The sequence below is a fragment of the Marmota flaviventris genome, chromosome 2 (genome assembly GCF_047511675.1).
Source record: "Marmota flaviventris isolate mMarFla1 chromosome 2, mMarFla1.hap1, whole genome shotgun sequence".
Lineage (NCBI taxonomy): Eukaryota > Metazoa > Chordata > Mammalia > Rodentia > Sciuridae > Marmota > Marmota flaviventris.
In genome coordinates, this window is record NC_092499.1 from 202858912 (window position 1) to 202927961 (window position 69050).

Genomic DNA, 69050 nt, shown 5'->3' on the forward strand with positions numbered 1-69050 from the left:
CCAGACGGCCCCTCTGCCCCCCAGGACTTGGAGGCCAAGCCAGGGCCTGCCCAGGAGGGCCACCCAGGCAGAGGGGAAGGAAGGCAGACCCCACCCACCTCATAAGGCCAGTAGGGTGAGTGCTGGCTGGCAGACACACCCCTCTGTCCTGCTTCTCGCCTTGGGAAAGTACCAGCAGGGGGTTCAGAGGGCAGCCCAGGCCAATCCCTGGCAGCCCTCTGAGCAGAGACCCCATCTATGGGCCCCACCTCTGGAGTACCTGGCTCACTGGAGAGGGGGGAGACCTGTGCTGCAGGGCCTTCATGTGAAGGGCCAGAGGGTGCATTGGTGTGGAGGGCGTGGCCTGTGCTATGGAGGGGCGTGGCCTGTGCTGCAGAGGGTGCATTGGTGTGGAGGGTGTGGCCTGTGCTATGGAGGGCGTGGCCTGTGCTGCAGAGGGTGCATGTGTGGAGGGCGTGGCCTGTGCTATGGAGGGCGTGGCCTGTGCTGCAGAGGGTGCCTTAATGTGGAGGGAGCAGCCCTGCTGTGGAGGGTGGGGCCTTGCACAGAGGTTGGGGGCCTTGCTGTGGGACAGAGCCTTACAGAGAGCAGGCCTCTGCATTGCATTGCAGAGGAGGAGTGTGGCATCTGCCCCACACGGCCCCCTGGACTATTTCTGGGGGGTCTAGCACAGGGACACTGAAACCTAAACCACACTGAGTTCCTCATCTCAACCTGCATCCCTGTGGGTTGCCTAGCTGACCCAAGGCCACACCTGCAGGCATGGGTGGCCAGAAGTTTCCCTGCCCCCAGCCACCCTGACCTATGGACCCCAGGACCCTGCCAGTCTGCTCCTCCACGAAGAGCACCCGACCTTCAAGGTGCCGTCTGACACTCATGGTAAGCAAGTAGACAGGCTGCAGCTGGCCTGCTTCCTTGGCACGGTGGGGGTTTCTTTACCTCGCGGCTGCAGGTCCTCTCCTGGGACAAGGAAAGAACCAGTTTTCTCAGGGTAACATGAAGGGCAGCCTGATGTGGGGGAGGAGCCAGGGGAGGGCAGGCCTCGGGGGATGGGAGCTGCACCAGCACTGCTGGGCCTCGGGCGTGGCAGTGTCTGCAGACAGACAGCCCTTCTGTCCCCCTGAAGAAGCAAGCAGCCGTTCTGCACTCACTGCCTCATGCAGGGACCAGGGCACACTTCGCCTGGCCCTGGGGCCTGACAGGCAGAGTGGCTGTGCCTGGGTCACATGGTGGCTCACGATGCTCCAGGGGCTGGGCCATGAGGGCTGGTGGGTGCCAACCTGTACTGGTGCTGGTGCCCAGGAGGGATCCAGGCAGCCCTGCCCTCAGGGAGCCCACACAGGTTACTTCTGTGAGACAGCCAGGAGCAGAGCCTGGCTGGAGTTCATCAGGAGAGGGGGCCCAGTGACAAGGGTTAGCCAGGGACACTTCAAGGGGGAAGTGCCACCCAAGCAAGGTTTTGAGCAGGAGAGGGAGCTGAGCCCTTCTGGGCACAGCAGCCCTAAGTCAGGGTGAGGGCAGAGGTTGGGGTGGGGTGAGGGCTCTGCACCCTACCTGAGCCCCCAGCCTCCTTCAGCAGGCGGGCAGTGACATGGGCCATCCTGCACTCGCTACCTGAGCAGTGAGGACCTGGGTTCCCTGCCAGCAATAGGGAGGAAGTGGCACAAATCCATCCCAAAGCAAATGCCAGGCTAGCGAGTGTGCACAAGAAGCCTCCGCAGCTCTGAATGTCAAGGGGAGCTGCCGCCGTCTAGCTCCACGGTGGAGCGGGGGCCGAGCTGTGTTCTCCAGCTCCTGGGCTGGACCACAGCCACTGCATGGGGTACGCTGGGGCCGCTCAGGGGTGTGGGGAGGGCCCTCAGCAGGGCCTTCTGCAGGGCTTTGGGATGTGCAGAAGGTGGGCTGAGCCCTCCTCCCAGGGCTGAAGGTGGCCAAGGAAGGGATCCAGCAGCCACACAACACAATGCCTGCCAGGCGGAGCCTTGCCTCCTCCCTTCCTCACCCCCTCCCCATGCCAGGAAAAGCATGCAGCAGGTGCTCCTGTGTGTGCTCAGCCATGATGGAGGCCTGGGTGCTCTTCTCCATGCTGACTGCAGGCCTGGCAGGTCCCCACCCAGGGTGGCTCCAGCCAGTTTCCCTTTTACAGCTGAGGACTGAACCCAAGGTTTCATTTCATTTTCAAATATTTTCACATTTTATTAAAACAGATATGGCTGCCACTGAGTGGAAATTCTCAAGGACCCAATGCCTGGATTCTAGAATTTCCCTGGTCTTCCCCAATCAGCGAGTTCCTGAACCTGGGAGCCCAGGACCTGACCCCAGCTGGAAGGATGGGGTCACACGCAAAAAAACCCTCAGGGAGGAGGGAGGGGTCAAGGAGAGCTGCAGAGGGGACACAGGGTTTGAGGTGAACCTTGAAGGAGCAGGAAGATTCTAGAAGAAGGTAGGGAGGAGGGGAGGCGTGGCAAGGGATGGCACATCTGGATATGGGTCGAAGATTGGTACTTTTCCCTGTGGGCAAGAAAGAGCCACCGAAGGCTTCAGAGAGGGAGAATGCCAGAGTCCCAGGAGTCACTGAAGGGGACCACTGGGGATGTGACCAGGTGGAGGAGGACCCAGAAGAGACTGGACGCAGACAGCACGAGATGTGGTGCAGAAGGTCAGCTCCTGCATCACAGAAGAAACTCAGCTGCATCCAAGCCAGCGAGGAGGGGTCAGCCTGCAGGTCACAGCCTGGGGCCTTCTGCTCATCCCTGGGTTGACTCTGGCAAGGCTCCCCCGGAGGCCTCTTCTCCTCAAAGTCCCGTGTCTCATGGAGGGCACACACCTGCTGCATGGTGCCTGACCCCACAGGGTTCCAAGGACCTGGTGGTACTCTGTGTCTGCCCAGGAACAGAGAGCCAAGACGCCACCCTGGCTCTTGGCTTCTGCCCGCACACGGCCTGGGCCCAGTCATCAAGCTTCTCAGACCTCAGTTTCCAGTTCCTTAACTGAGCAGATGGGTGCTGTGGCCTTTTCTATGACTCAGTGGTACTGCATCATGGCAGCTGCAGGAGGCCCGGTGGGCACAGAAGTCGACTGCAGGGCTGAGTGCGCAGGCGTGAGCCCAGGAAGCACAGGAGATGATCCCAAGACTGCTCAGCTGTGAGGGTGAGGGAGGCCTGGACCCTAGGCCTTCCTCCGTGCCCAGCCCGGATGGCCTGCGCGAATCCACATGTCCAGAGGTCTACAGCCCGGAGCTGGGCACGTGGTGGAGCAGGGCAGAGGGTCCACAAAGAGGACAGGGTCAAGGTGGATAGAGTATCCCAGGGCATGCAGTGGGAAGGAGTGGCCCATGGGAGAGAATAAGGTGCTGACCCCATATAGAATCTCTCAGCACCTCTGCCCACCTCCACTCCCATCCAACTGCACCCCAAACTGGTCCTACAAAAGAGGACTCCAGGAGTAGGAGCTGGGTCACCCCCGGGCTCCTCCAGAGCAGGAATGAGGCCTTCAGTGCTGAAAGGACGGCAGACCAGGTCAGCTCAGCTGCCCGCTGGCCTTCTCCAGGGATCTGAGCTGGGCCAGGAGGAAGTGAGGGACACAGGCTCCTGAGCTTCTGGAAGAAACCATCACCATTCCCCTGGGCAGCAGGGCCTCCGAGGTCACAGGACACCTCGATCCCTCCCCCAAGTTGGTCCCCATCCTTCTCCAGGCTGAAATCAAGGTACGGCTGAGGACAGGGCTGCCCCAGAGATGCTGCTGCTACCGTCTGGAATCAGGCTGGCCTCACGCGGTGCCCTCCGGGACCTGGCTCTTGATGAGGCAGGCTCTCTGCATTGCACATTTATTGGCCTAGGTCCATTTGAGATTCTGAGGGTCCAGGTTCAAGACTGTCCTAAAGCCAGACAGGCTGACCCTGGCAGGTTTGGGCCACAGGAACCCCACATTGGGGGTCTGTGAGCCCGCGAGGCCCTGGGCTCCTCCTCTGGCCCCTGGCCCTGCTCCAGGTTCATCAGTGGTCAGGAGACGGGGCCCTGAGACTGATCTGTGTGGATGCCCACACCATGCCCACCTTGCTGAGCCAGGTTGAATACCAAGAAGCAGAAGGTCGTGGGAAGGCCAAAACACGGCCTCTTTGCAGGGCAGGTCCTGAGGTCTGCTCTTGGGGGAGCCCCTCTGTAGGCAAGCACTGCCCCCTGGTGGGAATCCTGGGCATGGACTGAGCTCCAGAGGCCCTTCATCCCTGAAGAAGTTCAATGGGCAGGTGACTCCTCTGTCCCTCCTGCCCACTCCTGCCCTCCCAGATGCTCACAGGTGCCCGTAGACCCCATGTCCTCTTCAGCCTCAAGCACTTTGGAGGCATCTGCAAATGTTCCCTGTCATAAAGGGGCCCTGGGGACAAGTGCCAGAAGTCTAGGTGAAATACGGGGTCACAGCAAGAAAGGGCAGCATGTTTGTGCAGACAGATACCCTCGGGCACCCAGGAGCATCCATGTTACCACGGAGCTCACATCTTAGGTCCACCAAAACCCAGAGGGCTTGACAGGGGCCACATAGGAGGGAGGGGCATGGCAGACAAGAGCACAGGAAGACTGGCCAACAGGCAGGAGGTGCCCGTGTGGACACAGGGTGGGCAGACAGGCCGAGGGGTGGGAGGTGCCTGAGCAGAGCATGGTTGCCTCACCCAGTGGTCCAGGCTCATTGCTGCCCTGAGAAGAGGGTCTCTGGGCCTTGATCCCCCAACATCACCCCTGCCCTGTTTGTTCCCAGTTGTCCAGCTCTGACACAACAAGCTGTGGCCTTTGTTCCCTATGGCTGCCTAAAAGAGACAGGGGACAGCAAAGTGTGACTGCCTGGTGGGGACCAGGGTCAGGAGGATCCAGGGACAGACCTAGAAACCCACAGGGGGCCAAAGCATGGTCAGCCCCAGGGGGCTTGCAGGATGCAGCTCCCGCCCTTCCCTACTGACCAGCTATGCCCTCTGTGTTCTGCTCAGTGGCAGGGGTGGCCGCTATGGTCCTACCTGACAGTGGTGGCATGGAGCAGGGAACTCTGTGCAGGCACCCTACAGCCTGACACATGGCTTTGCGGCCAAGTGCAGACCTGGGGCAGCAGGAGGCCTGGGCACCTCAGGAGACCAAGGTCAGCACAGGTCCTACCTCAAGCAGGGGGAAGAGATGGCCCCAACCGGAGGAAGAAATCCTTCAATTCTGCTCTGCTGAGAGCTGCCAGCTGGCTGGCTAGCGTCCACCTCCAGGCCACGTGAGCCTGCTGTGTGCAGAACCCTGGCTGGGGGACCACTGAGTCTCAGGCTGCTGGAAGCCCCACCACGCTCCTTAGCCTCTTAGTAACAGACTACAGCTTTGCAGGCACACGGTGCCTGTTGTAAAGAATGTTTTCTGGTCTTACAATATGTGACAAGTTCCAGCCGGTGGGATGTAAGTAAAAGTGGGAGGTCTCACTGCAGAATCACGTCCTACAGAATCTTCTGGACACAGACAAGTGGGGCAAACAGCTCAAGAACTCAGAGGGGAGTGGACAAGACTGTCCTCCCACTGCATGTGGGACTGGATGGAGACAGGCAGTACAACTGGGATCCAGGTTATTCACCTGTGCTCCTCCAGGGCCCTGTGGGGTCTAGGTCACACAGGAAGGTTTTTAAAAGCAGCCCAGGAACAGGGAATGTCATGGTGACTCAGACCTCTGGCCTCCAGAATGCCAGGGAATAATAGCTTCTGGGTTTCACGCAACCTGGTGTGTGGCATTGGAAGGCAGCCCCAGGGCTCAGGGCCGAGGGCTGGGGAGAGGGCCTTCCTCCCAGCCACGTCCCAGCTCTCCAACCAGCAGCACAGGCAGGAGAACAAAGAGGCCACTCACAATCCAGGTTGAATCACTGCATTTATTAAGTGCACAGGCCCACTGGGCATCTGGACTTGGCCCCATGGCAGCAGAACTTTCCAGAACTGTCTATGTGCATCCCTGGCGTGGGATTCTGCACCCAGAGTCCCCTGGGCAAGCCTGAGCTGGCCCATTCATGTAACACAAGCATCAACCTGTCCGTGCTGAGTTGGCGTCTCGGCTAATCCGTTAGAAGACCAGTGCTTGTCCCCTGGTGTCTGTCCCTAGGAGATGGGGCACAAGCTCTAGTTTCGAGTGTGCAGCGGCAGCACATTCACAAAGGAGCAGGGTGGAGGCCGCGGTCCATAGGTGCACGCAGTGGGCAGAGGTGCGCGTCAGCACAAAGGCATCATGAAGAATTCTTTGGAGCATGAACAAAAGTGCAAAGGCGGCCGATGGCGGGAGGGTGCGTGGGGAGCTGCAGCCACCCTGGCCAGACAGACTGCAGCGCATGGGTGCGGGCATGGGGTGCACCAGGCTGGCCTGGGCGGATGGCAGCAGCAAAAGGGACAGCCAACGCGAGCGCCTCTGCATGAGGCAACCGAGAGACCGCTGCTGCTCGTGACTGCCCCATGCTGTCTGACCCAGAGGCGGGTCCCAGGTGTCCAAGCCTGACAGAGGCCAGGGGTCTGGGCTGACCTCAGTGAGTTTCTGTCAACAATGCTTTTAAGGCAACGACTTTGTGTAACCCAGTCCAAGTTAGATGTGCGGCGCTCAGCAATGGGCCCTCCTGCCCAGGAGACCCAGGAACCATCCCCTCCTCTCGGCACCAGACAGAGGGTCAGACACCGCAGAACTCTGGGGCAGGGCCACTGAGACTCAGCACCCTGGGTCTGCCAGGGTATAAGGCGAGCATCAAGTGCTCACTCGACCCTGCTGTGGGCACCAAGGTTGCAGAACTGCAAGGGCTTCACCTCCCACGGAGCACCTTCCCTCCGCTGCCCTCTCCCTCACCCTCCTCTTCCTGAGCTGGTTCTTAGCCCCACCTCACCAGACAGCAAACCACGTCCCCCTTCATTCTGGCTCTGGGCACACAGAATGAACCACCCGTGTGCAGCTGGAGGAGCTCAAGTCTCAGAGAGGGGAGAGAAAGTGGGGTCTTGCCCTTGAGTAGGGAAGCCCCCCCGACCACCTCCCCTCCTTGGTGGTTCTAGGCCTCAGCTGGGGCCCAGGCAGAACCAGAGCAGCTGGCCTGGGACAGCCGCCCAGGGTCCCTGGGCAGCAGTTCTGGCCTGTGGACCCTGAGGCCATGCCCAGCCCTCTGTACCTCACAGCTCACCTCCCATACACAAGCAGGTAGCCCAGGAGGTTGGCACAGGACGGGCAGTCTGCAGCATGGCTGAGGGTGCTGAGGGCCGTGCCAGGTCTGCCCCAGCCATGTGGGCCATGGGCAGAGCCTCTCACTAGAAGCCAACCCGCCCTGCTGGGACACAAGAGGACCCAGACCCTCTAAGTCTACTCTGAATGGGCTGTGCTGTCCACCCCCACCATGTGTGTTTTACAGGGTTGTGACCATGGAGGGCAGCTGAAGTGTTACCTGCTGGCTGTGCAGGCCCAGATCCGTCACAAATCCACAGCCTCCCCTCTGCACACCACTTACAGCCGGGGTGGCCCAGACGCACCCCAGCGTTTCCAAAAGGCTTCCCAGCCCTCGGCCCATTTTGCCTTCAGGAAGCCTCGGGGACGATCCCCACCTCCCCACCTCAATAGGTTTCCTTAGAACCTGGCGTGGCCCTGCCACCTTCCCTGCCTAGAGCCGGAGGTGGGGAGAAGGTGGCCTACCCTCCAGGTGTCCCAGCCACTGCAGATGGGGTGGACTTCGAAGTCTGTGACCAGGGGGACAGAAATGTCACGGTGGACATGCAATACCTGTTTGAGACAGGACCTGGGGTGACGAGGCCAAGCCATGTCTAAGAATGGCACAGGTGGCCAGCACAGCTAAGCTGGAACAGGTCTGGACACCAGAGAGTGCTGGAACCCCGGGTCCCCACCTGGCTTCCCTAGGCCTTCAGCAGGCCACAAGTGCTGGACAGCTGCCCAGCCAGCCAGGGAGAAGGCAGCATGGGGCCCTTAATGGGCTCAAGGTGGCCCCTCTGGCACTGGTCCAGGAGTCTTGGACAGTGGGAACCCCCACCTAGTGTTCAGCATTCTAGAACCTTCTGTGTAAAGTCATTAATTCCTGTGGCTCCCTCCCTGGGCAGCCTAAATCAGGAAAAGTCAAAGAGAAAAAGGCCAGAGACAAAGGGCAGCCCAAGTCAGAGTCGTGGTGGGTGTGTGCATGTGTCTGCACACGCGGACTGTGCGCTTAACATGTGCATGTGTGTGAGCATGTGTGGGCATGATTGTGTACTGGCCACATGTGGTTGTATATGTACATGTGCTGCCTGTGAATGTGCTTTATATGTATGTGTGACAGTGCACCTGCTGTGAGCTTGCACTTGTGTGCACATGTGAGTTTTGTGTGTCCATGTGAGTGCACATCTGCTGTGTGTGTGAAAGTGTGCATCTGGCGTGCGTGGTCTGTGAGCATGCAGGAGAGTCTTATGCAGACCTGTATGTGTCAGTGGGCACGTGGGCACATGGGTATGCATGCTCTAACAATGTCTTGTCTCAGGAAACGTGTGCCACAGGGTGGCCACTGGCCCCAAGAAAGTGACACATTTCTCACACAAACCTCCAGCTTCCTTCTCTAAGGGTAGGACAGCTGCCCAGGGGCAGTGGACAGCTGTGCTGCTCAGGCCTGGGTCTGCAGGCCCAAGAAGGAGCTTCTACCTTTCATTGTCTAGAATGGGCCCCCAGACCATCCCACAGAGTCCAACACCTTCCCTTCCCCAGGGGCCAGACTGCATGGCCAGGACACCAACCCTCCTTCCTGATGCACAGTGGCCAACAGTGTAGCCTTTACTCCTCCTCTTGCAACCTAAGGAATGCCATCCTGCTGTCCTGCAGAGTGGCTGGGGCTTCTAGAGAGGCCACTGTCCGCCATACTCACCCTGCAGAGCCCCAGCCCTGGTACCTCAGGTGCCCACTGTGTCTGAGGCACACAGCATGCTGCCACAGGTAAGGCAGGAACAAACCTCCCTCAGGGAAAGAGTCCCCTCCTCCAGGTCCTGGGGCCTGCACAGGCTGAGAGCAGCCTGGGACCTTGGGCCCCAACAGGGAGTGGGCTAGGGTAGCGGTGTGGGACCTTGGGCCCCAGCAGGGAGTGGGCTAGGGCTGGCGGTGTGTTGGAGCTGGCTGACCTTGTCCTCCTGCCAGTGGACCCAGCTGGAACCTCCCTGTGCCACACCAAGGAGGACTCAGATCCTAGGCCTGACGTAGCCAGAGGGATTGGTGTTGGGTGGCCACCCACACTGGAAGGGACATTTCTCCCCACTGGAGGGCTCTCTGCCACATGATACCGTCCTTGAAAACCACAGTGCCATGTGGATCTGTCAGGAGAATGTGTCTGTGGCTCCTGACAGGCAGCCCATCCGTGTGCCCCAGGTAGCTCCTGGGTGCCCTGGCAGGGGCACTGAGGCTGCAACAGCCACTAACCCACTGCTGATGACAGTTTCCCAAGGTCCCCGAGTGCCCAGGACCTCCAATGGCCAGGGGCATGTTACCCCCTAACCCTGCTTCAAAGTTCTTCCAGCTGGCAAGAGGGCTCCTTCCAGACAAGAGCTGGGGGTGCTGCTGCTTCAGAGCACCCAGGCCCCATGATGCCATCGCCAGAATGCCAGAGGCTGCTAGGCCCAAGGCCACAGGACCAGAACATCCCCCTCTGCCTCCTGGTGGCTGGACATAGGCCCCTAAAGCTGAATACCCAGTGGGCCAAGGCACCCAGACAGGAGGGAGCAAGGTCCCTGCTCACTAGGGCCCAGGGAAGGGATGTCTCAACTCCCCAAACACTGGGAGGCCATAGCCAGGGACCCACCAGTGGAGAGTATGACTGGGGTGGCCAGCTGTAGTGGGAAGAACACACAGCAGCCACCTGCAGTGGGTGAGCCAGCTAACCAAAGGGCTTTCCTGCCCAGCGATGGCCCCAGCCAGCCCTGCCTTGGTCTGCTGGAGCACAGGTGCGGGACCAGCAGGGTGAATCCTGGCTAAGGACAGTGTGGGTTGCTCAAAGGGCTAGCCACAGCCTGGTGACCAGCACCCAGCCAGGGCAGTGAGGAGAAAGGACACATCGTGGGGACTCACCCAGAACTCCTGTGGCTGGGAAGCTGTGGCTCCTGTGGGCTTGGGAGACCCCGGGTCAGGGCAGATCGAACTTTGAAATTCCCTATCCGAGGAGGCTGCAGGGTGGGCCTCTCAGGAGAGTCCAGAGTGACTGTGGGCTTGGTTTTTGTCCCCAAGGCCTCACTCCTTTCTCAGCTCCAGGCAAGGGGTCCTGAACTCCGACCAGCTCCCTTGGCAAGACCCACAGAGCTGGCAGGGGTCGGGGGATGCTGGCCGGCAGCTCTCCAGCCAGGCACCCAGGGGTGGGGGTCTTGCTCAGCTGTTCACACACAGGGGAACCCGGGGACAAGTGGTCAGGTGCCGGGACAGGCCATGCCCAGTGGCCTATCACACCCTCCTGAATCTGAAGCCCTCGCTAGGCACCCACCAGAACTCAAGGCCACCACCGTCAGGGGCAAGTCTGCCCCAGCCACACCCTCCCTGGGCCCTGCTCCCAGCCCACACCCCCATGGCCATGCCCCCTTGGTCACTTGGCCCCCACTCACTAGCCAGGCCAGGTCTGTCCCTGCTGAGCAGCTTGTTGCTGCAGGGTGCTCCTTCAGCCCCTGGTTGGAAAAGAACTTTTGCAAAATGTCACTGCACCAGCCAAGGAGCCCTGCTGCCTGCACGGGTAAGTGGGCCTGATAGCCCCACAGGTGCCCCACAGCACACGTCACTCCAGAAGAGACCCCGCAGAGCTCACGCCCCCAAAAGGGACAGGCAGAGTGGCGTGGGTGGGTCCTGCGGCCTCACTTCCTGGGCCCGGCCCAGCCCACCTCGCCAAAGGGGCCCTCCCCCGTGGCAGAGCGCGGCGGGGGTCCGCAGGGCGTGCAGAGGTCCGAGTCTGTGTCGGACTCGCCCTCTGCAATGTAGGGCCTGACCTTGGCGCAGGGCGCCGCAGCCGCGTAACCGCCACTGAGGGCATCCAGGTTCTCCCTGGACTGGGAGATGCTGAAGCCACTGAAAGAACGTTCCAGCTCCTCGTGGTCCACGGACGGGATGGAGATGGACGTGTCGCTGTCCCGCAGGGCGGCCTCGTGGGGCCTGCAGACCGCAGCGTCCTCCAGCCTCAGGAACTCGGTGCTGGCCCGGTTGCCCCCGCTGTAGGCGGACAGCGACCGCTCGTGGGCAGGCGGCGGCGGGATGCGCACCAGCGAGCTGTGGTCCCCCACGGGGGAGGTGCCATGGCGCTGGTGGCTCTGCTGCTGCCACGAGGTGGACGGCGGGCATGGGGCGGGGGGCGCGCAGAAGTTCCTCTGGCCAGTGGAGCTGCTGGAGCGGACGACTTTGACGATGCAGCCCTGCTTCTCGACGTGCTCCCGGCTGTCCTCGGGGCTGTGGTATGGCGGCGCTGGCTCCGGCTCTTTCGCCCCGAAATAGGCCTCGGTCTCTGTGGGCGGGATGCCCATGCGCTGCGTGTAGATGCTCACCAGGAAGTCCAGCTTCTTCTCCATGGACAAGACCTGAAAGAGGGTGCTGCCGCTGGACCAGGCTTCCGGGGCCCAGGGCGGCTCCGGGACGCGGAGGGAGAGCCGGGAGGGGCGAGAGGGGGCGGCAGCTGCCCCTCCTTCAACCCGGACTCAGCAGCCGGGCCTCGGACCCCACCAGTCAGTTTGAGCCGGTGCTGAGGCCTACCTCCCAACAGACAGGGCCGTGGGGGCAGGGTCGCAAGGCCAGAGGGAGGAAAGCCAGAGAGGTGTGACTTCGGACAGGTCCTACAGCAGAGTGGCCCCTTCCCCCAGGGGATCCTCAAATGCAAATCCTGTCTCCCAGCTACCCCACCCAGGACATGGAGGAAAGAACATAGACTCTGGGCACTTCTGGCTTAAGTGCGGGCTCCAGAGATATTGGATTTGAGGAGCCGAGCCCCGCCCCGGACAGCAGAGGCCACACCCCCTCCTCCCCTCTCCGCCCCAGCCAACAAGGGTCCCGTACAGCAGAGGCCTCCTCCAGCCCCTCCCACCTGCTTCTCCACCTTGCCCAGGCGTCCCATCATGCTGGGGTCCTCTGGCAGCTCCGCCTCGGAAGGGCCCTTGGTGCGGTCCTTGTCCGTTATCGCCGGGCCACGCCCCACGATCTGGTCCACTCTACCGGGAACAGAGACCCGGCCCCCAAGCATGAGTTCAGGAGGATGTGGCTTGGCCCCTGCCCCTTCCACCCAGGTCAGCCCACAGCCCCCAGATCTGGGCTCCAGGCCCAACCCAGAGCTGACCAGGGGGCAGTAGGTGCCAGGACAGACGGACACTGGTGCCTCACGTTCTTGCCTGCCTTCTGACACCGTCAGGGTCCTGTTCCTATCCATTCCATTCCAGTGGGGTCTGGCACATTAAGAGGAGTAAAGTAAAGGAGCTTCCCCTGGGGCCAGTCCACCCCCAGCTCCTCTGCAGCAGAGTCCCCGTCCTCCCTCGGGCCCCCATCCCACCTGCCCACCCAGCTCCTCTCCTCCCTGGCCTGTGGCTTTTTGGCCTCCCAGCACACTGAGGCCCAGAAGTCAGGGAAGCTGGTGGGCATCCAGCCAGAGGTTGGGAGCATGGCATGATGTGCCCTTGCTCCAGAAGCCACAGCCATCCCACCCCTGAGCTTTACTCCTACATAATGTGCCACTGAGGCCCTTGACCCCAACAGGGTCTGACAGGGACAGTTAGATGTCTGCAGCAGGGACAACAAAAGCAGGAGGCGGTGAGGGCTGCAGCTCCATGCACCAGGACAAGGATAAAGGGAAGAGAGCCACACAACCAGAGGAGGGCTGGGACAAGCCGCCACCAACCAGTGTGTGTGTGTGTGAGAATGGGTGTGCCCATGCATGTGAGTGCATTGTACATGTGTGCACATTCATGGGTGTGCATGGGTATGAGTGCACTGTACATGTGCTCATACATCTATGTGCTCATGACTATGTGCCTGGGCATGTGTTCACAAGCATGTGTGTAGAGGCTATGCATGTGGGCATGTATGCATGTGAATGTATCTTACATGTGTCCACATGTGTGTGAGTGGGTGTGCACATGGACATGTATGCAAGTGAGAGTGTGTTGCATGTGTGTTCATATGCAGGATATGGAATTCAGCTGAGCTGGTTTTGAATGAGGCCCTAGGTCACTGATGCCATAAGAAGGGAAGGAGGCTCCTTTACCCTTGGAGACCAGCTCCTGTTGAACAGATCCACAGTGAGTCCTGCAGGGCTGGCAGGGGCTGGGGAGTAGGTGTGGGCCGAGAACTGCAGCTGTGGGACACCCACTCAGAAACCAAGATGCTATGCTGGCTGAGCCTACACTGGGCTAACGGCAGCTCAGGACAGGGTGACTGAGCAGGACCAACCCAGGCCAAGGCCACCAGCCCACCTAGCTCTGGACAGCAGCCTGTGCCCAGCTGCTTTCTGCAGGCAGGAATGCCCTGCTTGCCTCTCTGGAGCCGGGCATATTCCTTCTGTCACATGAAACAGAACAGGGCCAGACTTGCGGCAGCCAGATGCAGCCTCCTCATGCTCCACGGGCTTCATGCTAGACTCATGCACGAGGGGAGGGGGCCTCTGGCTCCAAGCAGACGCCATGGCAATGGAGGGGGCGGGCCCTGGTGTTCCAGTGTCACATAGTCCAGGCACAGATGCACAGCACTTTCACCCCGGCCACATGACGGGCTGCCTGCTTGGTGGGTCCCAGCGGGAGCCTCAGCCCAGGGCTCAGCCTAGAACTGCTGCAGCGGCATCTGGGAGAGGGTCTTCCAAAGACCCTGAACCACCTTGCCACCTCCTCCTCTTGGGCTCAGCTGGGGAGTTGGACTCTGCCCCACATGCTCAACGCCCCTGGGGTGAACCTGGAGGTCCCTGGCTGCAAAGGTCTGAGAGGTCTGAGGGCCAGAGGGCCTTCCTGGCTCACTGGTTGGACTCCCAGTCACCATCTCCTGCAGCAATGCCCAAGGGACAAGGCTTAAGTCTTAGAGAGCAGCCAAGCAGTGGACTCGGCAGGTACTGTCAGGGGCCACCCTGAGTCAGGATGCAGCAGACACAACCTTGCCTGCTCCCTGGGACTCACCCTCTCATGACCAGAGCTGCTGGGCTGAGAAGAAGCCCAGCACAATGAACCTCAACCTCCTGGGCAGCAACCCTGGCCAAGGGGGTAGACAGACGCTGTGCCTGTCAGTTCCGTCCAGATGCCCTGTTTGTCCTCTTGGCCTGCCCCAGGGGCTTCTCTCTCGCTGGCCTGTCTGACTTGCTGGAGTCAGAGGAAGCCAGAGGCCCTGAAGGTCTCACTGGACCCCTGAAGAGCCTGAGTGTGCCATCTGGCTGTTCCCTGACCTCCATTCTGCCTGTCAGATGGGGGGGCAGTCCTGCCATTTTCCTTATCACTATTAACGACCATGACCACAACTTGAAGTAACTCCAGAGCTCACTTGGAGCACCTGCCGTGGTGCCTGGCAGAGGCTTCCTCATTTTCTCCTCCTAACTGTGAGAGGCAGGCAGCAGAGTCTGCTGCTGTGCCTGAGAAGCAGCCCCAGCTGCTCAGAGCATACAGCCCAAGGGTGAGCCAGGTGTGTCCGGGGGCCGGCCCAGTCACAGGCAGGTATGGGGGCTGGACTCAGTCAGTGCCCAGGGAGACCAGGGAGGGCCTCAGCCTGGAGGGCATGTCTGCAGCCAGGCAAGGAAACACCTGTGTGGCCACTGATGTCCTCTGCTTCTGCCCAGGAGTCCCCCAGCCCCAGGTGGACCTCACAAGGACATCCACAGAGAGGAGCCCTGGTTGCCCCAAGTGGACTGCAGGGCACTGGGTAGTCCTGACTCCCTTCACTGCCCCTTGGGGCCCTTGTGAGAGACAGCCTTCCCCTGTGCAGGGCACTTGCAGGAACAGAAAGCCTGGATGTGCCCTCTGTCCTGAGGAAAGGACAGTATGCGGTGCCGCCGTCATGTGGCCTGGAGCGAAGGCACTGGCCGTTCACAAGACAGGTTGGGAAGAGATGAGGCGTCCTAACCTAGGTGAGTACTGGGGTGACTCTCTCGGAGGGGCCGTGGGTCCTTTGGTGGGGTACTTCTTGTGCCGGGGAGTTGAAGGGGGTGGGGGGCCCACAATCATATCTATCCTGGCAGCGTAAACAAGAAAAGAGACACCAGCAAAACGCATCGTCACGCAGCTCAAGAGGGGTCACTGGAAGCTCAGCAATGGGACAGCCCCACTCAGACCGTAGCGGTTTTCCTAGGAACCTGTGTGCCCAGCAGAAAGGGGCTGGCCGCACGCATGGCCCTTGGGCATGCTGAACAGGGCTCGCTCCAGGAGCTGGTCTGTGGGCAGCCCAGCCTCAGCAGGGAGCTCAGGTAGGTATGGAAATGGGTGCATGTGCTGGGAGCCAAATCCCAGAGAAGGTGCGGGGCTGCACAGCATGAATGGGGCATCACGGACGAGGGCCGTCCGGCTTCCCCAGGCCGACTGGTCTGTTTTTCAGACAGACAGGGAAGGAGAGGGGGAAAGGTGGATGGAAGGACCTGCTGAGCAGGCAGCTGACCAGGCAGTTGACCAGCATGGGCAGGAGAGGCACAGAGTCCCATCTGGCAGTTAGTCTGCTCTGGGAAGGCCAGGAGAGGCCCAGCCTAAGCCCGGCAGAGGAGGAGATGCCTCCCTGAACCCCATCTGGGGAGTAGCTTAAGGCCTGAGAGGCCCCACTGTCACCTGAAGCAGGAGAGGCCAAACCTCCCCATCAGAGCTTGCCATGGCCTCCGGGCTGCCCTTCACTGTCCAGACCCTCTCCATGTGAGCTGGACCCAACTGCACCTCCAGGCTGGAAGCAGCTACAGCCTCTGTTGGAAGCCGTGGATGGGGAGGACCCCACCAGTAGAGTCTGGGACCTCCTTCAGGAGAAACTCCTGCAGCATGTGGCTCCCTACAGGTGCCACCACATGTGTGGCCACACACGTGTGCATGTACTGGCTGTGAGCACCCTGGGGGGTGTAGGCTAGAGCACAGGCCACAATGTGGACCTGTGTGCACATGTGCAGAGACCTGTGCATGTGTGTGCTCAGGCCCCCATTCATGCTGTGATGCATGGACATGGAATTCCAGGAATTAGCTAGCCTCTTCCCCACACGGACACCAGTGGGTGCCCAGCTACCACCAAGCCTAGATGCACTCAGGAAGTGGGGCAACTCCTTTACAATGGGTGGACAATCACGTTCTGAAGAAGAGGGATGGCAGTGTGTGCTGCCTGGCAGAGTCATCTCTCCTAGGGAAACTCCATTCCCAACGCGTGCACATGTGTACACACGTGTATGCACCAATTCATCCGTGTGCATACACGGCACAGCACACAGGCACACGTGCACACACCCGCACATCACACACACATGCATGGGCACACACATGCACACACACATGCACCTACACATACACGTGTGCACCCTCATCCAGAGACCCTCACATGTGCACATTCACACACACATGCATGTGCACAGATATGCATGTGAGTGTGCATGTGCACGTGCGCACACACACACACACACACACACACACACAAAACTTGCCCACCACAGTGCAGGGAAGTCGGGGGAGAGAGGGGAGACAGAAAAATATTAGAGACAGACTGTGAAGACAGGGCAGAAAGCTGGCAGACGCCGGCGGTGGGAGGCCCACCTTAGCACTGCTCCTGCCCTGCACCCTCCCGGGCCGGCCCCCAGGGGCCCTCTAGCCAGCCCTGGGCTTTGGCCCAGAAGGCCCTTGAAGGTCCTGGGCTGGGAGGCAGGTGGGGGCTCTTGCCTGGACTGCAGGCTTTTGATGCGGGACAGCATATCCAGGTGTCCAGCAGAGTACTGCTCGATGACATCCATCACATCGTAGGGCCGCAGACTCTCCTTGAACTTCCGCTTGGACACCAGGAATCGCATGACACTGCAATGGCCAGGCAGAGCCATGAGCTCTGAGCCAGAGAACACGCTGGCCCCAGTGTCCACCAGCCTGTCACCCTCCCAGCACCTCTGCAACTGTGGGTGCTGGAGGCCGCTCACCAGCCACTTTAGTGCCCGGCATCACAGACAACCTTCGTCCACCTGGACCTGCCAGCCGAGCAGCTCCCGACCTCCTTGCCTCAGCCCCCACTGCACCTAGGCCGTGTCTGCACCACCCGCTTTGTGAACTCGGTGGCCAGGGCCCAGCACCAAAGGGGAGGCCCAGCAGAGGGACTTTGCATGGGCACCAAGGGGGGTCATGCAGATCCCTCACCACACAGCTCGGATGCTGACTTTGAGGCCAGGGGTCAAGTCCTCGGTCACGAACTCACAGGTACAGCTCTTGTTGTCCTCCACTGCGTCCTCCCCAGGGAGACTTGCTTCTAGGTGGAAGGATGTGCAGATGTGAGTGGACATGGCCACCAGGCCCCTCACACTGCAGACCTGCCCATCATGCCTCTCTGCAGCCCTTCCTCTCCCACAGGTGTGAGGGCTTAAGAGGGCCTCCCTGGTACAGAGGCAGTTGACCACAGTGGCCCTTCCACACGCAGCACGTTGCCTAGCCACTAGGGGAACACGGCTCTGACACGAGACAGCATGGCTGCACCTGGGAACCTCGCTCAGGGGAGCAGCAGCCACCGTGGGTCAGGAGCTGCACGATCCCACAGGAGAGAAACCAAACACAGCAGGCAGTGGTGGCCAGGGCTGGGGAAGTGGAAGGAGACTGCGGGTGGGCATGGGGCCCTTTGCAGGGGTGATGGTGGCGAACCCCAAGGTTTGAAATGCCACTGAGCAGTGTGGTTAAAACAGCTCATTTTATGTGACCTTCCCCTGGGGTGGGGTGGGAACCTCCCTGCGGCAGAGCTGCATCGGTGCCCTAGTGCTCCAGGCACTCCTAGCAGGCTCCCAGCCGTGCAGACCCACCTTCCGAGTTCTGCCGGGACGCAGCGCCCCTGATGCGGAAAGCCTGGCGTGCCCTGCTGCGATCGCCAAAGCTCCAGCTCTTGGGCACCTTGCTTGGACTGTCCTCAAGGCTCTGGTCAGCGCTGGGTGACCGTCGGACCGTCTGGGCCTGGGGAGACCCTTTCCCCTTGGCAGCCACGCCTCGGGGGCTGGAGAAGACACGGTCTTTCAAACTGACCTTCTGGCTGCTCCCATGAGAACCGACAGACAGACAGACAGACACAGAAAAACAGCAAGAGAAGTCACTCCGGAAAGAACATGGGCCATGTGTGCTCACGACCAGTGCTGTCCCACAAGACCAGAGAAGACTCAGGTCCAAAGAACAACCAACCACACCATGGTGAAGCCAGGGCGCGCAGGGAGGGGCCGCACAGGTATGGCCAGAGCGCCGTGCCAGGGAGTGGGGAGGTGCCCCCCCCCCGGCTTACATCACTCAGCAACCACCCCCAAGTGCCAGAGCCTTCTGCACACTGTCCTGCCATCCCCTCAAGGTGACACCCAGAGAGTGGCCAGGCGCCCCAGGGAGGGGCTCGTCCCTGGGACCTTCAGTCTGCACCAGCCCTGCCTGCAGCTTTCCCACAGGCCCTCCCAACACTCCCAGGAGCAGCCCTCCCTCTCTATATAGCCTGCTGGGGTCAGGGGCCAGGCTCCCGCAGATGCTTGTCCAGTCACCAGCCTTCCTGATGGACCCTGGCACACCTGGCCTCCTCTGAGTGCCTGCCCTATCTTCCCCAGCTCACGCCTGGACAACTACCATCTGCTCTGGGAAGATAGCTGGGACCAGGTGCCCCAGCTGGCCTTGGTATTCTCAGGCCTGCTCCCCCAAGCCCCAGCCCCAGGGCGGGCAGAGGCAGCTGCAAGGATATGAGGAAGTGGCCATTCCCAGAAAGTCCTTCCAGTCAGGCTGCTGTCTCCAGACTTGAAGGTCTTTGGGCCTCCCTAGACCTTGCATTTCTTGGTAACCATGGACACCTGGCAGACACCCGTGTTCACGGGCTCCCACGTCCCCCAGGCAGCAGGAGACATGGATGTCCATGATAGGGCTGCTCCAGGCAGACATGGCCTCCACTCTTCCTTCTGGGAACCATCGGGCCCTGGATCCAGGACAGGACCTCCCTCCTTCTGCTGTGACTCTGCATCGCCCCAGAGGAGAGCAGGTCCTTGTGAATAGGACCTGCTCGTGCCAGCTATGGGGAGCCACAGGTTCCCAGGATGGCTTACAGCAGGGCCCTTGCTGAGCACAGCAATCAAGGAGGCCTGACGAAATTCAGAGGCCTCCAAGAGGAAGCCCCAATGCCCAGTGTCACTTGCTAGTGTCTCTGACTCCACCCCCACCACAGCGGCCCCAACTGCTACACATGGCCAGAGAGACACATGAAGCAGGCAGCAGAGGTAACCACCTTGGAGAAAAGACAGTCCCAGAGCCCAGTCCACCCAGCAGGGACACCGCAGATAGAGCCCATGTCCCCTCCCCAACCCACCCCTGGACAGCAGACAATCTCAAAGAACACCTGTGCCTGCTCAAGAGTCTCTAAGTAAGAGGCAGAGAAAGAAATCCCTGGGCCTGTGCCCTGGACAGAGAGCCCACTAAGGGCAGAGGGCCAGGTGGTCTTGAGGCATCCTGTGTCCCGTATCAGGAACCACTGGCATCTGGGTGCTCAAAACACTGGCCCTGAGTCTGCCTCTGTTTCCACTGAGGCCAACACAGAAGGGTAGGGCCCAGGACCCAGATGACCTTCTGGTCTCCAGCCCAAGAGAGACCCCCCACTGGTCCAGGGAGAGCCAGATGCTGGAGCCATTTATAAATGACCATCCCAGGCTGAGGGGACACAGGAGCACCAAAGCCCACTGGGCACCCAGACTTGTCCTCAGGAGGATTCTGGCTTCTGGAATGTTCTTCTGCCTCCTATGGGCGCCTCCTCCACATTCAACAAGCCACTTCAAGTGCAGGAAAACCTGCCCTCCAGGCCCCCTCTGGGCAGGCTCCAGGGCACGTGGGAAGCCAAGGTCTCACTTCCTCTCCTCCCACTCCAGCCTAAGCAGTGATGGGAGGGGAAGGAACTGGCCCTTCCTCTCCAGTCACCACGGTGAAGCGCGGTGCCCCACATCCTCCTGGGTTCCTGGGTCTTGAAGAGTCAGGAATGTGTGTGTCAAGGGTGCGCATCAGATTCCTGCTTCCTCCGCGACGCGACGCACAGATCCCTCCGCCACCCAGACCACGCCTTGCCCAGAGAGGGGCTGCGCGGAGCTGCGGGAAGCGGGGCTGGGGGTGACTGCTGCAGGCCTCTCTAGGCAAGAACCCCAGCGCGACCTCCTTCCCACAGTCTCTTCCTCCCCGCCAAGTCAGAGCCAGCAGGCTCTCCAGACCCTCGAAGGAAGGCAGAGCTCAGGGAAGGAAGGAGTTTCCCTCCCCAGCTCCCAGACTTGATCCCACCTGAGGCCTGTGGGCGAGGTGCTGGAGGAAGGGACAGTGGGTTTGACACTTGGGGGACACTTGGTCCCCACCCAGCTTCCCTCAACTTGGGCAGGAGGGTAGCCAAGAGTCTTGAGACTCTGCCTCCCCTCCCAAGCCAGGACAAAGGAAGAGCTCCCTCCACCTGCCCTGCAAGACTGCCCACGGCCAGGGCCCCCTCTTGTGTCAAGGCTTGGTGCTTTGGCATTTACAGGGCAGGAAGAACCTGGGAGAGAGAACAAGGCCAGCCTGTCCCTGCCTGTCACCCTCTTCTTGGTGAGATTCAAGTGGGAACCAGTGGCAAGATGGCCCTTGTCTGGTCAGCACACAGGGGTCCAGCTCAGCAATGCAGTTAGCGGGCCTCCACAGAGAACTACCCAGCCTGCATCTGGACAGATGATGCCCAGGGAGGGCAGGCGGCATTCTGTGAGAACACACACAGCAGGGCAGAGCTTGGCGGGGCTCCTGCTGCCCACACTTCCAAACCCTCCTGGTTCCCAAGCAGCCTGACTTCAGCCCCTGCCCCAAGGGTCCACCTGTGGCCAGAAGCGCTCTGGACACAGACACTCTGGGCAAGCAGGAGAGCTTCAGCCAGGGCGGAGCAGGCCGCCTCCCTCGGCAGCCCTTTCTGGGGCTGCTGCAGCCTCCCCCACAAGCGCCCACCTCCAGAACACACAGGCAGCAGAGGGGCCCTGTGGGGCAGGGTGGGGCGACCCTGCAGCCTCTCCCGGTGGAGAAGGATCCGGAGCATGCACGGATGCAGATGCACAAGCATGCTGCCCGGCACCGACCGACCTCATGCACAGGACAAGGTGCGCTCCCACCGGTGGGCACCTCACAGCTGCCTGCTGGTAGCTGGGCTGCACCAGCCAGGAAGGGGACGGGTAGGAGAGGAAGACCAGGGGCAAGGGGCCCCCAGAGCAAGCAGGACAGATGCCTTCACACACCCAACAGCAGACAGGGACAGGAAAGGTGTGGTCAAGGTGCAGGGAGGGGCCTTTCCACCGTCCTGTTTCCAGTCTGCCCTAACCCAGACCTGTAAGTCAGAAGGGGGAGCCAGGGCCTCTGCCTCTGGGGTGGGGTGTCACACAGTAGCTGCCTCCCCCAGCAGGGCGCTAAGGATGGGCCTCAGTGCCTAGTAGAGGTGCTAGACTGACCAGCCAGAGGAAACTCGCCCAGGGCAGGAACTGTTTCCAAGGCAACAACCCTCGGGCAGGGCGGGGTCAGTAAGGCGGAAGGAGGCGCCTGCACTCGCTCGGGGTCTGTGGCCCCAGGGAGCGGGCAGAATTGGGCGGGCGCCGGCCCGCTTGTCCGAACCTCTAATAAGCAGGGAGGGCAGGAGCGTGCAGCGGGGCACCAGTCCGTGCAGCATCGCGCGGTACCTAGAGTGTCCGGGGCAGCATCCACACAGGCACCCTCTGCACGGTCTGCCTTTACTGGAAATGAGGAGAGCAGAGTTAGTCCCGGGGGCGGCAACAGGACCCGGCGAGCAGGTACCCTGAGGCGCCCCGAGCACCCTGGGGCGGTTCTGGGCTCGCAGACCCCCAGCTGCAGGGGGAGTTTGCGTCTGAGCAAGGAGAGCGAAAGGGATTTGCTTGCGAAAGTCTCCCGCAGCCTGGAAAAGAAAATAGTCCCCTATTTTTGGAGAAAAATAATTCGGGTTTTTTTTTTTTTCCTCCAAAAATACCTTTTCCTTCCAAAGCCAGAGTTTGAGCTGATGTCTTAAAAGATGTATTATTTTTTGCTGTATTCATGCCAATAAAAAATAATACACGTGCTAAGATTTTGCAAAGAGCTGGTTCTGGATGGACACGATCCTGGAAGTGACCCCAGTGAAACATGCAGTCCAGGGAGGAAAAATGTGAGGTTCCCACAGGCCAGTCTGTCGCCCAGTTGGAAGTGGCCTCAGTTTACCCAGGAGGCAGTGGCTGCCCCTATCTGGAGGGAAGACAAGGAAAAGGGGACTCAGGGACACCTAGATTTAAAAGGACTTTCTTCACCGAGTCAGTTCATCTGGGACCTCACAAGTCGCCTCTGTGCTGAGGCCCTTTGCAGCCTGCGGAGGGTCCTCAGTTCAACTTTCCCAACAACCTCCCCCATGCCCTTGGATTGATTTCTACAAACAAACGTTTTGTTTACACCTAAACACGTTAAACACCTAAACACGTTCAGGTGTTTAAATAAAAACGGAAACTATCCACGATTACAGAAATCCTTCCCTTTCTTCCAGGCCACTGCTTCCCCTTCACATCCAGGTCCCTCTGAGACAGCACCTTTGCACCTGGGGACCCCAGTGTTAACGACGGCCTCAAGTCAGAAGCGCACAAGCCCCAGGGGGAAAGCGCCCAGGCTTGTTCCCCTTTGCACATTTATTTAACACTGATGGTGGCCCTCTGTGTTGCCCATACACAACTCTCTCCACTTAGGCATGAAGGATGCAATTCACTAACTCGTAGGTAATTGGCTGGGGGCTTGCTCAAAGGGCACCTGCTGCCCAGACAGGCCAGGAGCCCTGGACCGTCTCCCAGCAAGACTCTGAGCAGGAGAGGCTTCTACCCAAGCCCTCACATGGGTTAGCTTCTAAGTACAGAGGTGGCTTGGGCTCCCCAGTCACTCTGAGGGTGGAGGGCCATGGCTGGACTCCATGTGCTGGCCACCTGCTATAGGAGGATTGTCAGCAGAGCACCCAGTTATCTGGCCCCAGGTGGTACCCACAGTATCCCACCGCTCTCAGAAACCCTGCCAGCCTTCAGCACCAGTTGCACCCAAGCCTGCCAAGCAAGCAAAGCCCTGACCCCCTCTGCCCACTGCGGTCTTCAGGCCATAACACAAGGCTGCTGCCCAGGACCCTCAGGAGGCCTTTCCCACCCCATGGGGAAGGACGGCGAAGGAGGTTCCTGTTCCCAGCACCTCTATAAGTCCCCAGTTCTGAGCCCTTGGGCACTTTGCACACCATGCACCTCCAGGCCCTGAGGCCCAGGGCTGGGGAGTGGAGAGTATGCTCAGCAGCTGCACACTCTGATGTTGTGGCCACTGAACACTGGGGACTCAGGAATTGTGCCCAGTGTCTTACACACAAGTCCCGTGAGACAGCATAGTCTGAGAGCCCAACAAGAGTGAGAGGAGGGGGTCCCCTCCTCAGGGCCTCAGCTCTCCTGAGTGATACCCCTGCTCGGTGGGGTGCTGAGGATCCCGACTCAGGCCAGAATGATGCTGTGCCCTCCCCCTGGGCCTGAGGATGGCACTGGCCCCCCATCAGTCAAGTGGGGCTTTGCCCATCAGACCTCCAGTCCATAGGCAGGAGCAGCAAGCAAGACCACGGGAGTTCTGGGGCACCCTGGGGGCAGAGATGCCCACAGACACCGGCCAGGACCAGACAGGACAGACATACACCACACACAGATGCCTCCACCTGGGAAGAAGGGGAGGCCCCCATGGCAAGGGGCAATGCTAGGGCACAGGGCTCCACAGGCATGGGGGCAGGAGGCAGTGAGGAAGGGGACAGGGCCACAGAGAATGGGGCAGAGCAGCACAGGCCAGGGCCCCCACCTGCCCTGGCTCCCGACCCCCACCCCCAACAACTCCAGCATAGTCTGGTGGGTCTCCTCAGGAGCCGAGGACCCCGAGAGATCAGGGGTGTGCCACCATCGCCAGGCTAAGCACCCTGGGCTACCTGGACCAGGACTGGAGAGCGTGGCTGATGCCAGCCCAGGTCCTGGCAGGCAGGAGCAGAGCGCGGCCCTCAGAGGGGCACGGACTCCCACGGCATGGCTGAGCCTGGGGCAGCAGAGATGTTGGGAGCCAAGCTCCCTGAGCATCTTGTGGGACAGGCGCCCCTGCTTGTCACCCAAGTAACAGGCTTCCTGAACACCTACAGTGTGCTGGCTGCTACAGGGAACTGTGGCTGCCCCAGGCAGGGGGATGGACACCACCCACCATTACCTGTCCAGCAGGAGGGCGTCCCAGGGAAGGGTGCATAGTCTTCACTGACAGAAACTGTTCCTCATACCCACAGCGCCCAGGGGCCTTCCTGGCGCCTCCACCCGCAGGGAGCCAGGTGCAGCTGCTGAGACCCTGGGAGCGCTTCCCAGCAGAGGAGCCCCAAGTCGACTGCCCCAACTGAGCACTTACCAGGGGCGTCCCAGGAGGGCTGTTCAGCAGGCGCTGCCCTCGGGGAAGGGCGTGGGGAGGCACAGGCAGGCAGGGACCACCGACAGGCGGGGAGACAGAGGAGTGGCGGGACAGGGAGCAGGGAGCCACGGAACATACCAGAGAGCCAGGGGCTCCGTGGGTCCTCACCTGGAGTCCTGCTTTCAGGGCCAGCACCTCATCCCAAAAGACAGAGCAGACGAGAAAGGGGCCCAGAAGGGCAGTGACAGTGATTAAAAGCACTTGGGGACAGCAAGATTTTCCAGATGGGGCGGGAGAGGGAGAGAAAGAGAGACAGGCTGAGACAGGGAGAGCCCAAGCCACGGCAACAAGCGGGAGGTGGGGTGCCCAGGAGGCCCCAGGCCAGTCGCTCCCCGCAAGGGTCAGCCTCAGCCTCCGTGGCTGCGCAGGGCTCCCCCCTCCACCAATGCCCAGCCCCAGGGCCAGTGGAGGGCAGTGTGGGAGAGGCCAGCCACAGCCACAGTGAGAACCGTGCCCTCTGGACGGCAGCCCAACGTGAACGGGGTGCCCCTTCCTGTTTCACCCCCTTCTCGTCCCTGTTCTGTCAACAGCGCCAGCCACATACCAGCCAGCACCGACGGGGGCCGACCCTCCTCCCCTCTGGCTCCAAGGGCAGCTTTCTCGGCCTCTTTGGGGGCTGCTAGGGGTTGTTGTCAGCTGATATCAGGCAACAGTGTTGCCCGTCTTTCCAATTCAGGGCACCAGTGATTCTTCCCTCTTGTGGGGCTTAGAGGGTGAAGGGTCAGCTCCTTTTCCAGGGGACAGAGAGGAGGGGTTTGGCCCAGTCCTGCCTTTCCCCCACCAGAGCAGCTCCTGGACATCCGGCCAGCTGGATCACCCTGTGGTCCAGGAGGGCCTGAGGGGGCCAGGAGGTATCCATCCTAGTCACGGGGGCTGGGTGTCAGGTTTATTCTAAATGTGTGGACAGGACACTGAGTGTGGATGGGACACTGGGTGGGGATAGGGCACTGGTGTGGAAGGGCCACTGGGTGGGGATGAGGCACTGGGTGGGGACACACTCCAGCTCAGAGGAGCTCAGGAACGGGTGGACAGGGCACTGGGTGGGGATACACCCCGGCTCAGAGGAGCTGGGGACGTCACAGGGAGGCATGGTGGCTCCCGTGGCGTTCTGTGAAGTACTAGGAAACAGCAGCCAGTTCTGGCCTTTCTCTACCTCTGCAGCACTGGCTCCATGAGCCCTAACTTCCTGGCCAAATAGCCCCATAGTGGCCAGCAGAAGCCCAAAGGGAGGGAGCCACCCTAAGCACCTGGATGACCCCTTGGCTACCTTGACCTCAGCAAAGGAAACCCAGTGAGGTCAGGGCCTCCAGCCAGGAGGTGTGAGACGGGGAGCGAGCAGCCCGCCCAGCCTCTGCAGGACAGGAGGAACTGACTCCCACTGGCTCCAGACTGTCCACAGAGAAAGGTCCTCCGCAAGGCTGGACTTGAAGGCCCTCCACCAGCTTCTGGCCTGGCTTCTCCTCCATGCCTGGTCTAGAGTGGCAGGAGGGGGCCACCCACTGTGAGTTTTCACCTGGGGCTCAGCTCAGACCAGCTGCAAATCTGGGCCGAGTGCTTGGAGGGAATAATCTATTAGAAAACCCTGCCTCAGGGTCCCCAGGAGGACTGGTAGGCTGGAGGCCCACCAGAGAAGCCCTTCAGGCCCACAGTGCTGCAGAGTACATCTGAAATACTGGGAGAGGGCTGTGAACAAGGGGTGACTCAGGGTGGGCCAGGACACTCAGTCACGTGGTCGCACACAAAAGCACACACAGGGTCCGCCCAGCAGCCCTTGCCCCAGGACACGCGGTGCACACAGAGGGAGCAAGGCCAGACGGTGCGCGCAGCAGACACGCCAGGCAGCTGGAGGCAGGAAGGCACTGACCTTGGAGAGGGCTCAGGCTGGGGCTCCTTCCTTCAAACAGAGAACAAGAGAGTTAGCAGTTGCTCACTCGGACTGGCCCCCACAGAGCACCTGTGGCCCAGAGTGGGGACCTGCACCCACCCAAGGGCCTCCCCCATGCCCCAGGCCCCATCCTCCCACAGGTTGGAGGCACAGAGATACTGCCCTCCTGAGAGTACCTGCCCTGCGAGAGAGCAATGCCTGGGGACCAGGGGAGGGTCAGAGGGAGCAGGGACCCCAAGGGGCCCGCCACCTTCCCACCCAGAGCGCACTTCCACTGGGCATTCACAGATCTCAAAAAGAAAATGTTTGCGGAAGAAAGCTCCTAATGCCATTTTTCTTTCATGTGGTTTTCTAGCGGTGATGTGATGTGGCCAGTTGACCCCAGGTCCTGCTCCCAAGGCCCTCTTGCTCATGGTGGTTCAATTTGGGGTGGATGTTTCTGCTGGTCATGTGAGTTGTAAATAGAACGTTAGACCAGCGGCTCTGGTGTCCCTCCACTGAGCTCAGAGGCTCGGGGGTGACCCCTCAGAGCACTCAGGCCAGTCTCCTGCAGTACTGGGGCTCCTCTGAGCACTTCCAAGCACCCTACACAGCTGGTACAGATGCCACAACCTGGGCCTCGCGAGCAGCTGCAAAGGAAGAGGGTGTGGCCAGGCTCCTGCCTGGCCAGGGGTCCTCAAGGAGGAGCCCAGAGCACCTTGGCGGGCCTTTGTACCCCAGGAACAACATGCCTCACAGGAGGCCCATCCTGGGGCATGCTAAAGCTCAGGTATCTGGAGCAGGCTGAGGGTGCTGGGCTCCACAGGCAGGCCCCAGCGCCCCAGCCAGGAGCTCAGGTCATCCGTCACTTCCTGAGGATACTGCAACAAATTGCCTCAAACCTGACTTTAAACAACAGACATTTCCTCTCTTGGTCCGGAGGCCACAGACCCAAGGCCAAGGTGCCAGGGGCAGGGCACCTTCCCTGTGTGCAGGCGAGAAACCTTGCTGCCTCTTCCAGATCTGGGCCCTTTGTCCCTCGACTCCTGGCTTATCTCTCCGTCCCTGCCTCTGGCTCCCCCAGAGCTCTCTTCTGTGCCCTGTGTCTCCCGTCTTTCTGAAGGATAGCTATGCTTGAGCTGAGGCTCACTGGACAACCTCACCTCAAGACCCTTAACTGATGACCTCCACAAAGACCCTCCTCCAAGAGGAGTCACACTCACAAGCTCTGGGCCAGGATCCTACTGGGGGTGCTCCCAGAAGTCCCCATCCACCTAGGTCCTGAGTGCACTCGCCCCATACCCACCCTGAGGTCTCTGCTCAGTGCAGTGCCAACTCCCCATCTAAAATGTCATCTAAATGCCACTAGCATAGGGAGTCCCAAGTCTCAACTAAAACCACTTAAGCCACGAAGGTAAGGCTCCTGTGAGCCATCTGATGGCCGAATGAGGCTCCTGCTTCAAAGCTACAGTGGAGAGACAGCAAGAGCAGACATCTCGGTTCCAGAAGGAAGAAGTAACGGAGGTCCCTGCACCCAAGGTGAAAGTGTGACTGGTAATGTCCGGGCTTCGAGCTCTGAACGACCATCGGCTCCCCCAGCTCTGGGAGGTCCCTGTTCTGAAGGGCAGCTGGGGTTTGCAGCTGGGCAACCGCAGCAGCCGCACTCCTGCCGGACGATCCAGCAGCCGGCAGCCTCTGTTCCTTTCATGGGTGCTGGCAGTGCTCCTGTGGCTCAAAGCCTCTGGCTCCTCTCAGGGCTGTAAGACAGGGCTCCTTCCTGGCTTCTGCTCAGGTGGTTCAGTGGGTCCACGAGCCACACGCCCACTCTCCTTGCAGGATGTCCAGCCTCACCTGCGGGCTTTGCTCTGGGCAAGCTTCCCAGAGTGCCTCCTGATTTACGAGGCTTGCTCCCTGGACAGCTGGGAACTCCCAAATCTTCAGGTTCTGGCTTCTCTTAGCAGCACCCCCTGGACGTCTCTTCTCCAGCCTCACTGTTGTTAGTACAGAGCAGCCAGGCGGCACTTCCACATTTGGCTAGGAACCCTCTTTGGCCAAGTCCCCAAGTTCATCACTGATTCTGCTTCCACAGAAAAGAAGACCCAGCCACGCCTCTGCCACCCTGCAGTGAGAACCAGCTTTCCTTGGTCTGCAGGAACTCATCCTTTGCTCCCTTCCTTCTGAGCAGCACCAGAAGCACTGCAGGCAGTCAGAATTCTGGCAACATCCATTTGTATGTAACAATATACAAGTAATTGCTCAATGACAGAAAGTTTCTCCTCCGTTGCTCACCAGAACCACCTTCAGCACAGCTTCCACCCACCACCTTCAGGGAGCAGGGCCTGCTCTACTGCACCTAGGACCTCTTCCCTGTCACCTCAGAGCCCCCTGCCCCTCACCTGCCTGCTCTGGTGCACAGCAGAGCCCCCCAGGTTTGCTGGAGCTGCCATAACAGAATGCACAATGGTGGCTGAATATTGGAAGCCACCCTCTCATGCCTGCGAGGTTAGAAGCCTGACACTGAGGTTGGCAGCTGTACTCTCCAAAGAAGGCTCTGGGGGGTCCCTGCTGCCTCTCCAGCTCCGGTGGCTCTAGATATTGTTGTCTTATGGCAGCATCACCTCAGCCTCTGCCCATGTCTGCCCCTCTCTGTGTCCTCAAATATCCCCCTTGTGATCAAGACATGCCACTGGAATCTGGGCCCCCTTGGCCAACCCAGGTGTGATGCAGATGCTAAGGATCGTATTTACAGGACCAAAGCATGAACCCACCTCTGCATAGCAGAGGCTGCCACAAGACACACCACCACCCCACTGCCCTGCTGAGGACAGACGGCGCTTGCCTGCACACAGGCCCTCAGCACATCAGTGATGTGCCAGAGCAGTGCAAGAAGTGAGCAGCAGAACTTGTGATTAAAGGTGCCACCACCTGGGTGCCGAGCACAGCCATGAACAGTCATGCACGCTCCACACTTCACCCTGTATCCCTCCCATCATGCCCACCCGTCCTCTCCGGGACAGGAGCTGAGTAGGTCAGCAGAAGCAGAAAGCACCAATATCATAAGACCCATGGCCAAGCACATCCCAGGAGGCTTCCTGCCACTCGCCAGGGCAGCTGGGACCCTCAGGAGGCCTAAGCTGCCCGTCCTGCCCCACAGCTCCAGCCCCTGCCTGGGAGACCTGCAGCTGACCTGAAGGTGAGTCCCGATTTGCTTTTGAGGTTCCTCAGCAGCTCCAGCTGGTTGAGAGGTGGGATGAGTCTGAGCAGGAGAGGAGATGGCAGTGAGTTTCCTGTCCACACTGGCCTCCAGGAAGGCTCAACCCGGCACCCGGAACAGGTGCAAATGCCAGAGATGTGGGGTGTGGCCAGACCTCCAAGGGCTCTGTGTCTCCACCTCTCTAGGCCCCAGTACTACCTTCACTCTGTAGGCTGTCCCTGGGGCCTCGTGACCTGGAGATGGGCAGTGCCCAACATGAACAGCAGAGGGGAAGGTGCCAGGCTGTCTGTGAGAGTCCAGCACTGCAGCGTGGAGGGGTCCAGAGAACAGGCCCAGGTGAGGGTCCTCCTCCTCGCCCTCCCGCAAGGGGCAGCCGGCTGCACGTCTGCACCCCAGCACATTCAGGCCCTCAAGTCCTGCCGCAGAGCCACGTTCCCTGTGGAAGCTGGGGCAGGCAGGAGCCAAGGCCACTGCAGGGCTTTCCTGATCAGAGAAGCTCATCTCTAGGTCTGAAGATGAGTGGCCTGGACAGCCGGGGGACAAGCCCTGGGAACTTTGGCAAGTGACCCGGTTCTGCTCCCTTCTCCCCAGATCTGGCCACACACAGCCCAGCAGCCTCGCGCCAGCCCTACCTACCCGCGCTACATCCAGCCACTCCTGAGCCCTGGCACAACCAGGGACAGGTCCTGCAGACTGACCCGGGAAAATGCACTCAGGCCTGGGAGGCGGGGCTCCTCCCCGCATCTGGGCGACCCTCTCCCTCTGCTCCCACCTCAGCTGCCTGGCTCTTGGCCTCCGACACCCCTCACTCCTGGCCTGACTCAGCTCCACCCTGATCATGACACCCTCACTCTGCAGAGCCTCCGCTGCCCCCTCAGCCCCCAGCTCCGCGGAGTCCCGACAAAGCTCCGAGACCCTGGCCCTGAACCCTCACCCCTTCTCACCTCTGTCCTCCTGGTCCTCGGTGGCAGCGCAGGACTAACCTCCCTGCCCAGCCCTCACCCATTCTGACACCCACATGGCCTCAGTGTCTGCTGGGGACACCCTTCCAGTACCTCCTGGTTGCTCTGCCAAGCCCCACCCAGACCCTCCCACCACTGCCACCTGCTCTGCCCAGCCCCACCCGAGTGTGTCCTCCAGATGGGCCCACATCCTTGCCTCTCTCACTAAGTGACTCCCTGGCCCCAAAGCCAAAGGACAATTGATCCCACTGGCCCAACCAGTCACCCCCTCATTTCACATCTGCCCGGCTCCTCCACGCAGAGCTCCTCCCCCGCTCAACCTGCAACAGACACTGCCATCCCCACAACCCCTCGGCTCCTGGCCCGGCTGCCCCCGACCCCCAGCAGAGCCAGGCCCTAGAGGGGTGGTCCTGCGAGCTCTCCCCCTGCCTGCCCCACCCCCCCCCAGGCTACCAATGTCCAGTGGCTCAGCCCAAAGCTGGGGCCAGCAACCAGGTGAGGCAGCAGGGTGCAGAGTCTGTCCACAGGGACCCAGCTGGCCTCCCCACCCTCCCCGGCTACCCCACTGATGCCTGGAGCAGGGAGCCGGGGACCACTCCGCCCTGGGCCCCCACACATGCAGGCTCCGATAAGAAAGGTGACACCATCCTTGGAGCCAGAGAAGGTGTCTTGCCTGGGACACCAGGGGCAGGGCACCAGGGTAGGCAGGTAGAGCCGGGCAGAGCCCAGGGCGGCTGGGAGCAGTCCTGGAGGACGAGGGCACTGCGTGCTAGGGAGGGGTGGGGGTGCCCCGGAGAGAACATGGGCTGGCCAAGGGTCCGCCAGCCTTAGGGGACACCCCATCCAGCCAGGCCAGGGCTCTGCAGACACTGGTGCATCTTACTTCTGGGTGCAGTTCTGGCTAGACAAGGGCCGAGGGAGACATGACATCGTCACTCCAGGGAACAAGGAGCCCAGGGGTCCAGGAAGAGGACACTGGGGGTAATGCCCATGGGGCCTGACCCACCTCTGCCCAGCACAGCAGCCCCACTCTTTAAGCTTGACCTCCTCACCCAACCCCACGCCTGGGCAGGCCTCTTTCCACAGAGGGGATCTGGGCCCACTGACCAGGCCCCTGCTGGCCTCTGGAGAGGGGCTGGACAGGGACGTGGTTTCATCCAGCCCAGGCCCACACACTTGTCAGGGGAGGGCCCTTGTACTGGCACCGTATGTGAGGAGGAGCTTCCTGTGGTCACTCCACAGCACCCCACAGGGGACAAGACTCAGCAAGGGTCATCAGGTGTGGGCACACTGATCCAGTAGGGAGGCTCCCAGGCCTTGGACTCCACCCTGCAACTGAGAGGCTCCGGGGGGCGGGGAGAGCCCAGAGGCAGGCTGCCAGAGCAGGTGCCCTGGTGTGCATGGCCTCCCCTGCCTGGGGTTCTGTCTGGGATACGCTCTTGGCCCTGACACAGTCCCCAAGCCACACGGTGGCCCCACATCCACAACTCTGTTCACAAGCAGGGCCGTGGGGTGCAGGTGGGGGCAGGGACGGGGGACCACAGCTATGAGACAAGGCACAAAGCAGAACAAGAACGAAAGATGGCCAGGGACACAGGGGCCAGCAACAGGAAGCAGCTCCAAGGGGGCAGGGCGAGGGGTGAGGGGTGGGCTGGGCTCCAGGCAGGGAGGGCCACAGGGAGCAAGACCTGAGGGTGTCTGCCCCGGCAGACTGGAGGGAGGCGTCACACACACAGCTCCGCCATGCAGTTCCTACCTGGAGGCCCCGTAGGTTTGAGTTTGTGAGCTTTCAAGTTTCCACACACACAGGGGAGAGGAACCGAAACGTGGAGAGAACGGGGGAAGAAAAAGAAAACGAAAACAAAAAAATAGTCGGGGAAGAGGGGGACAACAGAACAGAGAGAATTAGCACAGGCCCAGCCCCGCCGCTGCCCGGCCCGGGCACGGCGCACGGTCGCTGCATGCGTGCGGTCCAGGGCGCAGGCTCCCGGGCTCGGCTCCAGAGGCACCAGCGGGTGGATGTGAGGGCAGGGCCGGGCCACCCAGGGCTGCAGGGCCCTCGGTGAGCCCCGCCTCAGATCCCCACCAGGCTCTCTGCACCCACCCGGATGGGCTGGGTGGGCAAAAACACCCCGGAGCAGGTGAGAAAGCTGGAAGGACCCCATCCCGCAGGATGGCCTCAGGGCAGAGGGACTTAGCCAGCAGCACCCAGCTGCACAGACGCTCTCCTCTCACCCAGACCTCAACCCAAGCAAGAGCCCAGCATAGACAGATCCTACCCTGACAGCTGACCAGCAGGCCAAGGGGCCCATCTGCCTCCTTCCCAGGCCTGGGTGTCCTGTTGGGGGCACCTGGGACCCCTGGAGAGTGTGGTCTCCTAGCCCAAGCGCCCTCCTGTGGTCTGGGGGTCTCTCCCCTCCCCCACACAGGACGCCTGCTCCTTGCTGGGGTCACCATCATCCCCCAGAGGTTGCAGCTGGGGCCTACCGGCCATGGAAGACTCTGCACCCAGCACTGTGGTCAGCACTCAGCTGGTGGTACTGGGGACACACAGCAGAGGACAGAAAGCAAAGGGGCGGGTGCAAAACAAAAGCTGAGACACGGAAGCAAGGAACCAAACAAATGCTTTGAAATAAGCCACACACGGTTCTTTTTTGAAAAATGCATACATTTTAAAGAAAAAGAGAAATAAAAATCCGTCAAAATAATGAACAACAGAAAATGGGGCTTAAGAACAGACAGAAATCAAAACCACGCCTGGCTCGAGGGGCGGGGCTGGCGCGGGTACCTGTACATGGGCACGGTGACGGTGCGCTCGTAGTACTGCCAGGTGGAGTGCAGGTCCGTGCGGGACAGGTTGGTGGCGTAGAACCTCCAAGCCGACTGCGGGGGGGGGGGGGGGGGGGGGGGGGGCAAGGCCAGCTCAGCGGCTCCGCTCCCGCCAGGCCGCCCGCCCCACCCGCCTCCGTCCGCCCCCAGCCTTAACAGGCCACCACAGGGACCAGGAAGGCGCGCTGAGCGCTAGGCTGTGGGCCTGTCCTCCAGGCTGACCTCTGCCTAGGGGTGTGCTCCCTGCACTTCCTCCTAGGGTGGCACCAACTGTGACCTGCTGGTCCCCGCAGCTGCTTCACCTTCCGGGGGCCACGTACATGCCTGCTCCTGTCCCCTCCCCAGGACCCACAGCCGCTGTTCCCACTCCTGTTCTGGACATTGCCTAGTGTGAGAGCCACACTCTGGCCTGCCCCGTGTGGATTCGGTTGCTGAGCGAAACGTCCTCAGGTGGCCCCCGTTGAGGCCTGGGCTCTGCTCCTTTTCTTTCTTTCTTTATTCTTTAATATTTATTTTTTAGTTGTACTTGGACACAATACCTTTATTTTATTTATTTATTTATTTTTATGTGGTGCTGAGGTTCGAACCCAGGGCCTCGCATGTGCCAGGCGAGTGCTCTACCGCTGAGCCCCAGCCCCAGCCCCAGCCCCTGGGTACTGTTCCTTTTTGATGGCTGAATAGTATTCTACTGTGTGGAAGCACCACTTCCTGACCACCCGCTCGTCCACTGACAGGTTTGTCTGCCCCCCGGGGCTACTGTAAACTGCTTCTGTGCACATCTGTGCACTCGCTTTGGGCACGCCACCTGCTGACTCAGTTCTCCTGGCCAGTGGCTAGAAGTAGCTTGCAGGGTGAGCCACAGCTTTCTGCCAAGCTTCCAGGCAGCCCTGGAGTGGCTCTGTGCATCCCGCCAGCAGAGGGCAAGGGCCACCTCCTCCCACCCACACTCAGCCTCCCCTGTGGGCGGGGAGTGGCCCCATACGGGCACAGCCTGCACCTTCCTGGCCACCAGCAACCTGGCTTGCTGGCTGTCCACTTATCTTCTTGGAAATCCTCTGCTCGTGACCCTTTGGGCTTCGAACCTGCTGTGTCCAGTGGATGCTGGGCCCTGTGCTGCGGTCTCCCGCCCTCCTCACCCAGCACACAGCTTCCAGGAGCCTCTGGCCCTTCCCTGCTTTGCCGCTGTGTCGCAGGAAGCACAGGCCAGGGGGCGTGACTGTCCCACAGACTTGCGGTGGCCTTGGCTCCTGCGTTCAGGTTTCTGATGACCGTTCCACTGATCTTTGTACATGGTGTGACGTAAGTGACAAGTTCCATTCTTTTAAAATGGATTTTTGAAAAATAAGCCGGGGACACAGCTGAGTGGCGGAGCACGTGGCCAGCACATGCAAGGCCCAGGCTCAAGCCCAGCACTGCAAAAGCAAGGCCCAGCCCCAGGACACCAGCTGTCCTGGTAGCATGTGCCAGGACTCTTCCTGCCCAGGTGGACATGGGGCTCTGGCTGGAGATCAGCCCCTCAGACAGAGGGTCGGGGACGGACTGCTCCGCTGACCTGTGCGTCCCCACCAGGGCAGAGTGCTTCCAGCCGCAGCAGCGCGTCTGGCTGTCCTGCCTCCAGCCTGATGGGGCTGGCGTCCACTGCAATTCCACCTGAGCCTCACGACCAGCCTCTCCAGCTCCAGACAGGGCCCTGGGCTCGGGGCAGGGATGCCACCGAGTCCGTGACCAGTCTCACCAAGACCAACTCACGGGACTGTCTCCAGCCACAGACATGGCGCGCCCTTCACTTAGCACGTGACACTGCCCAGTGAACAAGCACCGTGGGCGAAGACAGCGGGACCGCGGCCCAGCGGGCTGGCTTCCGGAGGAGCAGCCCCTAAGCCTGGGGCACAAAGTGCCTGGTCTCCTCTGGAGCCTCCCCAGGGCGTCTCCTCCCTGGGAGCTGGAGTCCACCAGGTCACGCACCTCTCAGAGGGCTGTGCTTCCTGTCCCCACAACTGGTCAGCTTCCCCCAGAGGAAGAACCCTCTGACCTGCTGCTCTGCCAGGGCCTCCATCCTGTGCCCACTCATCAGACCCTGGGAACAGCCCGGCGTCGTGGGAGCCCTGACAGCCAAGCCTGAGAGGTGAGTGTGCTCTCACCTCTCACACCCAGGGGGCACAGTGCGTGGCGCTGCCCTCTGCTGGCACGGGCTTCTCTGGCCGCTAAAGTGACCTCCAGGAGCAGCAGGTGGGGGCTGCTGACTCTGCCCTGAGTGACCTCTGAGCCCCTGAGGCAGCGGCTGACTCCGGGGGTCTGCTCTTCTTTTGCAATTACAAACAAAATGGCCATGTGGAGCTTCGAGGTAAAAGCTGGGCGCGCACGCACACACACACACACACACACACACACACACATAAAAGCGGGCTGGACCGAGAGCCACATCTTCAGAAGGAAACAGCAGAGGCAGGCCACGCCTGGCCGGCCATAAGCTCCCGTCACCCCGAGGGTCCAGCAGGAACCTCTGCCCTTCTGCCCACACATCCAGGTGGCCGCCACACCCACCTGCCCCTGCGTGGTGGGACAGGCTGGCCGCACTCAGGACACCCCGCGCACAGCTCAGGCTCAGAGGTGCACAGACACCGCCGGGGCACCACCTGCCACCTGAGTGACGACCCACCAAGCATGGGCCCACAGCTGCAGAACAGTGCTGGGACCGCCTGGCCTGGCAGAGCACCCCCAGGACAAGGGCCTTGGGCTGCGCAGCCTCAGGCACTGACCCGTTTCACACTGGCCCAGGCAACCTTGTTGCCCCGCATGTTCCTGCAGAGACAGGGACTGTGGTCCTGTCCTGGGGACAGCCACCCTCAGGCTCACCCCGAGAAGGCTCCCCTCTGCACCAGGAGGGCCAGACAGGGGCTGGCCCTAGTCCCCAAGGTGGGAGGCTGAGACCCACCTGGATCAGGCCCGCAGCCGGGTTGCGCCTCTTCTCAAAGTGCTTCTGCCGATGCTGTTCTTGCACTTTCAGGGCAAAGCCAGACCCCAGAATGCCCTGCAAGTCACCAGGGTCAGAACAGGCCTGTGGGCCTACACCCCCAACCCACGGCCGACACCCAGGGGAACCCCGCTGCTCCCGCCTGCCCACAGAGTCCCACCCTCCATCTCCCAACCCCAAACCACCTGGAGACCAGGCCGGGCGAGCCTTCTGATTTGGGGTCAAGGGACACGCTGGCCGACAGGAGGCACAGCAGGCCCACACCAAAGCCAAAGGACAGCCCATGCCACCAGCCACTGCCCACCCTGGTGCTGTGAAGGCTCAGCAGAGCCCCCACCCCTCTGCCTGGGGTGGCCCTGGAGCCCAGGGAGCCCTGACAGGGGAGCTGTCACCATGCTGCAGTGCTGCGGGTGCCAAGGACCTCTCTATCCAGGTGTTTGGACAGAAGTCACAGTGACCATAAGAGCTGGTCAGAAGTCACAGCCTGGGACCCCGGAGTGCACGACAGGGAGGCTGCCAGCTCGGGGTCACGGGGTCCTAGCCAGGGCAGCCTCCACTGCAGCCCGGGGTGAGGTCCCCACAAGGGTGGCCTGTTGTCAAGGGTCGTGGGGAGCCTGGCCCCTCCCCACAGGAAGACGCGGAGGTTTACCGCAGGAAGGGCGAAGAAGGAGACACCGATGAGGGTGAAGGTCGCTGCCAGGAGCCTCCCGTTCCAGGTCTGGGGGTACTTGTCCCCGTAGCCAATGGTGGTCAGGGTGATCTGTCGGGCAGGGGCTGGGTCAGTTCGCCAGGCAGGCAGTGGCTGCCACGGAGGCCCCCCACCCTGGGCTACTGAGCACTTGGGGACTCACCCAAAGGCTCCTTTACACCCCTGGGGGACTACTCAGAACCCAGTTGGACCAACAAGGGGCCTCTGCTGCCACGGCACCCTCCCAGTAAGGCCAGGGCAGCAGGAGTGGCCCCTCATGACAGCACCCTGAGGGAAGCCCGGTGACCGGGGGCCAGGGCAGGAGGTGCTTGCAGGTAACCTGACAACCCCACCACCAGGACCACAGGGGCCAACAGAGGACATCGCTATCTGGAACCAGGGGTGGGCCACCACCCTGAGAGGGTGGGGCCTTCACGGGGCCCAGGGGCCCAGGCTCCAGGCACCTGGCCCAGGCACAGAGAGCAAACTGGGCAGTCTGAGGTCACGGACAGCAGCCCAGGTGGCCAAGGAGGCTGTGGCCCTGGTGATGGTGCAGAGCAGTGAGAGCAAGCGCACCTCACAGCCAGCTGCAGGACCTGCAGAGAAGGTTCTGGACACCAAGGGCACTGGGAAGCGGGTGCAGGGAACAGTGGGCCAGGGGACACTGCCCACCACAAACCCGCCCAGTTGAGGCTCTGCCACAGACTCGGGCCTCGCGTGCAGCTTTTTAACACACCAAGACTTATTTTTGAAGACACAAAACACTAATTCATTGCCACTCCCCAACACGTGGCTCCGTGGCAGTGAAAGGTGGTAGAAAAGCACGAGTGGAGGGACAGACGGGGAGAGGCCGGGGGCGGTGGACAGTGCGGAGCAGCAGTCTGGGCACCAGAGCAGCAGTGGGACCAGGAGTGGCCCTGGGGAGGGGTGGCCCTGCAAGCAGGACCACCATCCCCAGGGTCCACACCACCCTGCACAGGGCAGCCTGGAAGGCTGAGCCAGGGAGGCCACAGAGAGCAGTGTCCCTTTCACCATGGGGGGCAGAGCCAGGCTGGGAGTCCAGAAGGGGTGTCCTGGGACAGGCAAGCCTCCAGCCCTACCCCAGATGGATGAGAGGCCATGGGTCTGGCCCCTGATCTGGGAGCCTCAAGACAGCCCCAGCTGTCCAGGGCTCTCAGAACCCCCATCCTCTCTCCTCCCACGCACCCCGGCATACAGGTAAAGGGCAGGTGAGCTGTCAGCGGGCAGAGAGCCCAGCTCTTCCCAGTGCTGGTGCACGTGCACACACACACACACACACACACACACACACGACTCATGCGCATACATGCACACGCACATTACACAAGCACATGTGCATACACAAGCACATACATGCACACACATTACACAGGTGAATGCATGCACATGTATACACACAAACACATACACACTGCACACATACACACATTACACTCATACACGTGCAAACATACACATCACTTACATATATGCTGCACACATGTGCAAACACATATGTGCACATGTATATCTGCACACACACAACACACACTGCACATGCACACATACAAACACACTTATTACATACTCATTACACACCTGTGCACACACAGTGTAAACATGTATGTTATACACATGCACATGCTCACATATGAATGTACATACACACGTGCACCCACACACACACATACATACACACCACACACATACGCATACACATGTGCACATACACACGCATACGTGTGTGCGCACATCCACAGCCACCCCCAACCTCTGCCACCACCTCCACAGGCTGTCCATGCGCAGCCAGCAGATGGCCCCCAAGAGATGTGGCCAGCCTGCTCTTCAAGGGCAGGTGGGTCTCCTCTGCAGACCCTGAGGGTAGGCGCAGCCTCTGGACTGGGCAGGAGGGTGTGAGGAGGTAGTTGTGCGCCCTCAGGAAAGCAACGCTGACCCAAGGTCCACAGGCTGGGACTCACCAGGCCCCACCAGAGTGCGTCTGCGTAGGTGTCGAAGTGGTCATTCTCGCCCTTCTCTGCCAGGTACACCAGGAATGAGGCCAGGATGAGGCAGAGAAAGCCAATGTACCAGGCAGTGACCAGCTCCTGCAGGGAAGACGGGCCACATCACTGCAGTGCTCAGCTAGCCTGGCCAGCGTCCAGCCCAGGAGCCTACTAGTCTCTGCATCTCCAGAGTTTGGGGTTGACCCCCAAGGCAGACCGGCACTGCCCTTGCAGGGGTGGGCTGGAGGGTTACAACCCAGATGGGAGGGGACATGGTTGTGCAATTCTGTTGAGCTGGGCCCTCCATCTGCACATGGAGACCTGGAAGAACAGCAGCCCATGGCCAGTGGGCTAGCACTCACCCAGGTCTTGGAGTGTCTGCCAACACAGGCAGGCCTGGAGAAAGCCCTCCAGACAGCTCCACAGGGGAGGCTGGCCCACCCAGCTGCATCTCACCACCCCAACACTCAGGGAAGAAGCAGGGGCCAGGCAATAGGGAGCCCACCTCCCCCAGGGCCTGACTCCTGCCCCAAAGCTGGCACGGCCACACAGGGCTCTGGCAGGTAGGAAGACGGGAAGGGACCATTTAGGCAAATAACCCAGCCACACAAGTTTACATTACAGCACAATCTGGCAGGACGGGGGTCTTGGCCACTAGGGGCCTCAGGCCCCAGAAACACAGGCACGTGGCTGCAGCCACCCCACAGGTCCCCCAGACAGCAGCCACGCCAGCCGCAGCTTAAACAAGCAGCCGGCAGGTGACTCCAGCGGTGTATCGATCCAGGCGCTCCAAACCAGGAAATGAGACACCCAACCACAGCGCCAGCGGCTCCAGGAGGGGCCCAGCCGATTGGCCATGCAGGAAAGCAGCTTTCCGGGGGCAGATGACAAAATCAGGTCGAGTCTCAGAGAGAAACCCCGAGACGGAAGGGGAGGGAGGCTGCTCCACACCTGAGCAGCCCAGCCCTTGGCCCTTCCTCCCAGGCCAGAAGCCCTGCAGCAGGCCCAGGGCAGAGGGACCCAGGAAACACTCAGGTGGCAGCGGCCTTGGGGCTGGCTGGGCCCTGCAGCCCGGGCCACTCACCTTGCTGTGGGCGTAGACCACAGAGCCCAGCAGTTTCCAGGTGCCCCCCCTCCGGTCCATGCGGATCATGCGCAGGATCTGCAGGAAGCGCAGGCTCCGGAGCGCAGATGTGGCGAAGACGTTGCCCTGCGAGCCCGCGGCCAGCACGGCAATGGAGGCGATGAGCACCATGATGTCTGCAGAGACGGCAGGGTCACGGTCTCGCCCCACCCCGAAGGGACAGGTGGACACAGCCTCCCTCAGAGCCACCGCCCCCACCCCGAAGGGACAGGTGGACCCGGCTTCCCTCAGAGCCACCGCCCCCACCCCAAAGGGACAGGTGGACCTGGCCTCCCTCCCCTCAGAGCCACCGTCCCTTACCCTGAAGGGACAGGTGGACCTGGCCTCCCTCCCCTCAGAGCCACCGTCCCTCACCCTGAAGGGACAGGTGGACCTGGCCTCCCTCCCCTCAGAGCCACCGTCCCTCACCCTGAAGGGACAGGTGGACATGGTGGTGCATGCTGAGCCTCGCAGGAATCTGGGCAGCGCCAGGCCCTAGGATGGGCAGTTCCACTGTGCACCCTGCCTGTGGGGTCTGGGGCAGGCTGCCTGGCTCCTGTCCCTCCCCTGACACCCTGCCCACGCCAATCATGGGCTCCACCCATGGGGAGAAGAAACTTCCAGAAGAAGCTGGTCCTGGCATCTGGCCAGCCTGCTGCAGGCGGCATGAACACCAGCTCCTTCCAGGCCAGCCCCTGCGCCCCACCCCCGACCCCACCCCATGAGCCTCACCAATCACACAGAAAGGCTTCCTGGCGAACTTGAGTCGCCCCCGCCAGCCGCGGTACCGGCAGCAGCAGCCCGCGGCCCAGATGCGCACGAAGTACTCCACTCCAAACACCACGATGGTCACAATTTCCTGCGGGGAGTCCACAGTTGAGGCCCCAGCCTGATGGACACCCGCAGGCAGCTGTGCCTAGGGAGGAGCCTAGAGCCAGGAGGCCCCCAGGGCCCAGCAGCAAGGGTCTACCCCCTGGACAGGACACAGGGCCCCATGGGGCCACAGCCATGAGCACAAGGGGCCTGAAAACCACAGAGGTCTTCATCTGCCCTGTCTGGGCTGGGGGGTCCTCCTGTCTGGGCTGTCTGGGCTGGGGGATCCTCCTGTCTGGGCTGTCTGGGCTGGGGGATCCTCCTGTCTGGGCTGGGGGGTCCTCCTGTCTGTGCTGGGGGGTCCTCCTGTCTGGGCTGGGGGATCCTCCTGTCTGGGCTGGGGGGCTCCTCCCTATCTGGGCTGGGGGATCCTCCTGTCTGGGCTGGGGGGTCCTCCCTGTCTGAGTATGGGGGGGTCCTCCCTGTCTGAGTATGGGGGGTCCTCCTGTCTGGGCTGGGGGGCTCCTCCCTATCTGGGCTGGGGGATCCTCCTGTCTGGGCTGGGGGGTCCTCCCTGTCTGAGTATGGGGGGGTCCTCCCTGTCTGAGTATGGGGGTTCCTCCCTGTCTGGGCTGGGGGGTCCTCCCTGTCTAGGCTGGGGGGTCCTCACTGGGCTGGGGGGGTCCTCCCTGTCTGGGCTGAGGGGTCCTCCCTGTCTGGGCTGGGAGGCTCCTCCCTATCTGGGCTGGGGGGTCCTCCCTGTCTGGGTTGGGGGGCTCCTCCCTGTCTGGGCTGAGGTCCTCCCTGTCTGGGTTGGGGGCTCTTTCCTGTCTGGGCTGGGGTTCCTCCCTGTCTGGGCTGGGGTATCTTCCCTGTCTGGGCTGTCTGGACTGGGGGGGTCCTCACTGGGATGGGGGGGTCCTTCCTGTCTGGGCTGGGGGGTCCTCCCTGTCTGGGCTGGGGTGTCCTCACTGTCTGGGCTGGGGGCTCCTCCCTGTCTGGGCTGGGAGGGGGGTCCTCCCTGTCTGAGTTGGGGGCTCCTTCCTGTCTGGGCTGGGGTTCCTCCCTGTCTGGGCTGGGGTATCTTCCCTGTCTGGGCTGTCTGGGCTGGGGGGGTCCTCACTGGGATGGGGGGTCCTTCCTGTCTGGGCTGGGGGGTCCTGTCTGGGATGGGGGGTCCTTACTGTCTGGGCTGGGGGGGTCCTCACTGTCTGGGCTGGAGGGTCCTCACTGTCTGGGCTGGACTAGGCTCTGCCTGGTCAAAGCTGGTGACAATGTGGGGCGATGGCAGGGCTGAGGGAGGGTCCCAGGTGACAGTGAGGAAACAGCTTCCGCGAAACTCAGGCAGCCCTGGGACAGAGGGTGGGTGTGGGAGGGGCCTCCTGGTGGGCCCACCTTCCTTGAGAGCCACCCCTGTTACCAACGGCAACAGAAATCACACTCCCGTCGCCTTGGTGCCCACGCTGCCCTGGCACAGGGCTGCTGTGAGCATCACGCCCCACCCATGTGCCACATCTGCTGGGGAGCACCCCACACCTCCAGTGGAGCACCCCACACCTCCAGCACAACCAAGAGGGTAGCGAGGAGAGAGACCAGGTGGTGGTGGAGGGGGTGCTGTCATCCAAGGTGGCGTCACCAGTGCTGGGGACTGAGAGCCTGGGAAGGGCCTCAAGGGCCACCTCACAGAACCCACCTGGAAGGAGCAAGGCCACATATTTGGGTGCCCCCTGGACTAGGGAGGCCAGGCGCACACGGGCAGCAGGGCTGAGGCCAGAGTTCTCCAGCCCAGGGGGCCTTGTCTTCTGGGCCCAGCCCCACCCTGTTCCCCTTGGCCCCAGGTGCTGGCTCACCAGGATGTAGAGGGCGCCCTCCGAGCTCTTCTCGTACTCCTTGATGGTGGAGAAGACGGACAGCACCAGGCAGGAGAAGACCAGCAAGAACCTGGAGGACACAGAGAGCCGCAGGCCAGAGCCCACAGCGGGAAGAGTGAGGGACGGGACCCACGACCCCCTCTGCCTCCTGGGCCCCTGCCGGAGGCCGCCACACCCGCTCCTCTTCCTGGGAGCCACAGGCTGCTCCGCCGGGGCACAGGCAGCTAACCAGAGGCACCGTCAGAAGCTCCTCCCAAGGAGGCAGCTCCTGCCGCACTGAGGCCGCTGAGGTGGCCACTCGCAATCGGAAAGGGACGTGTCCACATCCAGGGGGCGTATCCTCACCATGAACGTGCTCTGGTCACATGGCACAGAGAGAGGCTCTTCAGGCTCCCCTTGGCCACAGTGACCCTTGCTAACAGTGACGTGGAGGGACCAGAGCCCAGGGCACAGAGCCGCAGTCACAGCTGCATGTCAGCCTGTCTGGGTCGGATTCCCTCCACACAGCGTCCCTTTCCCAGGCCTGCCTGAAGCTCTGGCCACCCTCCTCTCCCCACTGGACAGAAGAAACCTCTGGCACCCTCCACCGTGGATCCGGGGACTGGCCATAAGCTCCCTTGGCTGCAGGGAGTCTCTCCCAGCTCCACACACCCCATCATTCAAGCCACTGGTGCCAGGGAGGTGGAACATGCCACTAGACATCACCCTGTGCAGCACCCACCACCAGCCCCTCAACCAGCCTCTCCAGCCAGGGTGCAGGGTGCTCCTGGTACCAAGGCTGCCAGCCAGCACTGGCATCATCAGCCCCAGGACCTTTGCTCAAGTCAAGCCACATGAAAAGAGGCCCCATGACCCTAGGTTGCAGCCTGGGGCCTGGTGCAAGGCCCCAGGCACAGGCCTCCCCGAGGATGAAGCCACAGGGAGGTAGCAGTGGAGGGCAGAGAAGGGCCTCAACACTCCTGCCTTTAGACAGCATCCAGCTGTGCCTGAGCCTGGACTTCAGACTAGGGAAGCCTGCAACTTCATGCCCTTGGACATGGTTTCTGCCCCTTGCAGAAAGAAGACCAGAGCTCTCCAGGATGTGAAGGCCGAGGCATGGAGGGTCCTGCTGACCTCGTCCCTCACCACCGTGCTGCTGAGCTCTCTTCATCCCTGTAGGCAAGCCACACTGCAAGCGGCCCAGCAGCCTTGGGTCGGTGGGAACAAGTCCTGGGTGTGTGGAGCCTTTGGGCACACAGGCTGAAGGCCAGTGTTTGCTTACCTGACCTGACCTGCTCTTCTCCTTCTCTGGGAAGAAGGCGCCCTGGGGGCTGATCTCAGCCCAGTGCCATGCTCACCTAGCACACGAGGGGCCCTGGCTTCATCCCAGGACCACCAATAAAGAAAAGAAAGCCCTTGAAGCACCCCGGGAGCTGGCCCATGGGTGTCTCAGGAGACCTGGGGTCAGCCCAAACCCCAAAGCTGGGCTCCCTGCCCAGGAGACTGCTGGGCCCTGCTGCAGCAGAGGTGGACGGGCAGTACAGACCCAGGGGTGTCAGCCATGCAGCCCGGCCCCAGCCCAGCCTCTGCATCCCCAGCCAAGCCTGGTCCACAGGGAAGGCAACCCAAGGAGGCCACTGGACAGTGCCACACACAGTAGGTGCCCGGGCCCGCCCTCCTGCACTGTGCCACCTGGCTGCCCCGCAACCCAGCAGGCAGCCCTGGGGCCCTCTGCCCACTTGCTCTCACAAGCCCACTGCCCTCTGTGCAAGCCCACCGTGTCCAGGCTGGTTGCCCATGCAGAGCACCAGTCCCTCGCTGTTCCCTCACCCCAGGGCCTGCACCATGTGGAGGGTCCTCAGCTCTGCTCAGAGTCACAGCTGAAGTGTCAATCACACTTGAAAGTACAGCGACTCCTAGGGCATGTTGACACGACACCCCAGTCACCATGAGAGGACACGGCCTCAGCCAGGGCCTGGGCCTGCCGCTGACTCAGCAGCTCAGGAGGGAACACCCCAGTCGGTGCTCTAGGACAGCTGCAGGCATGGAGGCCTCTTGCTAGGAGCGTCCAGCCCAGGTCTCCAGGCACACCGGCCTTCACCAACACCCACCGGCACACTGCTGTTCCACCCACACATGCTCCCAAGAGGAACAGCACAGCTGACTGGGGGGCAGGAGCCTCTGCCAGGCCAGCAGTGCGTGTACCCAAGGTGAACTGTGGGGATGGGGGCACTCAGGCAGAGTCCCTGCAGCCGAGGCCCAGGGGCCAGGGCTGCACAGGACGCGCAAAGCTCCAGAGCCGCATGCAGAAGCTGGAGGGGCCCTGAGGGCCACAGGGGAACTGCCCCTTGCCAGCTCCACTGCCTGCTCAGAGTGAGGGCCACTAGTCTCCCAGTGGGCCCCTGAGGACCCCCGTGGCCCAGCCTGAGCTCGGCCACAGGGACATGGGCTTCGGCCCGGGTCCAGCCCTGCCCGCTGGTTCCAGGGCAGGGGGAGCACGCCATCACCAAGCACTCTGAGACGCAGCCTGCTCCTGAAGCCCAAGGAAAGGCGCACCACCCTGACAGCACCTGTCCCCTGGGCTAACCCTGTCACACGCACTGGCCCTGAAACACAGCCACCGGAGCAGTCCCCTCCCCCAGGGCGTGGCCCCAAGGACAGCTCCTGGCAGAGGAGCGGGCAGCGGGCAGCAGAAGCACAGGCGGGGCCCTCTGGCACAGACAGCACACGCAAAGAAACGGCACATTTCAAAACTGCAATTAATTTCCTCTGCTCATTAGTCAATTGATTCAATTAACTGAGCCCTGAAAAACAAGTGCAGACATCTCGTGTGCCTCCTCTGGCCACTGTGCCCGCCTGATGGTGTGATCTCCTGAGGGAGGACGGGGGCTCCTGGGCCTGAGCCAGGTCCCCAAGGCTGGGGCCCTGAAGGCACCCACCCCATCACAGAAAGGGCTCTGGGACCAGCTCAGCCCTGCAGACAGCACAGGGAACCAGGGAGACCTGGGCCCTGGGCCAGAAGCAGCAGGGGAGGAGGAGGAAGGGTGTCCCGCAGAGAGAAGAGCAATGCCCAGGGGACGGGGAGGACAGGTATGTCCAGCATTCAGCAGAGGGGGATCTGGCCATGCCTGGAAACAGGACAGGGCCCAGGACAGCCCGCAAACCGGATCCTGAGTCCACAGTGTCTCAGAACCGCATCACAGAGTCTAGCTCCTCACACGGAAAGATTCCTCTAAGTTAAAGCACAGGGGAGGCCTAGGCCTGCTCTCAGGGGGCTCTGGCTGGGCATCTCAGAACCTTCAGGAGACCCCAGAGACACGGGGCACCTTTGACACTGCCGTGACTTGTGGATCAGAGCCCTTCCAAGCAGCCTGGGACGCATGGAGCCAGCATGGAGCCGGGGTGCAGCAGCTCAGCCCCTGGAAGGCCCCTGTCCCAGTCGCCCAATAGGAGAGCAGGGAGCACCTGGCCACCCCACGGAGGCGGTGGTGGGAGCCTCAAGCAGCCTGCCCAGAAGTGCCCACCGCGCTTCACGCTTTGTTTTTACGTTTTCTGAACAGACGGCACAGATGGCTCCGCGGGGGAGCTGGTGCAGGGGTGGCTGGCGACGGGCACGCAGGGAAGTGCTCCCACGCACTCCTGGAGGCCCGGAAGAGGAAGGCGCATCCACTGCGCTTGCAGGGCCTCCTCCCCAGCTTGAGGCTTCCCAGGAGAGGCCCTGGCTGCCCGGGGCTCCAGGCCCAGATGAATGGGGAGATCACCCCAGGTGCAGCCAGGGCCCTTCCCTAGACTACGGCTCATCCCAGCCCGCATCCAGCCCATGTCCAGCTGAATGTGGGAGAAGCTCTCCGGGCCCCTTCCCACCTAAAGGTGTCTGGGTGACCAGGGCCAGCCAGCAGAGGCCTCGCCCCACACTCCCTGCTTTTCAGAGATGTAGGCTGAAGCTCTGAGGTGCCGGACTCTGCCACCTCCTGCCTCTGTCCCCGGGAGGGGTAAGAATGGGCTCCCTGTCCTATGGCCCTAGGTCCCTGGAAGAGAGGCCTCAGTGATACGGGACCTGACAGGGTCCATCCCTGGAGCCCCCCGGGTGGGGAGGACTGGCCCAGCAGGACAGGGTGGGGTGACCACCCTGAGACCCAGCCCCACAGCACAAGGACAGCCAGGGGACAAGGCCCGTGCTGGCTCACGTGCAGGGCTGCTCTCAGTGCAGCACCCTTCCCTTCCCCAGGGAGAGCACAGAGACCTCAGGAGGTTCGGGGACCAGCGTGGGTGCCCCTGTGCTCAGAGCCTTCCAGAACCCCACAGTAGGCACTTCTGAGGGGACATCGGACTTGGGAGTTGGTGCTCCGCTCACTCAGGTGTGGCCAGGCAGCAGGACAGGAGCCAGCAAGGCCCACAGTCCAGCCAAGCCTGAGGGGACAGAAAGGAGCCGCCTCCCGCAGAGAATGGTGGGCTTCCCGACCCGTTATGGTTGACAGGTCCCACTCAATGCTTCCCTGGTAGCAGTCGCCAAGGAGACCAGCACTGCAAGCAACTGGTCCCTGGCCCCAGCCTCCCGGGCCCCAGATGGCCCTGGGCAGCCCCACTGACCCCTGGGGATCAGGCCACCCAGGACCCCCAAAACCAGGCACAAGAGGCCACGAGGGAGGCTTGGCCACAGCCCTTTGGGATCCAGAGCACATGGACCATCTTTCCCAGAGGAGAGGGAGGGCTCTGGACACAGCCTGAGCTCAGGGTGGGGTCCCCTCTTGACATGGCCTGAGTGCAAGGAGGAGGCTGGGCAGGGAGCAAGGAGGCCCCAGCACAGAGCAGGGGACGCCCACCCCAGCCAGATGACAGCCGTGTGGGCAGCTTGCAGCAGGGACCAACAGTGCAGGACTGCAGGCGTGAGGGCAAGTGGGCCCCACCTGGTGAGGGACAGCCCCTCTTTTGTCCCCTCACCTCCCCCCACTGGTCTGCTGCAGCTGATGTTTCTGGGAAAACCAACAAAGCCACTGCCGCCTCGCCTCATTCCGAGCCCTCTCCTTGGCAGGGCTTGGCTGGGAGACAGAGCCCGAGGCTGTTCCAGTGGCCCGCAGACACTGCCCAGACCCCCACTGAGAAAACTGTGCTCCCGCCAGGCACCTTCCCAAAGACCAGCTCCAGATGGCCGGGCTCCACTCCCATCTGACATGCATAACGTGGTGAAGACTGGCCGCAGGAACAGCAGGAGAGCGCCCTCAGGCTGCTGTGGGATGAGCGGGAGGGGCTGGCCGGAGGGCTAAGGTCCTCAGCACTGTCCACTCGGCAGGGCACACAGTGTCCCCACAGGAGGAAGGTGCTCCATCCCCACTTTTCAGAAGGAAATGCAGGGTCTGAGCCAATGGCATGGCCCTGTTCTGGCACCCCTCTTCCAACAGATGCTGTGTTCTCACGGGGTCCCCTGCAGAAAATGCCCCTCAAAACAGGGCTCATTCCAATAAAGTTGTACCCCCTGGGCTGGGGGCTGGGAGCACCACAGGGCGAGGTGGGGGTGACCCGCCAAAGTCCCTCCCTCTGGCCCACACTCAGGGAGGCTCCCCGGGGACATCCTCCCGCCCTGTCCACTAAGTCGCAGCCGGCACTGCGGCCTGGAATCTAATTTCCCCTAATAAACTGCTCGGCTGGCAGGACCTCTGCCTCTCTGGCCTCAGGAGTGGGGACGGCGGAGTGCTGACGGCCGCTCCGGGCACAAACCGGACATGAAGAATGGCTGCTGGGTCTGCGGCCAGGGAAGGGCAGGAGCCACACTCCGCTGTGGCCTCTCCCAAGCACACAATGCAGCTGTCCTGCCCACAGGCTGCGTGGGCCGTGGCCCTCATACCTGCCCAGACGGACAGCACCTGTGGGGGCCTGAGGCCTGGGGCACACCTCACAGAGGTGCTCAGTGAGTGCCTGGCCCCGCAGGTGCAGCTCAGGAACCCTCGAGGCCCCACAAACACCCCTGGCCCACCAGCCCCCCATCCAGCCCTCCTCCCAGTGGCAGGGCAAGAGGTGCTCTCTCCATGCCCACCGACCAGTGGCCTCGGGTGGCCAGCAACAGCTGTCTCCAGGAGAGGGGCTCAGAGGTACTTCCCCTGGGCCTCGGCTCCGTAACTCCGCATCCCAGCAGAAACTCAAGGCTCACAGGGGCCACTGTGCTGCTACAGCAACCTGTGCCCTCCCCAGACTGGGTGGGTATCTGGTGCAGGCGGGACCGGGGCTGGCAGGACACGCGCCAGCTCAGCAGGTAGGGACGGCCTCCAGATTTGGCGCCTGGGTCCCTGGAGACAGCAGCTCCATGCACTTAAGCTGCTCCCCGATTCACCACAGGTGCTGGACGGAGACCGGGGTGCACAGGGCAGGGCTGGCCTGGATGCTCTCCCCAGGTCCACCACCCTCTCCACCCAACACAGGTGGTCTAGACCCTCCCAGAGTTTCTCGGGCTCTTGCCTCCAACATGCTGTTCCTGTGTCTGCTCCATGGCCCCCTCAGGCCACCTGCATCCCCCACTGGACCACACTTCAGTCCCAGCAGCACAAGGAGGCAGCCCTGCTCACACCCTTGCCCTGGCCTGGCCTCCCTACATGCCCACCTCTGCCCCTCACTCCCCTCCTGCTCTGAGCCTCACCAAGCCGACTCCCCGCCCAGGGCCTTTGCTTGCCTCCTGCTGCTGCCTGGGGTGCCCCTCTACGTGGGCACAGGAAGGCCTCCTCCTTGCTGCCGCCTTCCTTCCAGACTGACCCCACCCAGCACTGCCCAGTGCAGGTATGTGCTCACTCACCGTGGGCAAGGCCTCAGCCCTCTGCCTCCCCACCTGAGCACCTGAGCAGCAAGACCCTGCCCTGCCAAGGTGACTACAAGGTGCAGCCCAAGCCCAGCTGCAGCCAGGCCCCATGAACAGGAAGTGGAGGGAGGTGGGACAGGGCCCGGGAGCCTGGCCAGCCCAAGCCTGCCATGGGCAGAAGCTTCCCACTGAAACCAGGGCACGTCCCCAGAGAAGCAGCGTTCAACCAGAGCACCAGCACACCACCCAGGACAGCGCTGCCCACCGCAGCCCCAGGACAGGGACAACCCAACATCCACGGGCACAGGGGAGCAAGGCTCCAATGCACCACAGTGGGGACACTCTGGAGGGGCCACACACAGGGAGATGAGCTGGACACACAGGACAGACTGGTCGGAACGTCCAGTACAGGCCCATCCAAGAGGCAGGAAGCAGAACACAGTGCTGGGGCCAGGTAGGAGCTGCGCAGTGACCACTGGTGGGGACAGGTGTCTGGATGGGGCAATGACAAAGTTCCCTGCTGGATGAGCGGGTGGCCCCAGGCTGTGGAGCCATTCACTTCCCAGAGGCTGTCAGGAGACTTTCTCCTCCATTTTTAAAAACAGTCAAGGCCATAAACGCCACCCACAGCTGGGCCACTGCCCGCGTGCCAGCAGCTCTGGATGCTCTGTGCCCAGGCAACACCCACTACAGGTGTCACTGGGGGGTGTGGGAACGGTGCCCTAACTGAACAGGACGCCCAAGGACAGGCACACATGCAGGGTCCTGGCACGGCACCCTGACTCACACCCCACCTGACCCCAGTGTCTCAGGCCAAGCCATGGCACAGCCAGTCCAGGAGGAAAGCCTACAATGTGCCCTTAGCACGGGAAAAAGTAAGGGCCTGACGCCTCCTTGTCCAGATGTGCAGAGGGCTGCGGCCAGGAAACCCGTCAGGAAGGCCCAAGTGCTCCTTCCCAGATTCCCCAGCATTTCCTGTCTCCCGCAAGGGGCCAGGAGGAAACATCCACAGCCAGGAGCTGCTGGGAGAAAAGAGCAAGGCTGGCCCCGGGGAACGCAGTGCCGCCTGCCCCCGCGGTGTCCACAAGCAGCTCCGACCCACTCAGCACTCGTCAGAGAGCTGCCCCCACCAAGGCCCCTGTCTTGGCCCCAAAGGTCCCCAGGGCCTCCACCAGGCAGGTGAGCCACACACACTGGGGTTGGGGTGGGGCCTTCCACCCACAAGGAGGGCCACCTGGGCTCGGGACGAGGACCACGGAGAGCACCCTCCCTCCACTACGCCCAGCCCCACCTCCTACCTGGCAGGCCTGCCCACACCAGCCACCTGAGCAGGAGGAGAGCCGGCGGGGTGCAGAGCCCTCGGCCGTCTCCTCTAGGACACTTCTCCACAAACACATAACAGGCATCCGCAACTCTCCACATCTGGACACAGAAAACCATTTTGGGACAAGAACATTCTGCAGTAGGCTGGCAGCTCCTAGGAATGGGCCCCAGGCCTGGACACGCGTGAAGAGGTCTGTGGGGGTCTCACGGCAGCACTTTCTGCACTGGCGGAATCCCAGAGACGGCCTCTGTGTCTGCCAACAGGGGACCCTGGATGTACCCTGGAGCAGGGGTGCAGGGACCTTGGAGGGGCGCAGGTGGCTCCCCAAGCTCAGGGAAGGACAGACAAGAGGCTGTGGCAAGCACAGAGCTGTGTGCAGCATGAGGACCAGCACAATGCACTGCAGACCACAGGCAAAGAACTTCTCTGGAAGAAAGAAGAAACCAGGAGCCACAGTGGACCTGGGCAGAAGACAGGAGGGTGCTGGGCTCAGTGGAGATGGTTTTACGTACTCCAGGGTTTTCCCTGTGTGGTGTGTGTGTGGTGTGGGGTTCATGAGAATTTGATGTACTCTGAAAGGAGGGGACAAGAAGAGGATAGCCTCCCCCCACTACTGGCCCTAATAACCCACCTGGTCTACAAAGAGAACCCCAGACTGCCTCCCACCCCACCCTGGAGGCTCAGCTGCAAAAGCCCCACTGCCCTGGTCGGTCTCGTCCAGGGACACAAGCACAGGCGGGCTTAGTCCGGCCCCCGCCCTGGTCTGCTGCTCACGGTGGGTGGATAGGCTGCCCAGTCTCCAGCGTGTCCCTCTCTCCGCCCAGCTCGGGGTGTCTGCAGCGAGGCTCAGAGCCACCAGCAGGAGCAGGGCTGCAAGTGGAAGCCCTCCATTCCACAGCCCCTCTGAGCAGTTCTCAGTCCTGACCTTGCTCCTGGGCTTTTCCTCCCCAAACCTGGGGCCCCAGGAGGAACTGGGTCTTTTCCTCCTACTCACCCCATACATTTTCTTCCTAAATAGAAAAGCAGCTGTGAAGATACAGGGTAAGGGCTCAGGGGTGAGACGAACCAGGCAGGCCCTGGGCCAGGGTGGGCCAGGAGAGAACGTAGCCCCTCCACAGACAGCAGGGCACCCAGAAAGGACCCTGCCTGCCTCCCGGGCAGCTCAGAGCTCATGCAGCAGACCACGCATGAGGCAGTCGAAGCATCTCTGCAGACGCTGTTTCTAAGCAACTCCTGTTAGAATATTCTGGAACAACTGCTCTTTTGGACATTCAAAAAATTCCCAGTCATCCTACAAGAGACGGAAGACCTGGTTTTGTTCCAGTGGGGTAACCAGCAGTGCCCGAGACAATGGCCTCGAGTGTGTGGGAGCACATCCCCCTCCTGTTTGGCAGCTGCTGTCCTCGGGCCTCACTCTTCTGCAAGAAGCTGCAGCTCTGCTGGAGGATGGGGAGGTTCAGAGCGCCCCCTAGTGGGCAGGTCTCTCCACCCCGGCTGAGGAGGGCCTGCTGTTCCAGGGGGGCCCACTGCTTCGCCTTGGGCACCCTGGTTCCCTCACAGCAAGAGGCACCTGGGGATGGGATAATGAAGGGAATGCAAATCTCCCAGAGGACATACTACACAAGGCCACAACCTTGGACGCTGGCATGTCCTGGCCCTGGGCCCCACTGGCGATGCTCACACCTGCCCACTCTTTTTTATTTTAATTATTTTATTTATATTTTAGTTGTTGATGGACCTTTATTTTATTACTTTACTTATATACAGCGCTGAGAATTAAAGCCAGGGCCTCACAATGCAAGGCAAGTGCTCTACACTGAGTCACCACGCCAGCCCCCACCTGCCTACTCTTGACAGGAGCACATGTCCCAGTACTCAGAGAAGCAGGGCTCACGGGCACAACAGGGACAGCAGGAGGGCCTGGCTGGCAAAGGGCAGGCCGCAGCACGTGGAGCATAAGTCTCCTGCAGCCCTGGCCTTCCACCCCTTCCCCAGGTCCAGCCAACTGCTTCAGCTGCCGCCGGGCAGGCCTCCTCCTCCACCCGGCGCCACACGTCACCACAAGCCAACGCTGTCTTAAGAAGCTCCCGGAGCTGTCAGCAAAGCGTTGTCACCACAGCTGAGCTCCCGCCATGCAGGAAGCAGCCCTGCTTGGCAGGCGCCTGCACTTGGGGGCAGGCTCGTCCTAAGGTGGGCTCAGCTCTGCCAGCTAGCTACAGGGCTGTGGGGACACAGTCTGCACAGGAACCAAATGTCCACAGGCTGGTCCTGTGAGGTCTGACGGGCTCCCTGGCAAAACCTACCCACAATGGCACTTTTCAGGCCAAAACATGCTTCTCCATGCCCCAACCCAGAGGATGCAGGAACACGGACCACTTGGCGCCCAGCAGGAAGACGTATCCCAACACCCATCCTAGGGAAATGGCCAGAACCTGAGGCCAGCCCTGCTGGACAAACAAGCAGCTGGGTCAGGTCCAAATGTGTCTCTGAGCAAACAGCAGCCCAAACCAACCAACCCCTCAATGCTCACCATCACCCAGTGGGACCAAAACTCTCCAAAGGTCAGGCTGAGGGGTGGAAGGCTGTGGGAGGCTGTTCAGAACAGGGCCAGCCATCATCCCTCCTGGCCCTCCACATCCCAAACAGGACAAGGTCTTCATTCTGCTGGGGGCCAGCCCAGCACTCCCACCAGCAGGTTCTTGGGGTCTCTCATCAAATGGACACTCCCAGCCCAGACAGTGGTCAGCCAGGAGCACACAGGCCAGCAGAGGTCCACTGTTCCATTCTTGGCTAACACAAAGTGGGGAAACACTGAAGACGCTGTGTCCACTGTGGGACTCTGCCCAGGATCACGGGCGCTTCAGGACCATCCTGGGTTCAGGAACATTCAGAAGTAGAGACAGGCCCCCCGTCCACGTGGCTGGCATACGGGGGCCTCAAGGGGGCCACGCAGGGTCCACATCAAAGGCCTCCAGGTGTGCTGGCTGTGCTGTGTGTCCTCCTGAGTCTCTAGAACCTGGCTGGAAAGTCTGACCCACCCTGACCCCCACACACATGTTCTCCCCACTCTAACTTGTGAACCTGCCAGAGAGCTTCCTACCTGCGGTCAACTGTGTGTTCCAATCCTGTGCAAACTCAAGAACGTTCAGAGGCTCCCTCCACAAGTAAGCAGAGAGGTTAAACATATCCCACCATTCCGGAGTAATTCCGCTTCAAAGCACTGGCGAGGACTGGAAATCCTGTGAAGAGGCCACGCAGTCGGACAAGCTCAGGCCCCCCAGAAATGCAGGTTCCCTGGAAACCACAACTCTGAGGCATTTCTGCCTTTGGGGAAATTTCCATAAGATTCTCAACTCCTCAGTCGATAGACACTTCCTCCCAGGAGAGCCGCAGCAAGGCCTGGGGCCTGGAGAAGCCGACAACACGCCATTCAGTGACTCGGGTCTCTTCCCAGCACACCAGGTGCTGGGTCAGCAGAGACCAGAGAGCCTGCTCCTGTAAGCGGCCACCTCTCCTGCCTGTGCTGCGGGCGGCCCAGCCTGCAGCTGCCCCTCGCAGGCAGCCAGATGGAGGACATGCAGACATGAGGGTCTGCATGTGGGGCTGAGGCTGTACCTCCTGCTGTGCGGGGCTTGCCCACCGCCACAGGCCTCAGAGCTAAAGGCAAGCGGGGCTGAGGGAGGGGACCCAAGGGCAGCCTGGACTCAGCCCCACTGTTATCCTGGGCCCAGCAGAGGAAGGAGCCCCAGCTGGGTGCCCAAGGAGCGTCAAGCAAAGCCCTGACCCTGGGATCTGCTCTTGCTGTTGTGAATGGGAGATGAAGCTGGTGGGGCGTCCACAGCCACAGGCCTGGGACCCCAGAGGCCTCCACAGGGAATCGGGACACTGGGGATGGAGGAATTCGTAACCAGCCCAAGCGCTGAGCTGGTGCAGTGGGTCCAGCCCCCAGGCACAGTACCGCCCAACTCCAGATGCTCCATCTGGCCTGTTCTGAGTGCCACTCTCCCAGGCCACCCATGGCACAGGTGTCCTCGTCTCTGAGGTGGAGGCCCCAGTCTTGGGCAGGACAGGCTCTCTCAGCCTGTTTCCCACACACCCCTCTGGGGGGCTGGCTGGGGGACCAGTGACTGCCCCTCAGGAGCAGCATGCCTGGCAGGCAGCCCAGGAAGGCCCACCCTTTGCACTCAGGCTCCAAGAGGCCCTACAGTGCTGCGCAGACTGGAGCCCTTCGGGAAAGGGCTGGGGGCAGGTGTCCACCAGCTTGGAAGTAGCTCTGGAGACACACAGGCGGTATGCGATGGCTCCCCCAGAGGCCTGTCAGAGTCCTATGGCTGGTGAGCCTGGCTGACCTTGCCCACCAAGCCCTGGGGCCAGAGAGCAGCTGCCTCTTCCCACCCTGGACAGCAGCTGTCCTTCAGGGGCCCAGCAAGGATGGCCAAGAGACTGACAGAGCTCCACCCCTTAGAAACCAGGCTTTGGTGGCCGAAGGCAGAAGGAAGTTGGCCCAAGGGGGCCCGACACTGCCAGATGTGGGACTAGCTTCCACTGTGAGCCACAGCCCTGTCCTCCACTGGCCATCCAGGGCCAAGGAAGGACTCGATCTTCATTATGAGTTAATGGACAAACCGAATGGCGTCTGATACATAACATGGGCCAGTTGTGCAAGGCCAGCAGGGGACATGAGGACCGGCCACCTGGTCAGGAAGCTCAGACCACCAGTCCTCCTGAGTCGGGAAGGGGCATGCTGGGCATGGAGGGTCCCACCCTGGAGACCTGGGCATGGGTGATGAGCCACAACAGCCATACAAGATGTCCCACCTGGCACAATGGGTCTGCAGGCACCTGGAGAGGGTGGACAACCCCTCTCCGTGGGTCTTCACAAGGCCCAAGAGACGGGGAGAGGCGGCACCCCTTTACCAACAAGAAGATGGAAGCCTGCAGAGGTTGAAAGCAGACCCTAGTGTGTGGCCTGGCACCTCCCAGAGGCCCTGTTCTTAGACACTCTCCCTCCTGTCTGCCCCCTGCCAGAAAGGCACCGCTTCCCACCAGCCTGCCCTGCCAGGGAGCCCCGGAAGCCCCATGCCTCAGTGAGGGAGCAAGCAGAGGCCTGCAGCAGGCTAGAGCGCTACCTGGGGAAGGCCTCACCCCCAGCGCCCCCAGCTGCATGGCAGAGGCTGCCCTCTGAAGGGGATGGTCCTGACTCGGGGCTTTCCAGAGGAGACGACCCACAGACCCCACAGCCTGCCACTCACCCAGGATGCTGCAGCTCTAAGGAAGGACCCAGGGGTGGGACCCACACAGGGCTCCTGACCCAAAGGGGACCCTGAGGAAATGCTGATACTGCATGGGGGACTCTGTCCGGCCCACACCCCAGAAGTCTTCTCTGGCCACGACCTGGATGGCCAGAGCCGGTCCCACAGAAGCCTTTGAACCCCAGACAGGCAGGGAGCAGGGTGCTGCTGGACTAATAAGGACAGGCGCTGGACCCTGCCTGGACCCTGCCTGGACCCTAGACTGAAGAAGCAGATCCCTCTCACTGAGGGAAGTGGAGGCCACACTGGCAGCACCAGCACTGCCTACTGGGGGCCTGAAGGCAGCCGGGGTTCCCGCTAGGGGCCTTCCTCCGTCCCAGAACCACATCCTAGCACCCACACAGGCACGCACACCCTTTGCAGCCCAAGCAGGCAGCTGGCCCAAGACTTCCCAGAATCCGCTCCTCACTCCAGACCCAAAATGCCTCTTCCACACAAAATGGCCGAGTCTCGGGGCTCTTTCCTGTCCCTGGCTTGGCTGGAAGGGGAGAGCAAGCGCCCTCACACTGGAGGCTCTGCTCACTACCTACACACACTTGCACACCCAGCAACTCCCACAATACCACACTCAGAACACGGCAGCCCCCGCCAGCCTGCGCCAGGCCCCACAAGAGGGGCATAGCCAGGTCCTGGGCGGGCCTCGTCCCAGGCTCTGAATGTGTAGGGGGGCACCCGCTGCTGTGCAAAGACAGGCCAAGACTGTGCTCAGTGTGAGGATCAGGGATGAGGGCTGGCACCAGTGCGGCACTGGCCCAGGGCTTGGGCTGGTGAAGTTAGACCCCTCCCCATTTCAGCAACCCAGAAGCTCCCGTGGAGAGTGAGAAGTTGGAAGGATGGCCAAGGAGAGGCCAGCCCCGCTGCACCGGTTGGTTGCATGGGGGCCCCGCTGCAGAGCCCCCCAGAGTCTTCTGGACCCTGGACCACGCAGCCCTCTTTCCCCGCCGGCCCTTTGTTCCGCGAGCGAGCGGGGCTGTGGGGAGGGGCCTCCCGCTAAGGGGGGCTGGGGCGCCAGCGCAGCTCGTCCTGCGGGGGAGGGGCTGGTGCAATTCAGCTGGGCGCCTCCGCCCCACCTGAACCGCCCTGACCCCGAGAATTTCTTCCAGACTGCTTTCCAAAATCACTCTCTGATCTCTGCCCTTCGCTTAACCAAGGGACGCAGTGCCCCGACCCAGACCCCTGGCACACGCGAGACTCGTGCGGGCATGCGGACACGCACACAGGGGACACTCCATCCACGGCAGCTCCACGCCCGCAGTCCACCCCCGGCCGAGCCGGGGTCGCCCCCAGCCTGCTGTGCGCAGCGCCCCGCCGGACACTCACACGTAGGCGTGGTAGATGAATGCCCAGCCACGGGGCCGCTCCAGCACGTTGTAGAGGAAATTCTGCAGCTTGCGGTAGAAGGCGTTGCGCTTGGGGGGCTTCCCGGCACCTGCGCCGCCCGCGCGCGGCTTACTAAGAATGCTGCCGCGCTTGGGGGCCTCGGAGCCGGCGATGAGCAGAGCGCCGTCCCTCGTGGAGTCGGGCGCGCCGGGGTCCAGCCCCACGAAGCCCACTTTGAGCTTTTTCTCCCCGCTAGGGCCGGGGTACACGCCGCCGTTGCGCGACTTCTGCACCATGGTGCCGGGTGGCGCCCCGGCCGGCCGGGCGTGGGCTCAGCGGGGGCGGCGTGCTGGGGGAGGCGCAGGCCCCAGGCCAGGCCCTCGGCCTTGGAGCCGCATGGCCGAGGCGGCAGAAGCGGCGGCAGCGGCTCCGCGCTCCTGCCGGTCCCGGCCGCGCGCGGGGACGCTGCGGCCACCTCGCTCCGCGCGCGCCTCGGTGCTCGGCCCGCGGCCGCGCCGGCTCCGCCTGCTGCCTCGCCCCGCCCCCGTTAACTCCTGCGACACCGCGCGGCAGCTCCCCGGAAGGGAGGAAAGGAAGCGAAGGGCCACTCTGGGTCTCAAGGACTCTTCTCTCCCTATCAACCCGCCATGTGCGCATTGACAGGGATTCCAGCCTCGTGGTCACTTTTGAGGCAAACGGGGCCATGTAAGCTGGCCATCTGACCAGGCCTGAGCTCTCCCTGGGATCCCAAAGTGGTACCAAGCGCCTGACCCTGGTTGGACTCCTGCCAGCTGGGTTCCAGGGTGGACACCTCCGGTGGAGGAGGGTACTGGCTCTTGCCAAATTCTGATTTGATCTGCTCCCTGGGCGGAATCGATCTCAGCCGACTTCAGGGTGGATGGGGCATTTGGAAGCCAACTCCTCACTGGGATGTGCAAGGAGAATCGGGGGACTCTTCCTGAGAGGTCGCCTGGGTGGGACCTGGAGAAGGGTCCTGGAAGGGAGGCCCTCTAGGAAAAGGAGTGGGAGGAGCAGTCAGAATCACCCCTGGAGGGCCTGGAAGTCCCCAGGGGACCTGGACTTTGCAGATTCAGAGGGTCCTGCCACAGGACAGGGAGCTGGTGCCTTGAGGCCCAAGCCAACACAGGCCAGTGGGGACACTAGTGTCTAGTGCAGGATAAAAGAGGGCAGGCTCTGGTCAGAGGCAGGAGGATGTCCCCTTTCAGGGAGGAGTGGGCAGAAGTAGCTTCCCTTTCCACAGGTCAGGGGGTGTCCCAGGAGAGGGCCCTCTGGAACCTGCAGCAGGGATGCCAAGGGACCCATCTCTCAGACCCTGAAGCTCCTGCGCATCGTGCCAGCTCCTCACCAAGTGCCCATTGGAGCCTTCCTCTGCACCTGGGGGTCTGGCTCCACCAAGCCTCTTCCCATCTGCATCCCACCCCAGCACCACGTGTTGTGGCCAGAGAAAGCTCCTCTTGAGTAGCAGTACTTAAGTACCTTGCTTATAAAATGGCATTAGACCCCATACTGAGTCAGTCCTTTAGTTTCCAGAGCTCATGGCTATAGAGCCTGGGTTTTTTTGCTGTTGTTGTTATTGTTGTTTGTTTGTTTTCAATTAGGTTGAAAATACATGGTGGGCACAGTGCTAACTTGTCAATTATCTAGAATGTTGGGGTGGACTGGAGCTTCTGCAGGCAGGTGTGCATACCGTGCATAGGACAAGCCAGGGCACAGCCTGGCCCCTGCCTCCCTGCCTCCAGGCCCAAGCATCAGCCACGATCAGTAAGTGGCTTGCCCCCCTCCAAGCCTACAAAGCCACCCAGGAAAGGTTAAGGGAAGAGGCCCAGCCCAGTTGGCTCAGGGTAAGGAAGGGACTTTGAGTCCCAGATGAAGCAGGTGCCACCCCATCCCCCTGCACATGCTAGCTGGCCTTGCCATTTGCCCTTGGGTCACCCTCATTCTCCCTCTGCAAAAGACCAAACAAATGTGAAAACCAAAGGGAGGCCTGGGCTGCCCCATCCTTATGGGGGAAGCCCCATGCTTGATTCTCCTGGGAGCAACTCCCAGGCTTGAAGTCAGACCAAAGTGGGACCCACGGTTGGGGCTGCTTCACAGAGGAGAGAGGCATCTCAGGTGTCATTTTAGCAGATGCACAGCCCTTAGATGAGAGCAAACCTAAAGGCTCTCTGGGGTCCCAGGACATTGGAAGGGACACCTGCTCATCTCAGCTTTAGCAGAAAGGGAGAACACAACCTTGAAGTTAAGGAGACATCAACTGGCCCCCACCAGTCTTATGGGGGGCTGAAAGTGGGGTTCCTCTCACAGGGAGGCTGGAGGGACCTTCTCGGCGTGCAACATATCTTTTGCCTCCACAGCCATCTGTGGTCTTCTCCACCAATGGTTTCTGCACCAACAGCTTTGCTGCATCTCAGAAGGTTCCAGAAAGTGAACCCTGTAGCAAGACTTAGAATCCTTTGTCTCCTCCATTTAGGGTGTCCTTCAACACACTGGCTCATTGATCATTTATGTCTTCAATGCTGTGCCTTACATTCTTGGCAGTGCCCACCACCATGCCCCCCAACCTGTACCCAGTGAACAGGGTCACAGAAGCTTCCAGTTAGGGAAAATTTCATGCATGCAACAGGAATTCCACTTCATTTAAAAATAGATGGAGGGCTGGGTTGTGGCTCAGAGGTAGAGCGCCTGCCTGGCATGTGTGAGGCACTGGATTTTATCCTCAGCACCACACAACAATAAATAAAACACAGGTTTTTAAAAAAAATAATAATAAGGTGTTTTATCTTATGATGAAACTTAAATTAAAAAAAAAAAAAGATGGGGAAAGCTTTCAGGCTCAAGCCATCTTTGCCAAGACTGCATCGACAGAATTCCAGAGCAGAAGAGTTCAGAGGTTCCAATTCAGGACGCCCCACTCCCGCTGGGAGAGAGCGCTTGCCAGCAGCAGGCGGGAGGCCCTGCAGCCAAGCCAGGCGCTGTCCTTTCAGCACCTCGGATGCTGCCCAGGCTCCCAGAACCTTCCAAGCCCCGCCCATGCCTCATGCCTTCTCCTCTGGGCAGGCGGCGGTGGGACTCCTCCTGTCCTCACCTCACTGAACTGCCCTCAGCAGCCAGAGAAGGTGGACTACGGGCCTTGCTGCTGCCATAGATCCTTCCTGCACATTCTTTCCCCATCATGAAATGTACCAGTAGAGGCTATGACCACCTGCCACCCAGCCAAGCTGTCCCTGGCTTGCGCCTGTCTTGCCCAGTGTCCCCCACAGCCTGGCACAGACAAGGACCTGTGATGGGTTTATATTGTGGCTGCTTATGGTGGAAGTCAAATTGAAGCGCATCTGGATCATTCCTCCTTGGAGAGGCTGCGTGGTGAGCCTCCCTCTCCTCATGGTGCAGGTAGGGGCAGGCCTGCTACCTCCCCCAAACCCACTGCTCTGCTGCTGCTCAGGCTGATATGCAACCCTGGAAGTCAGGACCCTGGTCTGGCAGACACGGAGCACAGAGGAAGTCGGTGGGTCAGCTGTCCCAGTAGCCTAGCTGCAGCACACCAAGGGAGAGAACCCAGGGAGTTTCCGTAGACTGTGTGCAGGAGAAAGTGCCTCAGCACCACCCCACAAGGAAGCCCTCGCTGTCACAGGGATGGCAGCCACAGCAGGTGTCCGGCCACCTGAGTCCTGTGGGCCAGTGATCTCACAGACAACAGCACACTCAACACTGAGAAGTAGTTTCCCACTTCACTTCAGTCCCCACTCTGTCTCCTCCCAGAAGAGAAGGAGAGCCCCGGCCCTGGGTGTCAGCGGAGCAGCTGGGGCAGGCTCCCCAGAAACAAGACTGACTCTGGAGAACGAAGGGACAGGTTCTCACGGCTGAGCCTGGCCAGGGCTGCTACTGTTGCAATCCTACAGCTTGGACCACAGGAAGCGCCCTCCTGGGCAGAGAGAGAGGCCCAGCTCCCCACCTGGACAAGAGTTTTCCTCCAAGGAGGAGGAAGGGCTATGTGTCTGGGGACGGGCTGGGGGGGGGGGGGCGGGGCGGGTAAACATCTCACACTAATGCTTATTGACTAAAATCAATAGGAATTTAATTTATAGTTTTTTAAAAAGGACTAGAACTCTAAACAAGCTTCGCAGCCCCCCGGCAAACCAGCTAATGTGGTAGAGCAAGGGAATGGACCTGCCAATACCTGCCAGAGACCTATTGTCAGTGGCAGCTGGAGACGGCATAGGGTGAGGATGGCCCTGGGAGTGTCCTGACATGGAGCTTCCCACAGGGCACTCCCCACAGTGGCCCTCATCCTGAAACCCATCTGGGTGGTGGTGATCCAGAGTTTCGCACCTGGCACCCATGTGCCTGCCTTTCCCACACCTCCAGGCAGAAGCAGCTGTAAAACTGTCCCCGTTTTGCTGCAGATAAGATGTGAGGACACAGAGGCCTGTGGCTCTGCAGGCGTGACCCAGACCCTTGTGCAGTTCCCTGGCACTCTGACACTACCTGAACGCTTTCCAGACCACAGCCACTTGCCTGCAAGATGCAACCAGCACAGCTCTGGACTCTTCCGACCTCTGCCCCTGGCTCCCACCCACCTGGTGCCCCTCTCGCCAGTGGACAAGCTTTCATGGACGCATCCCTCTGCCCAGAATGCTGCTGCCTCTCCTGGTCTGGGGTAGACAGCGTGGGCACCCCCTACCCAGCTCCATCTTCCGGGTATGTGTTTGTGTGGAGCTAGCCTCCGCCACAGAGGAGCCCTTGAAGTGCAGCCCAGCCCACAAGAGGTGCTCAGCAGGCAACTCACATGAACTGCCACTTTGACCTGGGCTGATGTCACCCAGAGCCTCTGTCACCATGGATGATGAGAGGCCCAGCACTGGTCTGGCTCAGGGGCTGCTGGGTAGACCCTGGGAGGATGTGGGCAGCTAGAACTCAGGGCCGTGGAGACAGTCTCCTGCTGGCAGAGTGGTCAGCTGCCTGCCCACGCACAGGCTGTGGGCATCTATGCCCTGGATGCCCGCCTAGGCTAACTGGAGCTCGTTGCTTGGCCAAACGTCCTGCAGGCCTTGGGCAGAAAGCCAGCCAGCCTGAGGCAGGGCCCAGGGGCTGTCAGAGATCCTGCCCCCACCCAGGCACTCACCCTGGACAAGGTCACCACATGCCACAACAGGCAAATAATTCAGATAGGCTGACCAGCAAGACAGGGACATGTCAGGAGCCCAGGGCCTTGCTGGGCAGCTTCCCCAGCCAACTCCAGGATTCCGTTCCAGCCTCCAGCAGCTTGTCTTCCAGGTCACAAAGTACAGCCTGGGGCAGATGCCACGGGTCACTGTCTGGGTCACTGTCCAGATCCTGCACTGGACTCAATGTTTGTGTCCCCAAAACTCATCTGTTGAAGTCCTGACCCAAGTGATGGCAGGAGGTGGGCCCCTGTGGGGGAGTGGCTCATGAGGTAGAGCCCCAGGAAGGGGTCTGCGCCCTCTCTCTCTCTGCTGTCTACCACTCAAGGCCACAAGAAGGGTTGGCAAGCCTGGAGGCCAACCTCACCAGCCAGCCTCGGGACCTCGCCCTCAGACTTGTGCCTCCAGAACTGTGAGGGATACATCCCAGGGTTCCTCCTCGTCACCTCTGAGGGAACCTGCTCGTACTCCTCTGAGCAGCAGATTCACCACATGCCTCCCGGACCAGCTGGGGAAGTAGCCCAGCCACATTCAGCTCTCAGCAGCAGGAAGCAGGACACAGCAGACCTCCCTCCCTGCGGCCACACACCCTCCTCCTCTTAGGCCTTCCCAAGGTCCCACTTGAAGAGAGAACTGTGTCTATCCCTATGCCCGATGGCCTGCCTCAACCCCTACTAGTCTCCACCTAATCACTCCTGCTGCCGAACCCCTGGAGATGATGTCCATGTAGGCTAGTCGTCCATACCAGGCCAGTTCTACTCCAGGGGACATCTGGCAATGGCTAGAAATATACCTGGTTGTCAAGACTTGGGGGGTAGGTCCTGTGGGCATCCAGTGGGTAGCGGACAGGGGTGCTGCTCAACATCCTGCGTGACAGGACGCCCTCCCCACCCTACAGAGTTATTCAGCCGAGATGTCAAGATATGTAAGCTAACTATGCCCTTTCTTAAAATGCACACACCTGTCGTAGCATTCACAGCTTCGTAGTAAATGGCATAAGTAAACAGATTTTCTCCCAGTAACTCCTGAGAACACCCAAGCCAAGGGGTAGGAATCTTCATGGGAAAGAAGCTGGAGCCAGACAGGTAAGGTGCCCAGGAGAGGCGTAGGGCAGACAGGCATCTGCTACCAGTGTGAGGAGGGCCGAGTGAGAGGTCACCCTACAGAGCATGGCTCCCGAGTTGTTAGCCTAATGGGGGTGCTGCCTCGGGCCGCCTCAGGGCAGTGGAGCTGTTCCTCTGTTTCATAATGTTGAGTTTAATTCACGCATGACCTTGGCTGAGGCGGATTTCTCTGTACCTCAGTTCCTTTACCTGAGAAATGGATCACTGTGACGGAGGCGTGGGGTAGGGCTCATGCAGCACAGAGCGGGCCTTGCAGGAGGAGGCATTACATAAGCCTGGAAGTAAAAATAAACGAACCCACTGCCGCTGCCACCGTGCTCCGCCTGCCTCCTCCTCGAAATGCAGACCCTGGGCTTTGGGGGACACACGGAGCAAAGAGGAGAGGCAAGAGGTCCCAGGGCAGCCATGGTGTCAGGTGGAGGCACCCTAGTGGCAGGGCCACAGGAGAGAGCCACCAAACCCAGGGCCCAGCCCTGAAGGCCTGTGGAACCCCATTCGGCCTTTCCTCAGCCCCAAGAGTAAAAGGTGTACTCAGGACCAGGAGATGGAGGAGAAACTTCACAGCCCCACCCAGTGCCATGCACACCACCCCCACCTTCTAGACTCCCTCCTGTGCTACGTGCAGCACCCCCACCTTCTAGACCACTGAACCCTGAACCCAGCTGACTGGCTTGGCCCAACTTCAAAAAGCAGGTGGCGGTGAACCTCAACCAGAAGGGGGGCGGGTGGCGGCATCTGGAACAGGAATCCTTGTCCATCAGCTCAAAGTTGGCACAAGCCCAGCCCAAGGCTGCTCCCTGACCCACCGGCCCCTCCACCTCCATCCCCAGAGCTCTGCCCCACTGCACCCCAGTTCTGGCTCCAGCCCATACCCTGTAGGAGACGCAGACCTTGGGAGCTGCTGCCCTCCTCAGTCCTCAGTACCAGTGAGCTGAGTCCAGGGCCCAGAGCGGGGAGAGGAGCCTGACTCCTGGCCCCATGTCGGCCTTCTAAATAACTGCAGCCAGGAGCAAAGGGTTCCTTCTTTTTCCTTCCTCCTGCTGCTCGGCTTGGGGGGCAGTGGACAGGGGACAAGGAGAAAGTGACCCTCTCTCATTTCCTTCTGGTTTCCATGCCTTAGGGTCCCCATGGGCCAACCCTGGCCCAAGCAGGGATGCTGAGCTGCCACACTGGCTGACTCCACACCAGCGGCTGTCAGTCACATGCCACATCTGACCTCACTGATACCATGGCCCTCTCCTTTCTCCTCCCCACCTGACCCCCAAGGCGAGACAGCAGGACTGGCAAATGAAGCCAGAAGTGAGCAACAGCTCACAGCTCCCAGGAGCCAGTCCTGGTCCCTCACTGACCATCTCACAAGAGGACACCCAACCACCAGAGTTGGGAGCAGCTTTGAGGCTCATGTGCCTACCAGTCCCACCCATTACCCTGCTAGTTCTCTCTGCATGGCTACAGGATAGGAACTGCCCAGTGCTGCCCAGGTCCAGCCACCCAGCGACTCAGTCTGACTTCAGCAGCCAGTGGCACAGCAGAGCTAGAGCACACAGAGACACATGTGCACAGGGACACACACGCATGCATATACACATGTGCACAGAGGCCCTGTCCTGGCTGCCAAGGGCTCTGAGACAACCCCCCCAGTACTCCCCTAGCCCCCCAGTCCTCACAGGTGTGCACTGTTCTTCACCTGGCCACTCTCACACAGACACCCAGGTCCACACAACACACATGGGACAGGCGCTAATCCTACATGCCTATAGTCCCTCTCTGAGAGCCACTACAAGGCAACAGGAGGGGACACAACCATCGGGAGGACAGTCATTCCCATAGTCTCAGCACATGAGAAACCCAGGTCCCAAGGCTGGGGTCACAGCGGCCATGAGGCTCAGCCCCTTGGAGGGGGCCCAGAAGCTGTGTTTGGGCACAGCACTGTCACTGCCAGAGGTACCCCAGGAGCCTGGGGAGGACAGGGAGGCCTCTCCTGCCCAGATTCCAGAAGGCAGCTGGAAGCCCCCAGGGGACAGGCCAGGAGACAGATCCTGCAGGACTGCTGGCCACCACTGTGAGGGTTTTCAGAAGTGTCCAAAGTGCAGGTGGCCGGAGTAAGTCCTTGTCTCCACTAACCTAGCACAAGGTAGAGTCCCTCTGGCCTCTGCTCCACCCCAATCCCTGGCCTTAGGTGCTACTCTGAGGTCAGCTGCCTTACATTTGAGGCAGGACCCCAGTGGCTGCCAGCTGGGCCTCCTCTGGCTTGGGGGTCCCTCAGCCAAACTGCAACCCAGGGCACTGAGCTCTGGTGACCTGCCTCACCTCACCACCACCTACTGGCTGCCCATTGGGCTCCCCAAAATGATGTCCAGGGGGCTGTCTGAGCCCCTGTGGGCTCTCTCCCCTCCCTGCTCCCCCCCACTGGCTCAATGAGGTGCCTGCCTCCTAGGTCCCACCCCAATTTGCCTCCATCTCAGCCCCAGCTTAGGCAGCAGCAGAGGCATCAGAAGGATGCTGGTCACTGTGTGGTCACTTCATGCCAGCACTATGCCTTCCCTGTAACCGGCAAGCACATCTCAGCCATCTTTGCCTCTCAGACCTGATATGTGGCCAGTGTCCCCTGCCCTCTCAGAAGCACTTCTGCTTAAGCGTGGCAGTTCCAGCAACTCCCCAGAGGGCCAGGGCTCCTGCCCAGTGCGGGCCAAGCCCCTGCCCTCCGCAGAGTTGATAATGGGCTTGGCACCTGAGAGATGCCAGGAGCTCAGCCCAGACTTCCGTTTCCTTCAGCTCTGCCCACCCCCACCTCGGAGGTCCCTTCTGACCTGGCACCAGGGCTGCAGAAAGGCCCAGAGCCTTCTAGGCCCTTCCTGGGTCTGCCTCCATCACCCACCCCAAAAGGGGGCCCAGGGCTTAGGACCCCCCCCCCCCAGAGACCCCACCCCAGCCAAGATGATCCCTCCCAAGAACTCTGATGGGAATAATGAGATGCGCCCCCACCTCTGTCCTCAGGCCTTCTGGACCATCAGGGTATGCCCTTCCCCACCCCAGGAATATGCCCAGCATTCCTGGTGGGGGACAATGCAGCCCCAGCCCAGCCTGCTGGCCAGCAGAATGGACATAACTGGGCAGAGGACATAACCCTGGCTGACCTATAGCATCTGAGTGAGAAGGGTTCCCAGAGGACATGAATTTGCAACAGCAACCAGGAACAGGAGGATGAGGGGACCGCACAGCCCCTCAGGGTCTCTACCTAGGGGCTTCCTTCACCTCCAGGCAGGGGCTCTTTCTCACACTCATCCTGGCTGTCATCAGGCTGACAAGTTTCCCCAGGTCGACCCCAGTTCTAACAGGGCCAAGTGGTAAAGTGTGTAAGGACAACTTCTGGGGCCAACAGGCTCTGCGGGGTCACACTAAGTCCGACCCACCAACAGTGGTGGCCCAGGAAAGCCCCAAGATAGGTTGGGGTCCCTTGGAAAACCCCTGGTGTCCTTGAGTAGGGTCCCCAGAAAAAATACAGGATACTCAGTCAAATAAGAATTTCAGATACACAACAAAAACCTTTTAGTTTAAACAGGTCCCAAATACTCTACTAAAAAATGATTTGGGGCTCATCTGCAGTTCAGCTTTGACTGAGCATCCTGCACCCACTAGCCTGGCCCTCTCCCTCAGAGGTGGCCGGCACAGTCCTGGGGACCTGGCTCCCAAATCACACTGCTGCCTAGCTTCTGGGTCATCCTCTTGCTCTTCCTCCATCAGGTGTTGAGGGGCTCACCCATGGAGGGTGCCCCTGGACCGGGCTCCTCACCACCCACTGGGCTGTTCCTCTCTTGAGCCGTTTCCACCCCTGCCCAAAGTACCATGGACCTGACTCTGGGACCTGGTGATCACAACTGTGTGTGCAAGAAAGAACTTTGCAAATGTGATTCAGGTGAGGATCTGGGGATGGGAGGTCAGCCTGGGTTGTCCAGGGATGCCCCAAGTGCAGTCATAGGTCCCTTATGAGGAGACTTGACACCGACAGAGGAATTCACATGACCCCAGAGACAGTGACTCAGCCACAACCAGGTGTGACTGCAGCCATGGAAGCTGGGAGAGGCGAGGAGCAAGGGGCACAGCCATGGGCCACACCTCTGCTCCCCAGTGCTGCCTCTGGCTGACCTCCAGAAAGCACACCATGTGACCAGTCATTTGCACAGTGGCCCTGGGAGACTAAAACTCTGGGTCCTTAGGGGTGGCCTGCCCGCTCACCCTCAGGAAACCCGCACAGTTCAGTACTACTGTGGGCAGGACAGCCTGGGACCCTGGGGAGACTCAGCCCTGGGCACTGTGAGCCCAGCTAAAGGAATCTGCTCACTCCCCATCTGGTGTCCATCCACACCGTCAAGAACAGGTCCTGGAGCAGGGATGGATGGACAAAGCTGTCCTGCCACTTCCCTGTCCTTGCTGACCAAAGTCAGGGCACATTTTGCTCAGATGGACCAGGGACACTGGTGAGGACTCAAAGCCCCTAATCCCACTGACAGGTTACTGTCTTCCTGGCTGCCAGGGCAGTTCCTGCACTCCCAGTACCAGAGACAGCATGGACGTTGTGCTGGCTCCAGCCGTGGGTGCCAGGAGGAAGGGGAGCCCTGGAACTGGAGTGACGGATATAGCACACATGGGGAAGGAGTCTCGCTCTCATCCATCCTCAGACCCCAAGCACTCAGGCCCTGTATGGTGAGCAACCTCCAACCCCTGGACTACCCAGGCCAGCTGCCCGCCGCGGCCAGGACCCACCAGCCACCCTGCATAGCTCAGGACAGCTGGCCAGGTCACCTGGCGGCGGGGGAGGGGGCCGGCAGGACGACCGGGCGCGACCGGCGAGCGCAGGGCCCCAGCAGCAGGCGCACACGGCTCGGGTCGCTCCGTTTATTGGGGAACGGGCACTGAGCGCGGCGACGCTGGAGGAAGCCGGGGGCCTTTCCTCTTGAAGAACTTCCACTGGACCTTGATGGCGAGCATCCAGTCGCTGACGCAGAGCCTCTTACAAGCGGAGGTGCAGACGTGCGCCTGGCGGGGGGGCGGGGCGGCGGGCCCGCGCCGGG

The 69050-nt window shown here is 61.2% G+C and overlaps 1 protein-coding gene across 1 annotated transcript; it reads right to left on the reverse strand.

The window, feature by feature from the left end:
• Window positions 1-5867: 5867 nt before the first annotated feature.
• Window positions 5868-57967, reverse strand: Kcnq2 (potassium voltage-gated channel subfamily Q member 2). The gene is made up of 17 exons (XM_071607445.1): window positions 57672-57967; window positions 44709-44795; window positions 42932-43022; window positions 41001-41127; window positions 40230-40405; window positions 39122-39247; window positions 37104-37214; window positions 36416-36511; window positions 33440-33534; window positions 29663-29731; window positions 26476-26505; window positions 21803-21856; window positions 17930-18153; window positions 17280-17388; window positions 16818-16949; window positions 12044-12167; window positions 5868-11543 (listed from the first exon to the last, which is right to left on the reverse strand). Exons 1-17 carry the CDS (start codon window positions 57965-57967, stop codon window positions 10830-10832), a joined length of 2661 nt encoding a protein of 886 aa, XP_071463546.1. The 3' UTR covers window positions 5868-10829.
• Between the last annotated feature and the right edge of the window lie 11083 nt (window positions 57968-69050).

Excerpts from the sequence above, each read along its gene's own strand:
- Kcnq2 (XM_071607445.1), bottom strand. The coding sequence starts at position 57,967 with ATGGTGCAGAAGTCGCGCAACGGCGGCGTGTACCCCGGCCCTAGCGGG. Across the intron at positions 44,796-57,671 it reads TTCATCTACCACGCCTACGT|AGCTGAGGACCCTCCACATG; the intron begins GTGAGTGTCCGG and ends GACTCTGAGCAG. Across the intron at positions 12,168-16,817 it reads ATCAAAAGCCTGCAGTCCAG|AGTGGACCAGATCGTGGGGC; the intron begins GCAAGAGCCCCC and ends TGTTCCCGGTAG.